At 54.7% G+C, this 64,509-nt stretch overlaps 2 protein-coding genes across 15 annotated transcripts; both read left to right on the top strand.

The window, feature by feature from the left end:
* The first annotated feature begins 9,006 nt into the window (after window positions 1-9,006).
* Window positions 9,007-19,046, top strand: LOC115651144 (RING finger protein 112-like). 6 transcript variants are annotated; one of them, XM_030562070.1, is made up of 14 exons: window positions 9,007-9,228; window positions 10,241-10,315; window positions 10,983-11,292; window positions 11,773-11,988; window positions 12,430-12,567; window positions 12,800-12,904; window positions 13,176-13,226; window positions 14,008-14,064; window positions 14,175-14,261; window positions 14,428-14,557; window positions 14,680-14,810; window positions 15,377-15,430; window positions 16,153-16,227; window positions 16,561-19,046. In XM_030562070.1, exons 2-14 carry the CDS (start codon window positions 10,293-10,295, stop codon window positions 17,080-17,082), a joined length of 1,899 nt encoding a protein of 632 aa, XP_030417930.1. In that variant the 5' UTR covers window positions 9,007-9,228; window positions 10,241-10,292; the 3' UTR covers window positions 17,083-19,046. The 6 variants fall into 6 exon arrangements, with proteins under 6 accessions (XP_030417930.1, XP_030417929.1, XP_030417927.1 ...); XM_030562069.1 differs by having other exon boundaries at window positions 9,007-9,232; XM_030562067.1 differs by having other exon boundaries at window positions 9,007-9,232; window positions 10,217-10,315.
* Window positions 19,047-40,805: 21,759 nt separating this feature from the next.
* Window positions 40,806-53,020, top strand: LOC115651132 (RING finger protein 112-like). Of its 9 annotated transcripts, none has more exons than XM_030562043.1 (15): window positions 40,806-41,074; window positions 43,385-43,424; window positions 44,472-44,546; window positions 45,024-45,348; window positions 45,816-46,028; window positions 46,464-46,601; window positions 46,827-46,931; window positions 47,203-47,253; window positions 47,978-48,034; window positions 48,146-48,232; window positions 48,399-48,528; window positions 48,651-48,781; window positions 49,347-49,400; window positions 50,134-50,208; window positions 50,541-53,020. In XM_030562043.1, exons 3-15 carry the CDS (start codon window positions 44,524-44,526, stop codon window positions 51,060-51,062), a joined length of 1,911 nt encoding a protein of 636 aa, XP_030417903.1. In that variant the 5' UTR covers window positions 40,806-41,074; window positions 43,385-43,424; window positions 44,472-44,523; the 3' UTR covers window positions 51,063-53,020. The 9 variants fall into 9 exon arrangements, with proteins under 9 accessions (XP_030417903.1, XP_030417902.1, XP_030417899.1 ...); XM_030562042.1 differs by having other exon boundaries at window positions 44,448-44,546; XM_030562039.1 differs by having other exon boundaries at window positions 40,972-41,074; window positions 44,387-44,546.
* Window positions 53,021-64,509: the final 11,489 nt, after the last annotated feature.

Genomic DNA, 64,509 nt, shown 5'->3' with positions numbered 1-64,509 from the left:
CTGTGCACCTCCTGGATCGGCCCTACACCCCTGACACTCATCTGCCAGGGCAGCAGCGCAGCTCTCTCTCACCGTCCACGTTCCCGGCACGGACCATGTCACCGATGAGCTGCTCTGGCCCCAAGGAGGAATTTGCTACCAGTTTGTCACAGCGGTTACTGCAGATCTCTGGATCCACTCCCCCCTTTTCTAAGTTGATATTCCAGCTCCTTCTTTCTATTGGGGGGAGAATTTGCTGCGACAAGTCCAGTCTGCGCTTTGGTGCCAGCTTGTTTATTTACAAGTTCTTTGTCCCCGAAGCAAACTACAGTAGGGAGAAATCCCCAAGCCTGCCTCTCCAGCCGGTCCTGTGCCACAGGGAGCCATGTCTCTTATGCAAGCAGGGTGAGAGGGAAGGTCCTCTGAATGAGTGAGAACTGGTTAAAAGGTAAGAAATAAAGGGTAGATATAAATGGGCAGTTTTCAGAATGGAGAGAGGTAGATACCAGGGTTCCTCATGGGTCTGTACTGGGCCCAGTCCTGTTCAACATATTCATAAATGAGCTTGAAAAAGGGGTAAGCAGTGAGGTGGCACAATTTGCAGATGACATAAAATTACTCAAGATAGTTCAGTCCCAGGCAGACTGCAAAGAGCTACGAAAGGATCTCTTAAAACTCGGTGACTGGGTGGCAAAATGGCAGATGAAATTCGGTGTTGATAAATGCAAACAAATGGACGTTGGAAAACATGATCCCAAACAAAATGATGGGGTCTAAATGAGCTGTTCCCACTCAAGAAAGGGACCTTGGAGTCACGGTGGAGAGTTCTCTGAAAACCCTCCCTTGATGTGTAGTGGGAGTGAAAAAAGCGAACAGAGTGTTGGGAATCATTAAGACAGGGCTAGAGAATTATGCTGCATCTTGTCCAAGATACATCTTGTGAGGTGTCGGTGGAAAAGTAATGAGTTGCTGAATAGGATTATCCTCTTTGTGGGCATCTATCAGTTTTGTGTCTAAAGTTATGATTATTGACTATGGGTCTGTATTTCAAATGGGGTTACACCTGGGTGACGCCCACCAGGCAAGATGTTTCCAGTCTAGACAGCTGGTTGGGAAGGGCCTATTCGAGGTAACGGGTGATTAGGGGTACAGTAGGCCTTAGAAAAAGCTTATCCCCTACCTGGGGAGCCTTCCGGGGAGCGCTCCAGACAGCCTGTGAGTAATGGCCTCTGTGACCCTACAGGGACATGTGACCAGGTCACAAGACACCGATCTCCATATTGATACCTGCATTTTCCCACAAACTGGGCTGGGAACTGTTGTTGGAAGAAAGGATTCCAGCCATATGTTAAAGCTAGATAAGGGGTGTGTGTGTGTGTGTGCGACATCATCAGGTGGCCTCACTCCCCACACAAGGACACTCCTGGAAACACCTGAGGAACAAAGACCGAACTGGGGGAAGTGCTGGTCCCAGCGTTGTTCTTGAGGTGCTGCATAGGATCTTTTCAGGGGGAATAAGGCAAAACGGCACATTTATTAGTAATACATGTATTAATTAACACTGTATCATATGCATCTGATATATTACACTCATGCACTCACACACACACACACACAAGCACACTCCCTCTTGTTGTTACCAATTAGTTGCTCCCTCTGATTGCACTGGCCAGGTGAGTTAGATGAGGGAGAGGTGGAGCCGGGCTTCTGCCGATCCGGATCGATGCTCCATGTTGACAAGACGAGACCCAGATCCCTCTGCAAGACACCTCACCTTTATAGCAGCTTCCCTCTTATGCAAATCTGTACCAGCTTCAAAATCTGTGTCTGTGTCCGTTGGGCCTTTGTCCTGTTTTCTTCTGGGGGTTGTCCGGATGCTGCACAGAGGGTGTTTCCAAAGGAAGGGGCTGGCTTTTAACCCCTGAGTCCGTCAGTGTCTCTGCTCTTCTTTAACGAGCCCACCTGACAGGTTTTACTGTCCTTGGGGCTGGCTCCCAGCCCCTCGCCAAGGGGTGCAGCTGGCTGGAGGTGCTGCCTTCCCACCTTGCTCATTCACACCTCATTCATTCAACAGAGCAATTGATTAAGGGAGCTGGGGGGAGATCTTATTCTACTCCGAGCAAAACGACATGTGTCTTCCACTTTAACTCTCCTTAGGGGCTATAACATTATCCCAAGGGCTTAACACAAAGTTCTCGAGAAGTTTTTCTACATAGGGATCTGATACAAAGTTGTATGAAAACAGCTTAATACTGGGGATTTATCTACACCAGGCTAGAAGGATTTCTAACCAAACCTGGTAAACGACTCGTCCCATCAGTGTTAATTTGGGCAAACATAACACTGAGCAGTCCACAATGCATACGTGTAACCGGTGAAGGAAACACCCTACTCCATTAGATCTTGAGGAACAGTCCTGCCTCTCAGTTTCCCCAGCAAACAGGATGAAGTAAGACACCCCCCCACAGGGTCATCCAGTTCCCCACTTTGTTACACCCCATTCATAGGTTGGGGTAGTGGAATTGTAGCATCTGAGAGTGTTCTCCGAAGCTGCATCTCCAGGTCCTCCTCCCCATATCAGAAAACACTGTCCCCGTCTCTCTGGTCCATGGCCAACCTCCACTGCCCACTGCTCTGTGACCGAAGTTTCTCTTAGGGTGATCTCCATCATGCGGGGCATATAAACAGCCCTGTTGCCCTTTTATCCCACAGTCAGAATAGCCACAATTTCATTTCCCACGCACCCAAAACATCAATGCATTTTAACCACAATGACCAAACCATTCGCTCTGGAACACTGGGGGTAACCAAGATGCAAGAGGCACGAGACAGCAAAGGATAATGAACCCCCCGGCCCGCCTCACAGTGGCGGAGAGTCACAGTTCCCCGCAGAGACCCCGGTACCCTCTCCCTCATGCAGAATGGACGTGCAAAAGGTGCCTATCTCAAAGCACTAACCTTGGGAATAAAAAATGTCAGTCACAGGTTTTTTGATACACCCTGAAGTTTGTCAGAGATTTATTTGCAAAACCTTTGTACTAAGGGTGAGTCAGCAGTCCTGCTGAATACAACATTCAATATTATGGAATATGGGATGCAGCTCTGCTCTGTTTTACATTTTCTTAATCAGTATTTCTAAGCTGATTTTATATTTTAAATGTACTCTAAACCTTCATAAGGTAATCACACCAGATTACTACATATTTAACTCACTGAAACAAAGACATTCTTTTAAATGAATCAGTCACAGAGCTTTGGTGTGTTCATAACCACGTTCATTGCTTTTAGAAAAAGGGAACATTAATTTACTGAGTGTGATCTCCATAACAACAGACGTGTTTATGAAATTTCACCAACTTTAAAAAAATATGTTTCGAACGATTGTAGGCATCACAAAGGATTTTATATCTTACTAGGTCCTGATTTTGCTGGAGGGTTCTCTTAAAACTAGTTCATCAGATAGTCAGAAGTAAAGAAAGGGAAGCTCTTTGTCCAGCTATCTGGAAGAAAAGGGGTGTTTTTCCTTTAAGAGCTCTCTTCAATGTGTGTGTGGCGGGGGAGAGGGGCTGAAGGGAGAAAGGGATGGACAGAAAGGACAGGAAAACTTTGGAAGCAAGTTTTTTTTTACTATCGTGATTAAAATGTGTATTTTAGCTGAGGGGGGGTCTTTTGAAGGATTTCTTTTAAAAACCGTATGTCTGAAGATCCAAGCATTTAAGGCTAAAGATGACTGTGCGTCTAAAAATGGATGCAAGGATTTTTTAGAGATATGATTTTATAATCTTCAACAACTCACTCGTGAAACATTTTTAAAGCAAATTTTAACCGAAGGTCCTGTGGACGGACGTGTTCTGAGGAAATAGGACAGTGATGCACCGCTGGTTTTGTCGGTACATTCAGAAGCTGACAGTGTATCCCTGGGGGTGGGCACAGGCCTGTGAAATGGCTCATCACCCCTTGACCGGTTCTTTAACAGTTTCAGGGTTGTGCTAACAGGGCTGGCAGGCTGGAGGCTGTTTCACTTTTCACTGAGGAAGGCTCACCGGGCTGCAGCAGGCAGCTGTGGGGTCTACAGGAAGGGTCAGACCAGGGATGGCAAAGTCAGGTGCGTGGACACGAAGACCCAGTGGTGCCCCAAATTTTCAGGTGCCCTACGCGTGTATGCCGAAGGACGGCCCTGAATGCCAGGGAGCCCAGACTCCTCCTGTGTGCCAAAATCAGCAGCAGTTTTAGGAGCATGACATTTACCCGGCAACCTGCTTTTATCAGTGTCTGGTACAGCCCTGATCCCGTTGCCTGCCCAGCCTGTCATCTCTCAATCCCCTTTCTTCGACTGGGGTGAGGTGACACTGGAATCATGCCGGGGCTTCGTGGCAGTGCAAAGGGTGGGGTGTGAATAGCTGGGGGGGTCCTCTTGAAATTAGCACACGCACTGAGGCCCCACCCAGAAACTTTGGGAGAAACCTTAAAATCTTCCCTGAGTGTGATTAACGGAAACACTTCCCCTCTGACAAGTGCTGAGCCTGGGTCTGAAACAAGGGCTAAGGGGAAAAGGATGCAATACTAATGTGGGCATGTCCATACTCTGTATGTATAACCGGTAAGGGAAACACCCTACCCCATTAGATCTTGAGGAACAGTCCTGCCCCTCAGTTTCCCTAGCAAACTGTGAAGTAAGACCCCCCCCACCCCAGGGTCTTCCAGCACCTCACTTTGTTACACCCCACTCACAGCTTGGGAGAGTTGAATTCCAGCAGCTGGGAATGTTCTCAGGAGATCCATCTCCAGGTCCTTCTCCCCACATTAAAAAACACCATCCTCATCTCTCTGGTCTGTGCTCAACCTCCACTGTTCACTGCTCTATGTCTGAAGTTTTGCTTAGGGTGATCTCCCTCCCTCAGGGCATAAAAACAACCCTGTTGCCCTTTCATCCCACAATAAGAATAGCCACAATTTCATTTCCCACACACCCAAAACTTCAACGAATTTTAACCCAAAGACCAAAATGTTGACTCTCGAATGCTGGGGGTAACCAAGATGCAAATAAGGCCTGGTCCATGCCAGCCCTTCCTCCTCTTCACCAAAAAAAGAACAGGAGGACATGTGGCACCTTAGAGACTAACAAATCTATTTCAGCATGAGCTTTCGTGAGCTACAGCTCACTTCTTCGGATGCACAGAATGGAACACGCAGACAGGAGATATTTATACATACAGAGAACATGAAAAGGTGGAAGTATGCATACCAACAGGAAGAGTCTAATCAATTGAGATGAGCTGTCATCAGCAGGAGAAAATACTCTGAATTCTCTTCACCAGCGGATGGTAGCAGAGACCTCCTTCCTCACTGCGCTGGGTGAAAGTCTGAAGACTGATCAGTGTAGACTTGGTTTGACTGAAACCTTTCAGGGCTTAGTGTCGAATTCGTTCCATCGAGGGGGGAAAACATCCTCCCAAAGCTTGAAATGGTTTGATTTTTTTCAGATTCAATTTTTCACCAAAAGAAAAGTTTCATTTGACCAGAAATGATTTTTCCCCTGGAGTTTTTGGGCTTTTTGGTGGGGAAAATGTTTTTTTCAGATCAACCCAAAATGATAATTCCCTCCCCCACCCCAATTTTTCGGAAGGACCAGAGAACGGAAGACCAAGTTACGTGCAGACAGTTCTGCCGCAGGGTGGAGGGCTACACCAGTGCATCAGGGCAGCTTTTGATCGAACTAATGTCTAACCTGCCTCTCCCTAGCCGCAGTTTCTCGTCCTGCCCTCAGTGGCTAAAGCAAACAATTGCTCACCCTGCTCTTTATAACAGTCTTTTACGTACTTGACAACTGTTCCCACGTGCCACCCTCGGGCGGCTCTTCTCCAGACAAACCAAACCCAGGTTTTTCCAGTCTCTGTTCGTCTGCTGTGTTTTCTAAACCTTTCATCATACTTGAGTATGGGCCTGTGTACTTGCTCGTGACATGGGCATGATGCTGTGGCTACCTGTGTCCACACCGCTGCTGTGGTTTTGCCACCTCAGCGCTGGCGTCGCAGGGCTCGATCCAGCCCAGGACACACACCAGGGGCCGCGTTTCTGTGGGTTTTTTCCCAGTGCGGGCTGGGGGAGAGGTTGACCCCACCATGGCATAGACACTGACTCTGTGGGTGCTCTGGGGCTGGAGCATCCACAGGGAAAAATTAGTGGGTGCTAAGCTCCCCTAGCTCCCCACTCTTCCTCCTCCCCTAAGGGCGCTGCATGCCGCTCCCCGCCTACCTCCCAGCTGTTTAGCGGCATGCTGGGGGGGACTGTGGCATGCTCAGGGGAGGAGGCGGGGAAGAGGAGGGCCGGGATGGGGATTTTGGGAAGGAGACGGAATAGGGGAAGGGAGGGGGTGGAGTTGGGGCGAGGATTTGTGGAAGGGGTTGGAACGGGGGTGGTGTCAGGGTGGGGCCAGGGGCAGAGGTGGGGTCAAGCACCCACTGGCATGGTACTCTCTAATGCCCCGTTCCTTGTCTTCCAGGGCTGGTCAACCCCCAGTGCTCAGCGATTCGCGGTCTCCATGGAAGCAGGCGTCCTGCTCCGTTGGGTTTCACCTCATTTCCACCCTCTCCTGAGCCCCTGGGGCTTAGACGGGCGGGCTGTTCTCTTCAGCTCAGCCGGGCAGGCCTCCCTGTTGGGAGACTTTCCTGGGCTCCTTGGGATTTGCCGTCGCTCAGGTGTGTGGCTGGGACGGGGTGGGCACAGGAGGGGTTCATGGCTGTCCTTTGCGTTCAGCCGTCCTGGAACCCAACATATGCCCTGGGCCCCGGCTTGAAAACCGATCCTGGCCCAAACGTCCTGTAACACCCGTGATGCCAGCTAGCTCTGGGCTTCCGTCTTTGGTGAACTCCCGCGGGGACAGTCGGCTCGGGGGCAATATACCAGCATGGGTGTGTCACCGGATGGGGCTAGAGTCCAGGGGCGGGGCCAAAGCACGTGGGTGGGCCACGCAGTGGCCCATGTGCCTAGGGCGATGGGGGCTGGTTAATGGATGCTGAAGGGTTGAGGGGCAGGTCTGAGGGGGTCTTCCTTGATTCCAACCTCTCAGCACTGAGATGCAGCTGCCTTGTGGGGGGGGGGCAGCTGGGCAACCTTCTAGGGTGACTCTGGGATAGGACCTGACTCCTGGCCTGGGTTGTGAGCTGCAGGGCGGGAGGGGCTGGTGGTGGACAGCCCAATCTGGGAGGTAACCATCTGGGCTCTGTGGGTGGGGGCAAAAGCACCCCTCACCCCTCATACCAAACCCTAGCCCCTATGTCACCACGATCAGCAGCGCCAGACCCTCTGTCATCAGCCCAGTCCTACTCTTCAGCGCTGTCCCCCGGACGTGCCGCCTCCACCTCCCATCAGGGCATCCCCGCCCAGCTCCCTCCATTGTTCCCGTCTGCTTGTGGGATGTAAGAGATGCAGAAGGGAGAGGGGTAGAGATCAACCGGCAACTGCCCATGTGCCTGAGTCTGCAGAGAGCCTGAACCTATCGCTCAGAGAGGAGGGAACTGTTCTGAATATGTCTCTAAGGGGCAGGACTGGCGCATCCAAACCACAGGCAGTTGGGCTTGGACTGCTGGGAGGAGGGCAGCCTCTGTGTGGGGGTGGTTTCCAGGTAGCCCATTCTACAGCTCCACAGTGCCCCCTGCATGTGATTCTGTAGGGGGGGTGCTGCGTCCCCACAACTAGTGATCAAACACAGGAAGGAACTGGGGGGCTGGAGTGAAAATGTTGCAGTGGGAGACGAAGCCACCGAGCGTCTCAAAGAGAATCCGAGAAATGTGGGGCTGGAAGGGACTTGGAGAGGGCATCAAGTCCTGCCTCCGGCACTGAGGCAGTGCCAAGGAAACCTAGACCGGCCCTGACCGGCGTGTGTCCTCCAACGATGGGGATCCCACAACCTCCCTGGAAGCCTGGTCCAGAGTGGAGCTACCCTGAGAGTTAGAGAAGTTTGTCCTAATTCCCAGCCTCTTGCTGCAAGCTAAGCTGCTTCCTTCTGGCCCCCCCACCCCCGTCGCTGGACACGAAGCACAAGCACTCCCTGGCCTCTTTAGAGGGACCCTTGTTCTCCCATCCCAGCTCAGCCATCTCTTCCCCAGGCTGAACGCAGCCAGGGCCTGCAGCCGCCCCTCGCTGGCACGTGAATGGATTTGTCCTGGACATGGGAGAAGGGAATGTGCATAAAAGTTTTATGTCTACACTGAGCCCTGCTAGCTCCCCCACCCTACAACCCACTAGCTCCCACTCCCCTCCCAGAGCCAGGGAGAGAACCCAGGAGTCCTGGCTCCCAGTCCCCCCGCTCTAACCACTAGACCCCACTCCCCTCCCAGAGCCGGGGAGAGAACCCAGGAGTCCTGGCTCCCAGCCCCCCTGCTCTAACCCACTAGACCCCACTCCCCTCCCAGAACTGGGGAGAGAATCTAGGGGTACGTCTACACTACAGGATAAATTCAAATTAGTTTAAACCGATTTTATAAAACAGATATTAAAAAGTCGATTGTGCGCGTCCACACTAGGCACATTAATTCAGTGGTGTGCGTCCGTGGTCCGAGGCTAGCATCGATTTCTGGAGCGCTGCACTGTGGGTAGCTACTGTAAAAGAATGACGCCAATAATGTCGATTTGCGTCCACACTAACCCTAAATCAATATAGTAATATCGATTTTAGCGTTACTCCTCTCGTTTTGTAGGAGTACAGAAATTGATTTAAAGAGCCCTTTAAATCGATATAAAGAGCAGTGTAGTGTGGACGGGTGCAGCATTAAATTGATTTAACGCTGTTAAAATCGGTTTAACAGCGTAGTGTGGACCAGGCCTAGGAGTCCTCGCTGCCAGCCCCACCCATGAGACTCCACCCACTCCCCTCCCAGAACTGGGGAGAGAACCCAGGAATCCTGGCTCCCAGTGCCCCGCCTCCTCTAACCACTAGACATCACTTCCTTTCCCAGTCCAGGAATAGAACCCAGGAGTCCTGGCTCCTAGCTCCCCTGCTCTAACCACTAGACCCCACTCCCATCCCAGACCCAGAAAGAGAACCCAGGAGTCCTGGCTCTCCTCCCAGCCCCCACCTCCCAGTGGCTATTAATATCCTCCGCTCTGGCTACACCCCTCCCACGCCCTGTAGCCAATCTCCGGGGTGTCAGAGCTGGGCTGCGGGGCAGGAGGAAACAGAAACCACCTGACTTTTTACTTTCGTTTCCCCAGGCGAAAATCTTGGACACTGGCAGAGCGAGCAGTGGGGCAGGTAACGGGGGGGCAACTACCATCCCCGGGGGGCAGAATCCCCCCCTCCAGTCTACCCCCCCCAGGGGGCAGGCTCGTCCCCCACAACCCACCTGAGACCTGAATTGCTGGTTTCGAAGCAGTGGCACCTGGGAGGCACCTCAGGTAAATCCCAGCCACTCCCCGGACTCTGGCTGGGGCTGGGGCCCGGCCCCTGGCTCCACCAGCGCAGCCCCGCGGACCCCCGCGCGGCCAGCTGCGCCCGGCCGCCAATCCCCAGATCTGCTTTAAAAATCCCGAGAGGCTGAAAATCCCGCTGCGCCCGGGGGCGCAAAGCAGAGCAGGCTTTCCCTAGGCGTGAGGGCTGGAGACGTGGGATTTCCTCCTTCAACAGAGACGGAAATTAATAGTGTTTAGTGCCATAGAGCCCGGACGCCTGGGTTCTCTCCTGGCTCTGGGAGGGGAGTGGGGTCTAGTGGGTTGGGGATGTGAGCTAGGACTCCTGGTTTCTCTCCCGAGGTCTAGTGGGTTGTGGGGGCTGGGAGCTGGGTTCTCTCCCTGGCTCTGGGAGGGGAGTGGGGTCTAGTGGGTTAGAGCAGGGGGGCCTGGGAGCCAGGACTCCTGGGTTCTCTCCCCAGCTCTGGGAAGGGAGTGGGTTAGAGCAGAGGGGGCTGGGAGCCAGGACTCCTGGGCTCTCTGAGTGGCTCTGGGAGGGGAGGGGTTTAGAACAGGGAGGGAAAGGAGCTGGGACCCTGGGCTCTGGGTGCAGTGGGGCTGTGGCATGAGGCTCTGGCCACAGGGTTTGCTCATTTCTTGGGGTGCTAGTGGGGATGGGGGTGTCCCCTGTACACAAGGAGAGCACTGGGGCACTCAGAGCTCAAGAAGTGGGATTAGGACATGGAGTGTCTCAGCCCTGCTCTGTGCCTCATTTTCCTCCTCTGTCAGCCCCCCTGTTTTAGCAGAGTGGGTGTGAGGGGGCTACTCCCTTGGTGCCCTGTTGTCTCAGTTCTCCAGCAGAGTTTGGCTTTAGCCCCAGCCCAGGAGGAGGGGAAAGTGGAGCTCGGCCTGTCATCCGCCGCATTATGGGAAATGCGAACAATAAAGGGTGAGTGCTCCAGTTCCACCCAATTCAGGTGTAACTTGTTACAGAGCTGGGGCTAGAGCCCCCGAATCCTGGCTCCCAGCCCCTCTGACCTGTCCCCTACATCCCCTCCCTAAGCTGGGATAGAACCCAGGAGTCCTGGCTCCCAGCCCCTCCCCTACATCCTCTCCCCGAGCTGGGCTAGAACCCAGGAGTCCTGGCTCCCCGCCCCTCCCCGAGCTGGGCTAGAACCCAGGAGTCCTGGCTCCCCGCCCCTCCCCGAGCTGGGCTAGAACCCAGGAGTCCTGGCTCCCCGCCCCTCCCCGAGCTGGGCTAGAACCCAGGAGTCCTGGCTCCCCGCCCCTCCCCGAGCTGGGCTAGAACCCAGGAGTCCTGGCTCCCCGCCCCTCCCCGAGCTGGGCTAGAACCCAGGAGTCCTGGCTCCCCGCCCCTCCCCGAGCTGGGCTAGAACCCAGGAGTCCTGGCTCCCCGCCCCTCCCCGAGCTGGGCTACAACCCAGGAGTCCTGGCTCCCCGCCCCTCCCCGAGCTGGGCTACAACCCAGGAGTCCTGGCTCCCGGCCCCTCCCCGAGCTGGGATAGGACCCAGGAGTCCTGGCTCCCGGCCCCTCCCCAGGCTGGGATAGAACCCAGGAGTCCTGGCTCACAGGCCCCCTGCTGTGTGTCTCCCAGGCCAATCCCAACCCCCTCCTTGAAGCCACCTCCACAGGGAATGGTGAAGCGACTCCAGGAGGACGTCACCTGCTCCATCTGCCTGGACATCTTGAAGGACCCTGTCTCCATCGACTGTGGCCACAACTTCTGCCGGGGCTGCCTCGTGGCTCACTGGAGCGGGGTCTCGGCCTCGGGGTCCCAGTGCCCGGAGTGCCGGGCTCCCTGCTCCAGGGGCAGGATGATCCCAGACACACGTGTCAAAAGCCTGGTGGAGAAAATCAGAGACCTGCCGTGCAAAGAGACGCTGACAGCAACAGGGAGCCCTGAGGTGGGAGCAGCCCTGGTTGGTCCAGAGATGCAGCCACCTCTGGGGTGGGCAGCTGGGGAACAGCCACATGGCCACACCCTACAGCACAGCACCCCCTAGCTCCACGCTGGGGCCCTGGGGTCAGAGGGAAGGCTGGCTAATGGGATTCCTGTGTCCCTTTAGCAACGGGTCCGGTCCCTGGGCTGATAAGGGGGGAGCTGGACCTCCGGGCTCAGACCTCCTGATAAGAAATTAACCACCAAGCAAACAGCCTGTGACTCCATCCAGGGGGCTGGGTGAGGGGACTAGCTGGCTGGAAGGTGGGGTGGAGCGGAGAGGATGGGACATGGGGCCTTTCCCCTCTAGGGGGCACTGGCTTGGATCTGGCCCAGGGTGGGACAGGCTGGTTCAGGGGATGGGAATGGGGCTCTGATCTAGGGCACAGGGGACTCACCGTCTCAGGGGTGGGGTCCCAGCTCTGACCCTGCTCTGTCCCTGCAACAGGGGCCAGGGGCTCAGCCGGAGCCGGGGCGCCCGGTGCAGCTGGTGCGTCTGGACGAGGAAGGGGGCCTGATGCTGGATGAGGAGGCCCTGAGCCGCTGCCTGGAGCAGGGTGGGGTGGGGAAAGCCCCCGTTTGCCTGGTGTCCATCGTCGGGGAGCAGCGCCGGGGCAAATCCTTCCTGCTGAACTACCTGCTGCGCCGGCTCCAGAACCTGGTGAGTGCAGCCCTGATCCCCTCCCAGAGCCGGGGAGAGAACCCAGGAGTCCTGGCTCCCAGCTCCCCTCTGCTCTAACCACTAGACCCCACTCCCCTCCCACAGGGCAGTGTGTGGGGATGGGAGCCCTAGGGTGGCTGGTATCTCACCCCTCCCTATTTCATGCTGTCTGAGCAGTGATATGACTCCTGCCCCCTGCTGGAGGGGCTCAGACCAGCACAGATCTGTGACCTGTGTCCCCTGACCACGTCCGGTCAGCTGTGTCAGGGGGGTGGGGAGCCGTGTGTCCGTCTGGAGCCTCGTCCTCAGCCTGAGGCTGCCTGGCCATTATCTTCCCAGTGCACCAGTCCCCACGCTACCTGCCTGCTAATAAAATACCCACAATCCCCCTGCCCCCCTGCACTAATTGCCCCTCCCCCCCATGTCTCCCTCCCCCCCCAGGATGTGAAGGACGGATCCTGGATGGGCCGGGAGGAGGAGCCCCTGGAGGGGTTCGAGTGGCGAGTTGGCACCCGCAGTGTCACCAAGGGGGTGTGGGCCTGGAGTCAGCCCTTCTGGGTCCCCAGGGAGCGGGAGAAGGTGAGTGGGAAGTGTGTGTGGGGGGGAAATAGGGTGGGAGGATGAGTGACCCCATCAGATCTCTACTTGGGGGAGCAGAGCAGACAGAGGCTGGGGGGGATCTGTGACCGGGGCCTGGGAGGGGAGGCAGGGAACCCAGTGCCCCTCTGGGGTTGGGTCTCACTCGGTGCTGGCGCATGCAGGGGGCAGATTGGGGAGCTGGCGTGTGACCCCGGCCCATGCCCCCCCGCAGGTGGCTGTGCTGCTGGTCGACACCGAGGGCTCCATGGACATTGCCAGAGGCACAGAGACCAGCGTCAAACTCTCCGCCCTCTCCATGCTGCTTGGCTCCTACCAGGTAGGCACCAGGGGGCGCTGTGCTGCAGGGAGTGGGGCAGGGCTCAGCAGGGGGCGCTCTCCCCTGGCAGCCAGGGCTGGCCCCAATGCCCCAGTGCGGCACTAGGGGGCGCTGTGCTGTGGGGAACGGGGCAGTGCTCAGTAGGGGGCGCTCTCCCCTGGCAGCCAGGGCTGGCCCTGATGCCCCAGGTTGGCCCTAGGGGGCGCTGTGCTGTGGGGAGAGGGTCATGCTGGTTTCTGCATCTAGCCCTGTCCTCTCTGATTACTTGCAGATCCTGAATGTTTCCAGCCAGATAAAGGACCCTGATCTGGAATATCTGGAGGTGAAGGATGCAGCGCCATTCTCATACAGCCCCAATGGGGTTGTCTGCCCATTCTACAGCTGGGGAAACTGAGGGCCAGAGAGAATCAGTGACTTGCCTGAGGTCACATGGGTGGAACAGTCAGAGATAGAACCCAGGAATTGTGGCTCCCAGCACTGTCTGCTCTAACCACTAGACCCCACTCCTCTCCCAAAGCTGGGGATAGAACCCTGGAGTCGTGGCTCCCAGCACTGTCTGCTCTAACCACTAGATCCCACTCCTCTCCCAGAGCTGGGGATAGAACCCAGGAGTCCGGGGGCTGTATCCAGGAGGGCCCAGCTTCTGTGCTGCTCCAGGGGCTGGAGCTCGCCTCTGCCTGAGCTCCAGGCTTACTGAGAACAGGAGTGTTGCAAGGACTCTGGGAACGTCTCAGTATTTGGCATCTTGGTCTATTCTGTTCCTGCCATTGGTGGGCATGGGGGCAAACAGAGCCCTTGGCATGGGGCAGGGGAGAGGGGAACCTCGACATGCAGTTCTGCTCTTTGGCCCCTAGGTGTCTCTGCACCACAGGGGAAAGCCGTGGGACCCTGGTAACAGACTGAGACCAGGCTGGAGCTGCAGTGTGTGTGTGTGTGTGTGTGTGTGTGTGTGTGTGTGTGTGTGTGTGTGTGTGTGTGTGTGTGTGTGTGTGTGTGTGTGTTGGTAGGATTTCCACTCCCACCCACCCCCAGGGCACACTCTGCCTCCCTGCCCCAGAGATCCCAGCCCCAGACTCACCCCCCCTGGCCTCTCCGCTCTGCAGATGTTTCTGCACGTGGCCGAAGAGGTGGGAAAGGAATACGAGCTGGAGTCCATTCAGGTGAGACAACATTCCCCCCCATCCCTTGCCCTGCCCTGCATGGGATGCTCCTGCCCCACACCCGAGGGGTTCACCCGTCCCCTCCTGACATCGTCCTGTCTCCCCTGCAGCACCTAGACCTGCTGGTGCGGGACTGGAGCAGCTCTGTGGTCCTTGGAAGCGACGGTGGGGAGGAGCATCTGAGAGACGTCCGACAGGTGACTGGGGGGAATGGGATGTGGGGCCTTTGCCCTCTGGGGGGTGCTGGCTCCGATCCGGCCCCATGGCGAGGGCCTGGCTGGCTCTGGGAGCAGGGAACTGGGGTCCTGGGGTATTTCTCTCTGTTGATGTCTCACTTTGCCGATTTCGCCCTGGTTCTGTCAGATGCTGGAGGCGACATCCCCTTGCAAACACCCCAGGGCCCTGGAAGTGCTGAGCAGAAGCAGCAGCCGCTGTTACCTGATGCCCTTCCCTGGCAAGCGGATCATGACTGGAAACCAGGGAAGCCTGAGAGGTAACGGATCCGAGACAGAGGCTCTGAGCCTGGGCAATGGGGCATCTCTGGCTCTGCTGGGGAATGGGCTGTGGGGGGACACTCCGGCTCCGGGTTCATTGCCATCTCCCTCCCCTTCGCAGACATGGATGAGGATTTCCGGGACAGCCTGAGGGACTATGTCACCACCCTGGTGGGCTCGGTCGGTCAGCACATCTGGAGGGACCGGCATGGGGCGCTGCTCACTGGGACACAGCTCGCTGCCAAGATAAAGGTGGGGATTGGTCTCAGTAGGGGGCGCTCTACCCTGGCAGTCAGGGCTGTACCCAATACCCCATGGTGGCACTAGGAGGTGCTGTGCTGCGGGGTGGCAGGTCTGTAGGGACGCTCTCCCCTGGCAGTCAGGGCGGTACCCAATACCCCATGGTGGCACTAGGGGCGCTGTGCTGCAGGGAGCGGAGTGGGGGGTCTGTAGGGACGCTCTCCCCTGGCAGTCATGGCTGCCCGCACTACCCCACGGTGGCACTAGGGGGCGCTGTGCTGTGGGGAGCAGGGTGGGGGCTTAGGCCTTTTGCTGAATTTTTGTTAATTAAGAATTAGGGTGGTATTTATATCCTAGCAGAATCCCAGCTTGGATGATTCTGCTGAGCCTTCCGACATCATCCAAGGAAGTTCTTCATTTCCCCCGCCAAACTGATTCCCACGGTTGTCTTATGGCCATTCCCCAGCTGCCCTGCCCCAGAGGTGGCTGCATCTCAGCGCCGGGCGAGCCGTCCCCATATTCACATTTTCCTAAGCTCTGTGGAGTCTGTATTGTGGTTTCTTGTGCTTTCCTTGCAGAAATTCTCTGATCTGATGAAGAAACATCATTGTGGCTTCTCCTCTCCCGCTCAGGTACCTTCTCTGCCCCTGACCTGATCCAGGGATGTGTCCCACCTCCTGAATTCACTTCTGATGTAAAACTGCTTCCTACTTTTGTCTTACTGCTGCTGCCTCGCCCGAAAGGTGGCTGTATCTCCATGTCGGGCAAGCCATCCCTGTATGGGGTTGCTGTGAGGCTATTCCCCAGCTGCCTCACCCCAGAAGTGGCTGCATTAGGTGTGTGTGTGTGTGTGTGTGTGTGTGTGCGCGTGCACGCGCGTCCATATGCTCCACCCCAGAGGTAGCTGCATCTCAGGAGTGTGTTACCACTTGTTGGAAAATTTGTTTTTTTTCCCCTGCAGACAAATTTGAGTTTCTGTTGAAATATCAAAAGCCGAAATACTTCGATCTGGAAATGTCTCTGTGGTGTCTCATGGGAATAATAGTTTGGCTCAGCATGCTCCTTTTTCTCCCCATAAATCAGCTCTCTGATGGGACTGCAGCTCCCATGATGCACCAGAGAGGAGGGAGGTGATGCATCATGGGAGTCCATGGCTGTGGGGCATCATGGGTCTTGTAGTTTGGGTGCCTGGCTTCAGGCTGAGCTGCCGAAGTGACTCATGGGAGTTGTAGTTTCACACTGGCTAGTGGCATCGCTCTGTTACATGAGGTTGCTGCGGTGGGAGCTGCCGCTACTAGGCGGAGATGGGGCCCCATAAGCTGTGGCTCACCCCAGCCTTGTCCTCCCCGTGCAGATGGCTATCGCCTTCCACAACCAGAGAGTCCTGGACAGAGCCCACGCAGACCACGCTCTCTTTCTGAAGGAGAAGGTGAGTTGGGGGGGGGTGTCTGAGTTTCTCTGGGCCTCAGTTTCCCCATCTATCAAAGTGGGAGAATGACCCTGCATTCGGGGGTTTTAGCCTGTGAGCTTTTGGGGGCAGGGATGGTCTCTCGCTGAATTTGTGTGCTGGGCCTGGCGCAATGGGGGGCCCCGACCCCAGTCCAGGTCTGTTCCACACTGGCGCGAGGGGGTACCCCCATCTCACTCCCGGATTGTGTCCTGCTCGGCGCGATGGGGGCCCCCATCTCGGTCAGGGGGTGGGGTCTGTTCAGCTCATGCCCCATCTAACGCTCTTGGCCATCTCCTCTCCTGGTGGGCGCAGGACGGCGACTCCCAGAATATGTTTACCTGCCTGAAGGTGTGGCCGAGCAAGATGACAGAGCAGTTTGCGGAGCGGCGCGGGCACTTGCTGTGGCGATGCCGGACGGACATGCAGGAGCCGGCACCGGAGAAAGAGGCCCTGCTGACGGAGCTGGAGGATTTGCTGACACAGGAGGCTGAGACCTTCCTGAAGACCTACGGGAAGCGCTTCAAGAAATTCGCCATTGTGGCGGGCGTGGGGGCGGGGGCGCTGGTTCTGGGACCGGTGTGCGGAGCTGCTGGCGCCGGGATCGCTGGTGCTGTCATTGCTGCCGAGGCGGCTGGGGCGCTCGCCTTGACTGAGGTGGTGGCCATAGGGGTTGGGACGGGCGCTGCAGCTGGGATTGTCGTGGGTGGGGGCGTGGGCGGGGGAGTTGGTGGGAGCATCGCACGGAAGGATAGGCAGAGGGCTGAGGCTGCTGGTGGTGGGAGGGAGGAGGAGGACAGAACTGAGGATCTATCCGATGACAGCCCCCTGATCTGATCGGTGTGTCCCTCTCCCCCCGAATCTGGGGCTGACAAATGGGGTGACGGGGCTGCAGCGTGGCCCAGACACGTCCTCCAGAAGCCACCCCAGAGCAGGGAGCCGTCGCCCACAGCTTCTAAGAAGGGACATTTTAGATCCTCTCGTCTGACCTGCTGTGCCACCCAGGCTGGAGAACGCCGCCGACTTCCCCTTGCATTGGGCCCGACATCTCCTGTTGCACTAAACCATCTCCCGGAAGGCGGCCAGTCTGGCTCAGAAACCAGAAGAGACAGAGACCTCACCGCTTTCCCACTGGTGAATCACTCGCGCTGTGAAAAATCCGATGCCTCGTTTCTGATGGGAGTTTGTCTGGCTTTAACTTCCAGCCCTCGGTTCTCGCTCTGCCTTCCTGCGACGTTGCAGGGCCACTCTGGCTGTAACGTGAAATGCTTAGAAACGCCTGGCCGATGGTCCTGTCCCGAGATCACCTGCTGAGGTGACAACAGGCGCCAGGCTGAGTTCCTACAACGGCAGTCGTGTGGTCCGGTCCTGGGGGACAGATCTCCAGCCGCCCCTCTGAGCGGGAAGGCGGGTTCTGGGGAGAGGGCACAGGAAGATGTGGGTTCCCTGCTCTGCCAGAGACTTCCTCTGTGACCTTGGCCAAGTCCCTTAGTTTCTCTGTGCCTCATATTCCCATCTGTCTAATGGGTAATAATGCATTGGAAGATGGTGAGGGGTTTGAGCTCCACTGACAGAAAACGCTACCCAAGAAACAGGCATCGTTATTTATTCCGGGGGAGGGCTATAAAACCATCCGAAGCTAAGGGGAATTGTTTCTACACCCATGAATGTACGCCGAGCAGGGGACACCCTTTGGCCATCTCCACAGGAAGGCTCAGCTCCTACCCTTCAGTGTTGATGAAAGGCCAGGACTTGGGCGTGGGGATTTCCAACCAATGAGACCTCGGGCTAGTGGGATGCTCCAGCTGTTCCACGCCAGCCTCTGCAGGCACCTACGATCCAACAGAGCTCAGAAGCGTGAGGTACGGGGTCAGCTCCATCCTGGCCTGTCCGTGGTGAGTCGGGAGCGCCCCTTCCCCTGACAGATTCCAAGGCCTGGGTAACACAGGCACGACCCTGCCCTGAATTAATTCCTGTTTGAACTAGAGCGACATGTTAGAGAAACTTCTCCCTCACTGGGCATTTTTAAATCGAGATGGGAATCTGCCACAACCCTCGGGGAATTGTTCCAGTTGTTCTCACTGTTAAAAATTTCTTCCTTACTTCCAGTCTGAGTTTTGTCTAGCTTCAGCGTCCAGCCATTGGCACATGTTAGACCTTTCTGTGCTAGACTGAAGGACCCATTATCAAATAGTTGTTCCCCAGGTGGGTACTTTATGCCCTGGGAACTAGTCACCCTTTAACCTGCTCTTTGAGTCCTATCTTCCTAAGAACTGCTTGGAAACCTAATATCCAGGGCTGCAGGTTTTCAGAGGCTGGACCTCTCGGTATGTAGCAAGAGAGAATAGAAGTATGTGAGACTATGGTCAGCACAGTGTTCAATGGGAGAGATTAGGGTTGTTCTGCTGGAAAGTGGCCAGGCAACGGGTCGTGGGTGCAGGACGGTCTCAGAGCAATGGCGGCATTTAACCATTCTCCATTGTGCCCAACAGGAGAAAAGATATTTGGGGTATTGTGTTAGGGGGTCAATGTACAGATGAGCGTGTGCGTGTGTTGGAGCACCTGTAAATGACCGCCGTGGGGAGTGCTAAAGACTAATCTCCCAGATTTAAATAACGATGAAGTTCTGACTCATCGAACCTTGAATGGTGAGTTCCTAGTTTTGGGACAAGTCTCCACAGAAACCGTCAGTTCTGATTCGGTTAGGGGAAGATGCAACTTCTGGTTAATGGAAGGGCTTTAAAATGCTCCAGGGGGGAATTCTGCACCAAAAAATTAAAAATCCTGCACATAGTTTAAAATTCTGCATATTTTGTTTGTCAAAATAACACTATATAATCACACCAGTTTCCATTATTTTGGTAATTTATTTCAAAATACGCGTCAGCAAGTATTTCTGTACGTGTGTGTGTGCGCGCGCGCGCGTGTGCACACACACACACTCTCTCTCTCTTTTTCCCCCCAAGAGTAGAAAGTTGAAAAAACCCTGAAAACTCTGTTCCTGCTTCTCTGTCCCCTCACCCCGCGCGCAGATGGGTGCCAGACACTCAGCCCCCTCATCTAGATGTAAGGCCCTCCCCAGCCCAGCCACTCACACCTCCCCCACACCGAGCCCAGCCACTGCCCGCCCAGACCAGACACACACAGACCCTACCCTGCCCAGAGCCCATGGATCCAGAGTGAGAAACAGCCCGATGGTAGGTCTGGGGCTGGCACGGAGTTTCCTGCATGCCCCTAGTGCTGGAACTAGGGGTGCTGGAGGTGCTGCCACACCCCCTGGCTTGAAGTGGTTTCCATCATATGCAGGGCTTAGGGTTTGGTTCGATGGCTCTCAGCTCCCCCACTACACAAACTGTTCCAGCGCCCCTGTGCACACCGTCGCCTCCTTCCTTCAGGGGGTGCTGGGAACGGCAGCGGTGGGACCCTTCCAATTCCTTCCCCCTCCCCCTGGCATTGTCTTCTCTGTGGGAGCTGGGCTCTTCTGGTCCAGCACCTCCCAGTGGTGGCCAACGTCTCTGCAGCCCATTTTTGGGGGGATGAGGAGAGAAATGAAATTCCGTGTGCACAACCTCAATTTCTACAAAATTCTGTAGTGGGCAGTGCCACAGACTTCCCTCAGGAGTGGCTTCCTGAACATCTTTGTTCCTGTGTTTGGGGGAAAACCACAGAAGGGGAAACAGTTTAGCCACTGTACAGAAATGTACAACAGGGCCATCTGAACAGGAATTTCATTTGGCTCCACAAGGAATGAGGTAAAAGATAATTTGGCTTCAAGCCTGAAAGATCCAGCCAGCAGAGCTGATTAAGGCCTGAGTGCGGTTTCTAACGAAAGGGACGACCTCTTTTCCGATCTAAGGATTGAGTCTCGCTGCTTTAATTTGATGGAAATGTGGGTCTGGAAGGGACCCTGAGAAGTCCTCAAGCCCAGCCCCCGGCGCTGAGGCAGGGCCAAGTAGTCCCAGACCAGCCCTGACGGGGATTTGCCCCACCTGCTCCTAAAAGCCTCCAATGCCAGAGATTCGACAACCCCCCTCGGTCACCTAGTGCAGGGCTTGGCCAGCTTTAGGGCAGGGGTCTCAAACTCCCGGCCTGCCGGCCATCTGCAGCCCGTGAACCTCTGCAATGTGGCCAGTTGGGCTCCAGCAGTTTTGGGGACGGGTCTCTCCCTTGGTCCCACCTGCTGCCCCCGGATGCTCCCCCCCGGTGATTTACAGTGGCCCGGGGCCCCGGCAGCGCAGCGGCATCTGTCTGCTCTCTCCATGGGTCTGCAGGCCCCGGGGCGGGGCTGTGCCTCTGCGTGCCCCTGTGGCCAATTGGAGCCCCAGGTATGCGCCAACCCCCTCCCAGAGCCTGCACCCCAACCCCCTCCCATCCCCAAACTCCCACCCAGAGCCTGCACCCCCACCCCCGACCCCCTCCCAGAGCCTGCACCCCCCTCCCACAGCCTGCACACCTACCCCCTCCCATCCCCAAACTCCCACCCAGAACCTGCACCCCCACCCTCTCCCACCGCCAAACTCCCTCCCAGAGCTTGCACCCCCACCCGCTCCTCCTGCTCCCCAGATGTTTGTATGAGCAACGGTTTTAGATCCAGGTCCCAGGTAGGAGATTAAGTTCCAAATCTTTTGGGAATCAAACCTGAGGCAGGGGGAGGCTGGGAGCCGACCCTGTCAATGGGAGACCAATGCACATCCATGCAGGCAGCATCTGTCTGCTGGCTGGACGAGATGCAGGCTGGCCAGAGGCAAACCACCAAGGGGATGCTCAGAAGAGGGGGCCCCTGGGCTCAGAGACCATCACTTGTGACTGGATAAGACCAGAAGAAATGGCCCATTACAGAGGAGTGACTCGGCCAGTGGAGGGTGTAGGGGAACGGGGGATCCCCGATCTCTGGACTGGAGAAGCACTGTGAGAGACACCTCAGCAGACAGGAAAGAAACCTGTTAGCAAGGATGGGCTCTAGACGGTGTCTGATGTTTTCCTTTTCCATGTAACCTCAGGTTTCCAAAGCCTTTTACTTGCCTTTTATTTGAATCTCTATCTGAGGCTCTGTTAAATGAACTTCAGTTTGGTTTGACTGTAAATCTGTAAGGGATGGGGGGCTGTCCTGAATAGGGGGAAGAGTAGCAACCTTGGCACCTGTACTGAATACCTTACCTGTAAGGGGTTATGTGGTTCAAATAACCTAGCTAGCACCTGACCAGAAGGAGCAATAAGAAAAGAAAATACTTTCAAATCTGTCGGGGGAGGATTTGTTTGTTGTTTGTTTCGTCTCTGGACGGAGGGAGAAGCCTGGCAGGTACAACATCTCCTGAAAATATACCTGGAATAATCCATCTAAATCCACAGAAACTGTAAGTAGGGCAAGGAAATGGGTTAGGTTATCTTTTGGTTTAGCTTGTGAATTTTCCTATGCCACAGGGGTAGCTTTATTCCTGTTTTTGTAACTGTGAAGCTGAGCCAGAGGGGAATCTTCTGTGTTTAAAAGCTTTTTATTACCCTGTACAGTTACCTTCCATCCTGATTTTGCAGGTGTGATTCCTTTACTTTGTTCGTTATAAATAAAGTTCTTCTTTTAAGAAGCTTAGGGGATCTTTCATGTGGAACTCCACATCTGTACCCCCGAGTTCAGAGTAGGGGGGAACCCTGACAGCGGCGTAGGTGGTCTGGCCAAGCTGTCACAGTGAGGCTGAGGCTGCCCACCCGGGAAGGGAGTTGCTGGGCAGGAGTTGGAGGAATCACAAGGCCAGATCCTGTAGACCAGAATCCGGGTCAGCGTCAGGCTGGAGTCAGAGACCAGAGATCGGGAGCCAAACCAGAATCTTGCGGTGCAGCAGGCCAAGGTCTGTGGTTCCCCAGCCAATTTCCTGGGACCTCCCTGGAGGTTTAGTAGGGGCAGCTGCAGGCAGGTGCAAGGATGTTTCGTGCCCTAGACGAAACTTGCACCCTCCCCTCGAGCCCTGTGGCAGCTCTCCTCCCCCCCCACCCTGAGGCACCTCCCCCTGCAGCAGCTCCCCCACTCCGCCATGTGACACCCCACCCTGCGGCAGCTCCTCCCCGGCCTGGGGAGCCGTGCGGCAGCTCCCTGCTCCAGCTGACCTCTGCTCCGCCTCCTCCCAGAGCACACCGTTGCTGCTCCACTTCTCCTGCCTCCCAGGCTTGCGGCACCAATCAGCTGTTTGGTGCTGCAAGCCTGGAAGGTGGGAGAAGCGGAGCGGCGACGGCGTGCTCAGGGGAGGAGGCGGAGCAGAGGTCAGCTGGGACGGGGAGCGGTTCCCCTGTGTGCCCCCCTCCTCTTGCTGCAGGCCACCCTGCCCCAGCTCCCTCCACCTAAATGCTGATGACGACCAGGGTGGCCGAATATCCAGCCGCCACGGTTGCCGCCGAAGGACCTGAAATGCCGCCCCCCAAATGCTAGTGCCCTAGGCGACTGCCTAGGTCGCCTATTGGGTTGCATCGGCCCTGGTCAGCTGGCCAGTCAGAGGGGTGCAGGGCACTGTCACTCGGTCTTGTGGGTGGCACTTCCTGTGGTGCCTCCTCCCACAGTGTTCCCTGGCTGTGCCTCCGCCTGGCCCCTGGTGGCTCTGCAGACCTGGGTTCTAGTCCCCAGGTCCTTACCCAACCTGCCTAAGGGCGAGGTCTGCAGGAGAGCATGGGAATGAAGTGGAGCAGGGGAGCTCTGTTTCCATGGAGGCAGCAGTTGGGCGCTTTGGGGGGGTGCCGAGGGCAGGTGACTGGGCACTGGAGTGTAATGGAATCAGGTGTGTAAATTGGCAGCCTGCAGGGGGATACAGAGGGGTTTGCAGAGCAAGTGGTGTGATAGGGTCCCTCAAATGGAACCTGGCAATGGGGTACCACTGAGTCCCTCCAACCTGGGCTTTCTCTCACTCTGTGATGCTCTTGCTAAAACACAAACCTCTGTCCCATACTGCACTTGCACAGGCAAGGGCTGACCCTGCTGCGTTACATGGATGCTTCTCCCAGTTCACTCATGAACTAACAATAAAGAGACTCCAGCCAATTTCCCCCAGTTCCCCAGCCTACAACCCCGGGGCTGAACCATCTTGCCCTGACCATTGTAAGTTTATAACCCAGTCCACCCCTCCTTCAGTGCGGCAAGGACAGGCACCAGCTCTTGTTCCTCCCAGGCACTTCAAGCAAAGCCCCCTGCTTTAGGTAAAACATAGAACCAGTTTATCAACTACCGACAGACAGATTTGAAGTGATTATAAGTAATAGGCGCCCAGATCAAAATTGGTTTAAAAGTAATTGAAATAAAAGTAAAATTCTGAGCTGAGTTCTATAAACTAGACAGGATTTGAATGAAGCCGTGTCTCACCCAGATGGGCTAGTTCCTTACTACACAGGCTGGGATTCTCCTGTCCAGCCTGGGCCACCTCCCCAGTTCAGTCTTTGTTCTCCAGGTGTTGAGTTGGGGGTGGGGGGGGGGGAGTGAGGCTAAGTGATGATGTCACTTTCCCTGTTTTATAGCTTCTTCCAGCTGGCTGGAAAGAGCCTTTGCTACGATATGAGTCAAGCAGCCTCCATCGTCTGTGTGCTCTCTCGGAGAGGTCTCCATTGTACACGGCTCCTGGGACAGTCCTTGGGAGTGTGGGTTCCTTTAATGGGCCACCAGCGTGTCTGGCTCCTCCACTGATATTCACTGAGTTTAAAAGCCTGAAAGGTCAGAAAGTTCCAAAATGGACCCCTGTGTAAAGAGGGAAAATAACAACTAGAAATGTCAGTCTGGTGTTTCTTGGGCAAAACTCGCAACAGAAAGCCCCAAGGCGTTTGTGTAGAGAACCTGAGATTACAAATCATGGCAATTAGCCAACCTTCTCCCAGCTGCAAAGTGCTGAAAGGAAGAATTTAGGAACATCCATAACCTATGATTGATCCTGACGTTAACCCCCAGAACAGTAGATATAAGGTGTAATTCTGTTTTTCTGAAACCCTGTTATTCAAACTCTGCATTATCCAAGTCCCTTCCTTGTCCACCGGCATGAAACACTTGTCCTCTGCAGCATGATCTCATGTACCTCATGCTAGGGGACCAGGAAGGGATTTGGACAATGTGGAGTTCCAGATAATAGAGCAGAGACCCCCGGCTAGGAATAGGAGGAGGATGATAACCCACTCCAGATGTGTAGGTGGTCACCTGGTTGCTGAATGGCTCCTGCCCTCTGGATTATCCAAACTTCCAATCTTCTGAATACAATCCATGTCCCCCCCAGGTATTTGGATAATCGGGAGTTGATTGTATCCTGTTGCAAAGAATGAAACTACACAAGTCAGCCTGTATTTCTCTGACTGTAAAAAGGATGATAGCTAAAGTGAGAAGTGGTTCAACTTGATTGGCCATGTATTATTAAATATGAAAGTTTGTCACCTGACTTGCCCTCAAAGATGCATCCTGAGACCCTTGAAGGAAACTTCTGCTGAAATCTAGTAAGAACCGTACAGCTGCTCCCAGCATCAGCTCAAGTGTAGAGGAACCCAGCAGAACTAAAGCTCCATCGAGATCTAGAGGATGGGTTGGAAAATCACACCTATCTCATAGGCAGGTACCGACGGCTTGTTTTCTGCACGTAATTCCCTTCTGCTCCAGTGCTGTATGGGATATACTCTGTTTAACTACTTACATTTTGAGGCTGTGAAGTCTGAGGATGACTTAAGGGCATAATAGGTTTGTACTTTGCCAGCCAAATGCTCTCTTAAATGTCAAGAAATAATTTAAGGAGGGCGGGTTGAGAACTTTTTGTCAAACTTTTTTTGGACAAAAAAGGGCTTTTGGACCAAATTGAAAATGTTTGTTTTGGTCCAAAAAAATGGTTTTCTTGACAAAAATAAAACCTAATATGAAACAATATTCATTTTTACAAAATTATGTTCCTTTTCTCTCATTCTCAAAAGTGTTTGTGTGTGAGGTGGATGAGATTAATTTAAAAAGGGGGGGAATGGAGAGAAACGGAATGATTTTGAAAGGAAATGGAAATTGTCATTTTACCATCTTTGTGCTGATGAGGCATTTGTAGAGAGAGGGCAGCACCATATTCTCCTAAGAGGAACACACAGGACACCCAGTCAGTCGACAAAGAGTCTGTATCCAGCGAAAGCAAAGCTATTTCCTCTAATGGAGCTTCCGTATAAAGAAGTGAAACCTTCTTTCTGGGAATGGCTTGGAAGGGGTTTCAGAGTGCTGTTGCACAGCATTCTGTTCTGTGTATCATGCGACTACTGGGAAGACCTCGTCTGCCATCCTGTGTCCAAATCTGATACCCGTCTATTCAGCTTAACGACGAGGAGGTTCAGGGGAGCCTGGAACTCATCTGAAAGTACCTACAAGGGGAATAGAAAGTAGATCTTGGAGGCCTCGTCCATCTCTTTGTTCTGACACAACCCATTGGCTGGAAGTTGAAGCTAGACAAATTCAGACTGGAAATAATGTGTCAACGTTTAACATTGAGAGTCACAGCCCATTGGCCCGGCTCACCAAGGAGTGCGGGGGATTCTCCATCACCAACCACTGTTTATCTAACTGATCTACTCTAGTTGAACCAGGAATTAGTTCTGGGCTGTTCTCTGGCCCGGGTTATACAGGGAGCTCAGGCTAGGTGCTCACAAGGGTCCGTTGTGGCCTGGGGATCTGTGACTCTACGTTGCAGCAAGAAGGCTCTGTGCCGGGCCAGGTGCAAAGAGGGGCTGCTGGGATGATCAGGGGGACGGAGAGAGCTGGTTTCCTAAGAAATAAAGGTAAAATCGCAATCTGAGTTCTATGAATTGGACAGGATTTGAATGAAGCCGTGTCTCACCCGGATGGGCTAGTTCCTTACTACACAGGCTGGGATTCTCCTGTCCAGCCTGGGCCACCTCCCCCATTCAGTCTTTGTTCTCCAGACGTGTTTCCACACGTTCAGTTGGGGGTGGGGGTGGAGAGTGAGGCTAAGTGATGATCAAGTTCCCTGTGCAGTGCAAGTCAGTATAATTTGGGTTTATACCCCAGAGGGGGTGTGTGCCTTAGGAACTGGGACGTGCCCTAGCTGTAGCCTTCCCATGCAGGGACTAGTCAGAGTGTCTGCAAGTAATTTCAGCTGGACGTATCCCTACCTGTATGTGTGTTTGGTAAAAATGCAGGCTGAAGCCTGGGGAGGACTGGGCAGTTTGTCACAGCAGTACAGTGTAGAAGGGCGCCCAGGCAGGTGGGTCAGGGGGCTTAGGGTACCCCAGTTCCAAGTGGCACCCTGAGGGGGGAACCCACCACAGATCCTACGTGATTGATATGCGCTGAGTTTAAAAGCCAGACTCCTGTATAAAGAGGGAAAACAGTGACTGGTGAGGCCTCAGCTGGCATCCTTAGTCCAGTTTTCATCTTTGCATTTTAAGACAGATGGACAAATTGGAGAGAGTCCAGAGGAGAGTGACAAAGATGATCAGAGGTTTAGAAGACGGGGCCTATGCAGAACGGTTTAAAGAACTGGGCATGTTTGGAGAAGAGAAGGCTGGGGAGGGACCTGAGAACGGTTGTCTGATATGTCAAAGATGGTTATAAAGAGGAAGGTGATCAATCGTTCCCCACGTCCTCCAAGGCGAGGACAAGAATGAAACAGCTTAGTGTGCAGCAAGGGAGTCGGGGGTTGGACGTCATAAAAAGTGTGTAGCTCTAAAGCTGGCCAAGCCCTGCACTAGGTGACTGAGGGGGTGTGTGGAATCTCTGGCACTGGAGGCTTTTAGGAGCAGGTGGGACAAACCCCTGTCAGGGCTGGTCTGGGACTACTTGGTCCTCCCTCAGCGCCGGGGGCTGGGCTTGAGGACTTCTCAAGGTCCCTTCCAGACCCACATTTCCATCAAATTAAAGCAGCGAGTCTCAATCCTTAGATCAGAAAAGAGGAAATCTAAAGAGGAGGTCGTCCCTTTCGTTATAAACCCCGTTTGGGACTTAATCAGCTCCGCTGGCTGGATCGTTTAGGATTGAAGCCAAATTATCTTTTACCTCGTTCCTTGAGGAGTCAAACAAAATTCCTGTTCAGATGGCCCTGTTGTACATTTCTGTATAGTGGCTAAACTGTTTCCCCTTCTGTGTCTCCCCCTAAACACAGGAATAAAGATGTTCAGAAAGCCACTCCTGGGGAATTCTATCAGATCGTAGGCACCACCGAGGCTGGTGTGGGCGTGGAACAGCTGGAGCGTCCCGCTAGCCCGAGCCCTATTGGCTGGAAATTCCCACGCCCAACTCCTGGCCTTTCACCAGCGCTGAAGGGAGGAGCTGAGCCTTCCTGTGGAGTTGGCCAGACAGTGTCCCCTGCTCGGCGTGCGTCCATGGGCAGGGGCGGCTCTATGTATTTTGCCACCCCAAGCACGGCAGTCAGGCGGCTTTTGGCGGCGCGCCTGGAGGAGGTCCGCTGGTCACGCCGATATTGCTGCTGAAGCCGCAGGACTGGTGGACCTCCTGCAGGCCTGCTGCCACAGGGAGCCTGACTGCCGCCCTCACAGCGACCAGCAGGGCGCCCCCCATGGCTTGCCGCCCCAGGCACGCGCTTTGTGCACTGATGCCTGGAGCCACCCCTGTTCATGGGTGTGGAACCGATTCCCTTTATCTTCGGATGGTTTTATAGCCCTCCCCCAGAATAAATAATGATTCCTTGGGTAGCGTTTTCTCTCAGTGGAGCTCAAACCCCTCACCATCTTCCAGTGCATTAGTACCCTCCTTATACAGATGGGAAACTGAGGCATGGAGAAGCGAAGCGACTTGGCCAAGGTCACAGAGGAAGTCCCTGGTAGAGCAGGGAACCCACATCTTCCTGTGCCCTCTCCCCTGGACCCACCTTCCCGCTCAGAGGGGTGGCTGGAGATCTGTCCCCCAGGACAGCACCACAGGACTGCCAATGTAGGAAGTAAGTCAGTGATCTTGAGACATGATCACTGGCAAAGCATTTCCAGGTGCTTTGCTTGCAGCCAGAGTGGCCTTGCAACGTTGGAGGAAGGCAGAGCGAGAACCGAGGGCTGGAAGTTAAAGCCAGACACACTCCAATCGGAAACGAGGCACCGGATTTTTCACAGTGCAGGTGATTCACCAGTGGGAAAGCGGCATGTAGATAAATCTCTGCATTAAACATCTTCACATAACTTTCGTATGATTTTGTATTATGCCTCTTCATATAACCCTGTATTAAGCCTACCCATATATAGCCTCTATTTTCAGACATCTTTGTATCAAGTCCTTTGATATGGGAACTTTGTATCAAATCCTTATATAGAAATTTTGTATTGAGCCTTGGTATAATGTCATAGTCCCTAACGATAGTTAAGGTAGAAGAAAAATGTCTTTTCTCTAGGAGTAGAATAAGATCCGCCCCGTTAATCAATGGCCCTGTTGACTGAACGAGGGGTGGATGAGGAAGGTGGGAAGGCAGCATCTCCAGACAGCTGCACCCCTTGCAGAGGGGCTGGGAGCCAGACACAGGAACAATACAACTTGTCAGCTGGGCTCACCGAAGAAGAGCAGACACACTGACGGCCTTGGGGGATGATGAAGACCTAGACAACAGCCCTAAACAAAGTAAGAAGCATTCACCCTAAAAAGAAAAGGACAACAGAACAACAGAAGGAAGATCAAAGCCAGGTCCAAGGCTGAAAGTCACGCCTGCAATTGATGGGTGATCAATCTAAACCCAGAGGCAGCGTGACACAGCAAGACCTATAGACTTTGAATCCAAACTAAAAGCCTATAAAAAAGAAGGGTGAGATGAGAGACTCTGGGTAACATTCTGCTGCCAACACCCTCTTCGAAAATAAATGTGGCAGCATTGGGACAACCCCTAGAAGAAAGCAGGACAAAGGCCCATAGGACACAGACACAGATTTTGAAGCTGGTACAGATTTACATAAGAGGGAAGCTGCTATAAAGGTGAGGTGTCTTGCAGAGGGGCCCAGGTCTCGTCTTGTCAACATGGAGCATCGATCCGGTTCGGCAGAAGCCCGGCTCCACCCCTCCCCCATCTAACTCACCTGGCCAGTGAAATTAAGGGAAGCAGTTAGCTGGTAACAACGACAAAACGGAGTGTGTCTGTGCGTGTGTGAGTGCATGAGTGTAATATAGATCAGATGATACAGTGTTGATTGATACATGTATTAGGAAGGAATGTGGCACTTTGCCTTACTCCCCCTGAAAAGATCCTGTGCAGCACTTGAAGTTCAACAGGGTCTCTGTTTCTTCTGGCTTCCGAGCCAGACTGGCCGCCTTTCCAGGAGATGATTTAGTGCAATGGGAGATATTGGGCCCAACGCAGGGGGAAGTGGGCAGCGTTCTCCGGCCTGGGTGGCACAGCAGGTCAGACAAGAGGATCTAAATGTCTCTTCTTAGAATCTGGGGGCGACGGCTCCTTGCTCTGGGGTGGCTTCTGGGGGATGTGTCTGGGCCACGCTGCAGCCCCATCACCCCATTCGTCAGCCCCAGATGGGGGGGGGGCACTGATCAGATCAGGGGTTTGTCATCAGATAGATCCTCAGTTCCGTCCCCCTCCTTCCACCACCAGCAGTGTCAACCCTCTGCCTATCCCTCCAGGCGATGTTCCCACCAACTCCCCCGCCCACGCCCCCACCCATGATGATCCCGGCTGCAGCGCCCGCCCCAGCCCCAATGGCCACCACCTCAGCCACAGCGAGCGCCCCAGCCGCCTCGGCAGCAATGACAGCACCAGCAATCCCGGCGCCGGCAGCTCCGCACACCAGTCCCAGAACCAGCGCCCCTGCCCCACGCCCTCCAAAATGGCGAATTTCTTGAGGTGCTTCCCGTAGATCTCCAGGAAGGTCTCAGCTGCCCACATCAGCTCTGCCTCCAGCTTTGTGCTGGGCTTCTTTCTCCAGCATCAGCTCCTGCATGTCCATACAGGGTCAGCTCCAGGGGTTTTGCCGCCCTAAGCAGCCAAAAAACAACAAAAAAAGCTGTGATCTGTGACAATTCAGCGGGAGGTCCTTCACTCTGAGCAGGAGCGAGGGACCCTCTGCCAAATGGCTGTCAAATAGCTGGACATGCCGCCCCTCTCTGGAGTGGCCACCCCAAGCACCTGCTTGCTAAGCTGATTCCTGGAGCTGGCTTGACCACCACAGCAACTGCCCGCGCTGCTCCGCGAACTGCTCCACCATCTTCCTTGGCCACACCTTCAGGCAGGTGATTGGATTGCAGGAGTCTCTGTCCTGGACCCGCTGGGAGAGGAGGTGGCCAAGACCATTAGAAGGGGAAAGGGCAGCACAGTCCCCCTGACTGAGATCAGGGCATACACCTCTCTGCTCAGCTGAGATAATGCCATAAACGGGATCCCATTACACCAAGCATTGCACAGATCCTGCCCCCTCCCCAACCAATATTGGGGCCCCCACGAGGCTGGGTGTGTCATAACTTAGTCCCAGATTTGGACCTTAGCGTCCAAAATATGGGGGTTAGCATGAAAACCTCCAAGCTTAGTTACCAGCTTGGACCTGGTACTTGCTGCCACCACCCAAAAAATTAGAGTGTTTTGGGGCACTCTGGTCCCCCTGAAAAACCTTCCCTGGGGACTCCAAGACCCAAATCCCTTGAGTCTCACAACAAAGGGAAATAATCCTTTTTCCCTTTCCCCCTCCAGGCGCTCCAGGAGAGATACACAGAAGCAAACTCCGTGAATCTAAGCAGAGGGAATCCACCTTCTGTAATTCCAGTCCTGGAAACACAAGCACTTTCCTCTTCACCCAGAGGGAATGCAAAGTCAGGCGAACAAATCCAACACACACAGACCTCCCTCTGACTTCTTCCTCCCACCAATTCCCTGGTGAGTACAGACTCAATTTCCCTGAAGTTTCCCAGTAAAGAAAACTCCAACAGATCTTAAAAAGAAAGCTTTATATAAAAAGAAAGAAAAAATACATACAAATGGTCTCTCTGTATTAAGGTGACAAATACAGGATCAATTGCTTAAAAGAATATTGAATAAACAGCCTTATTCAAAAAGAATACAAATCAAAGCACTCCAGCAACTATAGATATGTAAATACAAAAGAAACAAACTCTTTGGTACTCACAACTTGGAAACAGAAGATTAGAAAGCAGAAACTACTTCTCCAAAGCTCAGAGAAAAGCAGGCAGAAGACAAAGACTCAGCCACAAACTTCCCTCCACCGAGTTGAAAAAATCCGGTTTCCTGATTGGTCCTCTGGTCAGGTGCTTCAGGTGAAAGAGACATTAACCCTTAGCTATCTGTTTATGACACGCCCCCCAAATTGCAGACAGTGGGGAAGCTCACTGGCAGCGATTTCCTTCTAGAACTTTAAAATAAACAGATTAATACAACACATGCACCTTTACATATACCACTAAGTATATAACTAACAGACTTCTACGTTTTAAGAACACTTTTTAACTACTGGATTCTGGTAAACTCTCACGGGAGAGTGCATCCGCTACTTTATTAGAAGCTCCTGTGATGTGCTGAATTTCAAAATCAAAATCTTGGAGAGCTAAACTCCAACGAAGAAGTTTCTTGTTGTTCCCCTTGGCAGTATGAAGCCACTTTAGTGCAGCATGGTCAGTTTGTAGTTGGAACCGCCGTCCCCAAACATATGGGCGTAGCTTTTCCAGGGCATACAATATGGCATAGCATTCCTTTTCACTGACTGACCAGTGACTTTCCCTCTCAGACAGTTTCTTGCTGAGAAACACGACAGGATGGAAGTTGTGATCCGTTGCTTCCTGCATGAGCACTGCTCTTATACCACGCTCAGATGCATCTGTGGTTACTAGGAATGGCTTGTCAAAGTCCGGGGCCCTGAGCACAGGGTCAGACATGAGCGTCGCCTTAAGCTGGGTAAAGGCCTTTTGACACTCATCAGTCCACTTAACTGCATTTGGCTGGGTCTTTTTGGTCAGGTCGGTCAGTGGGGCAGCAATTTGGCTGTAGTGTGGTACAAATCGCCTGTAGTATCCGGCCAAGCCTAAGAAGGATTGGACCTGCTTCTTGGACCGTGGGACAGGCCACTTTTGGATAGCATCCACCTTGGCCTGTAGGGGGTTTATGGTTCCTCGACCCACCTGGTGCCCCAGGTAAGTCACTCTGTTTTGGCCTATTTGACACTTTTTGGCCTTAACAGTTAGTCCTGCCTGCCTGATGCGCTCAAAGACCTTTTCCAGGTGTAGTAGGTGTTCGGGCCAGGAGTCTGAAAAAATGGCCACATCATCGAGGTAGGCAACTGCAAATTCTCCCAGTCCAGCTAGTAGACCATCTACCAGCCTCTGGAAGGTGGCGGGTGCATTTCGAAGGCTGAAAGGAAGGACATTGAATTCATACACCCCCGCATGGGTGACGAATGCTGACCTCTCCTTGGCAGGTTCATCTAGCGGTACTTGCCAGTACCCCTTGGTTAAGTCCATGGTAGAGATGAACTGGGCACGTCCGAACTTCTCCAATAGCTCATCGGTACGTGTCATTGGATAGTTGTCCGGACGAGTTACCGCATTTAGCTTACGGTAGTCCACGCAAAAGCGTATTTCCCCATCTGGTTTGGGTACCAGAACCACTGGAGATGCCCATGCTCTGGTAGATGAGCGGATTATACCCATCTGTAGCATGTGCTGGATCTCCCGTTCTATAGCAGCTTGGGCATGAGGAGACACCCGGTAGGGTGGGGTTCTGATTGGGTGAGCATTACCTGTGTCAATGGAGTGGTATGCCCGTTCAGTCTGTCCTGGGGTGGCTGAGAACAATGGGGCGAAGCTAGTGCACAGCTTCTTGATTTGTTGCCGCTGCAGACGTTCCAGGGTGGTTGAGAGGTTCACCTCTTCCACGCCACCGTTTTTTTTTCCGTCGTAGTAGACACCGTCAGGCCACTCAGCATCATCTCCCTGGACTGTAAACTGACAAACCTGTAAGTCTCTGGAATAGAAAGGCTTGAGAGAATTAACATGGTACACTCTAGGTTTTAGTGAGGAATTGGGAAATGCTATGAGGTAGTTCACAGTTCCCAGGCGCTCTTGGACCGTGAATGGCCCTTCCCATGATGCTTCCATCTTATGGGCCTGTTGCGCCTTCAAGACCATAACCTGGTCTCCTACCTTGAAGGAACGTTCTCTGGCATGTCTGTCATACCAGGCCTTTTGCTCTTCCTGAGCATCCTTTAGGTTCTCTCTAGCAAGGGCTAAAGAGTGTCGGAGGGTGCTTTGTAGGTTGCTTACAAAGTCCAGAATGTTAGTTCCTGGAGAAGGCGTAAACCCCTCCCATTGCTGCTTCACCAACTGTAATGGTCCCTTAACCTCGTGACCATACACAAGTTCAAATGGTGAAAACCCTAAACTGGGATGTGGTACAGCCCTGTAGGCAAACAGCAACTGCTGCAACACTAGGTTCCAATTATTGGAGAATTCGTTGATGAATTTTCATATCATGGCCCCCAAAGTTCCATTGAACCTTTCCACCAGGCCATTGGTGGTACGGGGTGGCAACCAAGTGATTCACCCCATGCGTTTCCCACAGTTTTTCCATGGTCCCTGCCAGGAAATTAGACCCTGAATCTGTAAGGATGTCGGAGGGCCAACCTACCCTGGCAAAGATGTCTGTTAGGGCCAGGCACACAGTGTTAGCCCTGGTGTTGCCTAGAGCTACTGCTTCCGGCCATCGGGTAGCAAAGTCCACTAAAGTCAGTACGTACTGCTTTCCTCTGGGTGTCTTTTTTGGGAAAGGACCCAGAATATCCACAGCTACTCGCTGAAATGGGACCTCAATTATGGGGAGTGGCTGGAGAGGGGCCTTGACCTGGTCTTGAGGCTTTCCCACTCTTTGGCATACCTCACAAGACCGGACATACTTGGCAACGTCCTTGCCCACCCCCTCCCAGTGGAAGGACTTCCCCAACCGGTCCTTGGTTCTGTTCACCCCAGCATGGCCACTGGGATGATCATGGGCTAAGCTTAAGAGCTTCCCCCGGTACTTAGTTGGAACCACCGACTGTTTTTGCGGCTGCCATTCATCCCAGTGTCCATCAGAAAGAATCTTCTTGTATAGAAGTCCTTGGTCTATAACAAACCGGGATTGATTAGACGAGCTGAGAGGTGGTGGGGTGTTCTGTGCCGCCGACCATGCTTTCTGAAGGCTGTCATCTGCTTCCTGCTCAGTCTGGAACTGTTCCCTTGAGGCTGGGGTCACCAGTTCTTCCTCAGACTGTGGACTTGAGCTTGGTCCCTCTGGAAGCAATGTAGATGATGGGGTTGTTTCCGTTGCTGGTGAACCGCTCTCTCCGCTGGTGCACCTGAGGGTAAATCAGGCTCTGGCTGAGCCTTTTGGGTATGGCTGTCTGTTGCTTCTGCCAGTTCTGGCTCGCTGGCGCCCACTGGCATTGAGTTTGAAGATGGGGTTGCAATCGCTGGTGCTGGGTGCTGTTCCAGTTACGGGCCTGGGATTGGAGGTGCTGTGGCTGTTTCAGTGGTAGGCATGGAATCCGGGTCCACTACCTCTGTCTGGGTCTCTGGTAACACAGACGGGGCCTCTTTGGACGGCTCAGGAACAGGAATGGGTCCGGAAGCTTGCCTGGTTTGGCTACGTGTAACCATTCCCACTCGCTTGGCCCGCTTCACCTGGTTGGCCAAGTCTTCTCCCAGTAGCATGGGGATAGGATAATTATCATAGACTGCAAAAGTCCACATTCCTGACCAGCCTTTGTACTGGACAGGCAGTTCAGCTGTAGGCAAGTCTACCGCTTGTGACATGAAGGAGTAAATTGTCACTTGGGCCTTTGGGTTGATGAATTTGGGGTCTACGAAGGATTGGTGGATAGCTGACACTTGTGCCCCCGTGTCTCTCCACGCAGTAACCTTCTTTCCACCCACTCTCAAATTTTCCCTTCGCTCCAAGGGTATTTGAGAGGCATCCAGGCCTGGGGATCTTTGGAGTGATGGTGGTGTAATGAATTGCACTCGCATGGTGTTCTTGGGACAGTTGGCCTTGATATGTCCCAATTCATTACACTTAAAGCATCTTCCATCTGATGGGTCAGTGGGCCGAGGTGAGTTACTGGAGACTGGTGAGGTGGAAGAATAGGGTGTCTGTGGCTTTACTTGGGTTGTATGTGGGGTCTTTGGCTGTCCTCGGTTGTAGGGTTTATGGTCAGTGTGCCCCCTGGGGTAATCGTTCCCCTTGACCGTAGCTTTCTTGCTTTCTGCCACTTCCATCCATCTGGCTCCAATCTCCCCCGCCTCAGCGAGATTTTTGGGTTTTCCATCTTGTATGTACCGTGTTATGTTCTCAGGAACACCATCCAAGAACTGCTCCATTTGTATGAGGAGGTGCAGTTCTTCCAAGGTTTTAACATTGTGTCCTGATATTCAGGCCTCATAATTTTTCCCAACGTAGTAGGCGTGTTTGGGAAATGACACATCTGGTTTCCACTTTTGGGTTCTGAAACGCCGACGGGCATGATCCGGGGTTATCCCCATTCTGTATCTGGCCTTGGTTTGAAAAAGTTTATAGTCGTTCATGTTCTCTTTAGGCATTTCAGCTGCCACCTCTGCTAAAGGTCCACTGAGCTGTGGCCTCAATTCTACCATGTACTGGTCTTCAGGGATGCTGTACCCAAGACAGGCTCTTTCAAAATTTTCCAAGAAGGCCTCGGTGTCATCACCTGCCTTGTAGGTGGGAAATTTCCTGTGCTGTGGAACGATAATTGACGCCTGGTTGTTAGGGTTAGCTGTGTTTTGCTTAGCCTTTTCTAATTCCGTGGCCTGTCGGTGGGCTTCCCTCTGGAGTTCCATCTCTTTTTGATGTTTTTCCATGTCTCGGCGGTGGGCTGCATTTTTGGCTTCTTCTTGTTTTTGTAGCCTTTCCATCTCTTGTTTGTGAGTTTCCTCATCTCTGGCCATCTGTGTTCTGAGCAGTTCCATCTGTTTTTCCATTGCCTCGAGCTGTACTGCCTCTGGTTTTCGTGACATCGTGTTTTCTTGGGGTGGGGTGCCCTCCGGTGTTTATTGTCTGAACTGCAGGTTCTCTGTTGCCTCCTGAAGTCTGCCTAGCAACAGTGCTTATTTCCCTTTCTTCCTCTAGCGTAAACTAGAAAAACCACTTAATTTGCATGTATATAGTGCTGGTATTTGCCTCCTAATGGGAGTGCTATTGTGTCACAAAAGACTCTTTTGTCACAGCTTAATGGCTCCTTGCTTAATATGCAAGCCAGAAACTTGCCAGAGAGAGCAGAGAAAAAAAAATTCTCTCTGGTTCCTTTTTAAAACCAAACTGTTTCTCTCTGCTAAAAAGCCCCTAGCAGAGAAAAGAAAAATATAATATTCTTACCGGCTTCTGGATTCTATCTCACCACTGCACACCATGTCATAACTTAGTCCCAGATTGGGACCTTAGCGTCCAAAATATGGGGGTTAGCATGAAAACCTCCAAGCTTAGTTACCAGCTTGGACCTGGTACTTGCTGCCACCACCCAAAAAATTAGAGTGTTTTGGGGCACTCTGGTCCCCCTGAAAAACCTTCCCTGGGGACCCCAAGACCCAAATCCCTTGAGTCTCACAACAAAGGGAAATAATCCTTTTTCCCTTTCCCCCTCCAGGCACTCCTGGAGAGATAGACAGAAGCAAACTCCGTGAATCTAAGCAGAGGGAATCCACCTTCTGTAATTCCAGTCCTGGAAACACAAGCACTTTCCTCTTCACCCAGAGGGAATGCAAAGTCAGGCGAACAAATCCAACACACACAGACCTCCCTCTGACTTCTTCCTCCCACCAATTTCCTGGTGAGTACAGAATCAATTTCCCTGAAGTTTCCCAGTAAAGAAAACTCCAACAGATCTTAAAAAGAAAGCTTTATATAAAAAGAAAGAAAAAATACATACAAATGGTCTCTCTGTATTAAGGTGACAAATACAGGGTCAATTGCTTAAAAGAATATTGAATAAACAGCCTTATTCAAAAAGAATACAAATCAAAGCACTCCAGCAACTATAGACATGTAAATACAAAAGAAACAAACTCTTTGGTACTCATAACTTGGAAACAGAAGATTAGAAAGCAGAAACTACTTCTCCAAAGCTCAGAGAAAAGCAGGCAGAAGACAAAGACTCAGCCACAAACTTCCCTCCACCCAGAGTTGAAAAAATCCGGTTTCCTGATTGGTCCTCTGGTCAGGTGCTTCAGGTGAAAGAGACATTAACCCACGGGCTCCCATTACACCAAGCATTGCACAGATCCTGCCCCCTCCCCAACCAATATTGGGGCCCCCACGAGGCTGGGTGCAGCAGAAATCCCCTCATCTGAGATCAGGGCCCCTGCTGCGCTGGGCAGAGACAGACCCTGACTGGCTGGGAGAGACTCATCCATCTCAGCAGCCACCCTGGGAGCTGGAGATATGAGCTCCCGTCTCCTACCCAGGACCCCGAATGCCATGGGGCTGGCTGGGTGGTTCCCTGTAGTTCTCTGGATGGGGCCACAGCCCCTGTCACTCACCTTCTCGCTCAGAAAGTCAGCATGGTCTGTGCGGGCTCTGTCCAGGACTCTCTGGTTGTGAAAGGTGATGGCCATCTGCATGGGGAGGACAAGGCTGGGGTGAGCGGCTGTTTATTTGGCTCCATCTCCACCTAGCGGCTGCAGCTTCCCCCACAGCAGCCTCACGTAACAAAGCGACGCCGCTAGCCAGTGGGGCAGATGTTTGGGGGTCCCAGTGCTGCTGGTCTCCAGTCCGACCCTCACGGCAGCCCAGCGTTGGCTCCGTTCCCTGACCCAGTGCAGTTGTGCACTTTCCTCTAGCCGAGGATTCTGGAAACCCTGCCCCAGGTGAGCTCGACCTGAGACGGATGCCAGACAGCATGTCAGTGACACCTGCTCTTAGAAGTCTGGCCGTATTTGGGGGCTTGCATTGACCTTCAGGAGACACATTTCGGGGGGGGGGGGGGGGGGGGGGGGACGACAAAATCTTGGTTAAGTCTTAATGTGGAGGGGCAATGACTCCAAAACAGTACCTGCTGTGGGCCTATTCTGCAGAGGTTATTGGGATGCAGTTATTCTGGAAAAGCTAGGCTGGTCTATTCCTCCCATGTAGATGGGCTTCCCCTCCCCAATTCCACTAGTAGATTGCATATGGGGAGGGGATAGCTCAGTGGTTTGAGCATTAGCCTGCTAAACCCAGGGTTGTGAGCTCAATCCTTGAGGGGGCCACTTAAGGATCTAGGGCAAAATCAGTACATGGTCCTGCTAGTGAAGGCAGGGGGCTGGACTTGATGACTTTTCAAGGTCCCTTCCAATTCCATGAGATTGGTATATCTCCTTGCAGGGGCCATTTAGGGAACTGGGATAAAAATCTATCTGGGGATTGGTCCTGCTTTGAGCAGGGGGTTAGACTAGATACTTCCTGAGGTTCCTTCCAACACTGAAATGCTATGAGCTTCCCCCCCCCAATTCCTCTATCAAACTTGCTTTGATCCACCAGAGTGCTTGGCCCCACCGTAGCGCTGCTTTACCGTGTTATATCAGGTTGTGTTATATCAGGGTAGAGATGTACAAACTATTCTATGTCAGACATTTTATGAAAGTATAAATGTAGTTAGTGCGTATGAATTTACGAGATTTTCTGTATGGTTGCAACTGAACTATGTTGTGAGTCTGAGAGTTGTCTGCTGCCAGTTCTCCAGTGACAGCAGAGGAGGGGATCCACTCCCGGAAGGTGTTAAATGACCATTAATCAGCGGGGGGAGTATAAACAAGGGATTTACAGTTATGTAAGAGCTGCGCAAGCATCACACGACGGGGGATCGCTCAAGTCTGTGACTCAGCAAAGCCCACCAGGGCATGTCTGGGCTGGTGCTTTCCAGACACATGGACCGAGGATATAAAATAGGGGACAGCGGCATCATGGCTTGGCCTTTCCTCTGCCCCAGCTATGCTGGAAGGAACAAGAGCGCTGGGAGGACAAAGACGTGAATGAGGGAGACTGGCCTCAGGCTTTGAGGGGAAGCCGGCGGATTAAGGATTATTACCCACCTGTAACCTCCTGTGGGGTGAGAAAAACTCTTTGACCAAGTGCTGGTTGGTCTAATAATGATTAAGATTTAAAGTCTGAGCTTATCTTTTATTTTCTTTGGTAACTATCCCTGACTTTTTGTGCCTACCACATATAATCACTGAAATCTCTCTTCCTGCAGTTAATAAACCTGTTTTATATTTTACCTAAAGTAGTTTGTTTTGATTGAAGTGCTGGGGAAATCTCAGCTCAGTTTGCAAAGGCTGGTGTGTGTCCTCTCCACAGCCAGGGAGGGGCAGACTGTGTAATAAACTTACACTGGTTGGGCTTCTGAGCTGGTCCAGTTCTGGGGTACAAGGCTGGGAGTTTGGGAGGTTTGCTGATGCCTTTCTCTGTGTGATTCATGAGTGGCCTTGAGTAAATCCTTCCCAGGCCAATCCCCTATAACCCAGTGCTGAGGGGAGAGGCCCTGGACCAGAGTCCAGGGAATGTGCCCAGGCTCTGCCCATGTGCCAAATTTAGTGGATTTTTGGCTGGCCCTGTCCCAGAGGAAAGGGAGAGGATTGAAGAGAAAGTACCAGTGGGGAGAGGTCAAAGCTCCCAGTCAGCCCGATTGACAGGGCAGGCAGGCCAATGAGGGAGTTCAGGAGCCCAGAGGCCTGTTCTCTGTGTGAGCTGGAGCTGCCGGAGCCAGAAGAGGGCAGAGCTAAGGGGAAAGCAGCAGCCTGAGCTGGGGCCGGGCAGAGCCAGGAGCTGGGACAGTGGAGGCCAGGGATACAGGGCTGACCTGTGGGAGGAGCCGTGGGGCCAGAGTCAGGATACCGGGTGCTGGCCGTGCCCCATGTAACATTGCAGCTGAGCCTGGTGAGTGGCTGGGGAGAGAGAGTGTGTGTGTGTGTGTGGGGCAGGGCTGGGCAGAGGGCCCCGTGCAGAGAGACATCGCCTGACGAGAGGCCTCGCTGGCCATACTCAGAGGACATGAAGCCACCAGGAGGACCAGTGCTGGGGAGAAGGGTCCTGCCCCCTAGAGCCTGAGGGCATAGGCACCGAATTTCTGATCTGCCAAGGGGTGCTCCACCCATGCCTCACCCCCACCCCACCCCTGCCCCCAACGTCCCAGCCCTGCCTGCTTCTTCCCACCCCTGCTCTGCCCCTGCCCCTTCTTCCCACCCCCTCCTCTGAGCACGCTGGGCCCTCGCTCCCCAGCACCTCCTAATGCCACGAAACAGCTGATCGGTGGCAGGCAGTAGGTGCTGGGAGACAGGAGGAGGTGCTGATCGGGGGGGCTGCTGACAGGCAGGAGGCCCTGGGGGGAGGGAGAGGTGTTGATAGGGGAGCTGTTGGTGGGTGCTAAGCACCCACCATTTTTTCTCCATCCCATCTGGAGCACCCGCAGCGTCGGCGCCTGAGGGCATGTGGGCACCGCCAGAGCAAAGATCTGACCCATGGTGTCACCGCAGAGCAACCCACAACCAGACTGGGGTGAAGTCTCCCAGGGACCCGGGGCCCAGACTTGTCAGGTTAGGAGGGGAGTCCACATGGGGAGTCCTGCAGGGCAGGGAGGCCTCTGGGTAAAGGGAACTGGAGCGAGGACTCGGGTCCATTCACCGTCCAGTGCTACTGGGCCCTGCAGAACCAAACGGCTCTAGGGAGAGACCCCAAGAGCCCAGCCTGGCTCAGGGCCCCGGTTACGGAACTAGAGAATGAAAGTGAAAGTGGGACGGAGCAGGGAGCGGCCAGCCGGGCTCCGTGCAGAGACAGACCCGCAGAGAGCCAGGGAGGCGGAGGGGGAAACATAGAGACAAACGGAGACATTGAATTAACTTTGGGGTCTGCGCTGGAGTCTGCTCACCGCGGTGAGCTACAGGGGAAGAGTTGTGGGAAGGGGGAGCCCAGGGCTGGGATAGCAGGGACTGTGGGTCAGGAGGGAGGGGCACCGGCAGAGCTGCGGGGGGGCAGGGCAGGGCTAGCAGGGACCACAGGTTGGGATTGAGGGGCACCGGCAAAGCTGGGTGGAGCCCAGGGCTGGGCTAGCAGGGGCTGCGGGTCAGGAGTGAGGGGCACTGGCAGAGCTTGCGGGGGGCAGGGCTGGGCTAGCAGGGGCTGTGGGTTGGGAATGAGGGGCACCGGCAGAGCTGGGGGGGATGGGGGATGGGCTAGCAGGGGCTGAGGGGCAGGTCTGAGGGGGTCTTCCTTGATTCCAACCTCTCAGCACTGAGATGCAGCTGCCTCGGGGCGGGGGGAGGCGGGCAGCTGGGCAACCTTCTAGGGTGACTCTGGGGATAGGACCTGACTCCTGGCCTGGGTTGTGAGCTGCAGGGCGGGAGGGGCTGGTGGTGGACAGCCCAATCTGGGAGGTAACCATGTGGGCTCTGTGGGTGGGGGCAAAAGCACCCCTCACCCCTCACTACCAAACCCTAGCCCCATGTCACCACGATCAGCAGCACCAGACCCTCTGTCATCAGCCCAGTCCTACTCTTCAGCGCTGTCCCCCGGACCTGCCGCCTCCACCTCCCATCAGGGCATCCCCGCCCAGCTCCCTCCATTGTTCCCGTCTGCTTGTGGGACATAGAGATGCAGAAGGGAGAGGGGTGGAGATCAACCGGCAACTGCCCATGTGCCTGAGTCTGCAGAGAGCCTGAACCTATCGCTCAGAGAGGAGGGAACTGTTCTGAATATGTCTCTAAGGGGCAGGACTGGCGCAACCACAGGCAGTTGGGCTTGGACTGCTGGGAGGAGGGCAGCCTCTGTGTGGGGGTGGTTTCCAGGTAGCCCATTCTACAGCTCCACAGTGCCCCCTGCACGTGATTCTGTAGGGGGGGTGCTGCGTCCCCACAACTAGTGATCAAACACAGGAAGGAACTGGGGGGGTGGAGTGAAAATGTTGCAGTGGGAGACGAAGCCACCGAGCGTCTCAAAGAGAATCCGAGAAATGTGGGGCTGGAAGGGACTTGGAGAGGGCATCAAGTCCTGCCTCCGGCACTGAGGCAGTGCCAAGGAAATCTAGACCGGTCCTGACCGGCGTGTGTCCTCCAACGACGGGGATCCCGCAACCTCCCTGGAAGCCTGGTCCAGAGTGGAGCTACCCTGAGAGTTAGGGACGTTTGTCCTAATTCCCAGCCCCTTGCTGCAAGCTAAGCTGCTTCCTTCTGGCCCCCCCACCCCCGTCGCTGGACACGAAGCACAAGCACTCCCCGGCCTCTTTAGAGGGACCCTTGTTCTCCCATCCCAGCTCAGCCATCTCTTCCCCAGGCTGAACGCAGCCAGGGCCTGCAGCCGCCCCTCGCTGGCACGTGAATGGATTTGTCCTGGACATGGGAGAAGGGAATGTGCATAGAAGTGTTTTATGTCTACACTGAGCCCTGCTAGCCCCCCACCCTACAACCCACTAGCTCCCACTCCCCTCCCAGAGCCAGGGAGAGAACCCAGGAGTCCTGGCTCCCAGTCCCCCCTCCTCCCAGAACTGGGGAGAGAATCCAGGAGCCCTGGCTCCCAGCCCTCCCTGCTCTAACCCACTAGACCCCACTCCCCTCCCAGAGCTGGGGAGAGAATCCAGGAGTCCTGGCTCCCAGCCCCCCTCCTCTAACCCACTAGACCCCACTCCCCTCCCAGAGCTGGGGAGAGAATCCAGGAGTCCTGGCTCCCAGTCCCCCCTCCTCTAACCCACTAGACCCCACTCCCCTCCCAGAACTGGGGAGAGAATCCAGAAGTCCTGGCTCCCAGACCGCTGCTCTAACCCACTAGACCTCACTCGCCTCCCAGAACTGGGAAGAGAATCTAGGAGTCCTCGCTGCCAGCCCCACCCATGAGACTCCACCCACTCCCCTCCCAGAACTGGGGAGAGAACCCAGAAATCCTGGCTCCCAGTGCCCCACCTCCTCTAACCACTAGACATCACTTCCTTTCCCAATCCAGGAATAGAACCCAGGAGTCCTGGCTCCCAGCTCCCCTGCTCTAACCACTAGACACCACTCCCATCCCAGACCCACAGAGAGAACCCAGGAGTCCTGGCTCTCCTCCCAGCCCCCACCTCCCAGTGGCTATTAATATCCTCCGCTGTGGCTACACCCCTCCCACGCCCTGTAGCCAATCTCCGGGGTGTCAGAGCCGGGCTGCGGGGCAGGAGGAAATAGAAGCCACCTGACTTTTTACTTTCGTTTCCCCAGGCGAAAATCTTGGACACTGGCAGAGCGAGCAGTGGGGCAGGTAACGGGGGGCAACTACCATCCCCAGGGGGCAGGCTCGTCCCCCACAACCCACCTGAGACCTGAATTGCTGGTTTCGAAGCAGTGGCACCTGGGAGGCACCTCAGGTAAATCCCAGCCACTCCCCAGACTCTGGCTGGGGCTGGGGCCCGGCCCCTGGCCCCACCAGCGCAGCCCCGCGGACCCCCGCGCGGCCAGCCGCGCCCGGCCGCCAATCCCCAGATCTGCTTTAAAAATCCCGAGAGGCTGAAAATCCCGCTGCGCCCGGGGGCGCAAAGCAGAGCAGGCTTTCCCTAGGCGTGACGGCTGGAGACGTGGGATTTCCTCCTTCAACAGAGACGGAAATTAATAGTGTTTAGTGCCATAGAGCCCGGACACCTGGGTTCTCTCCTGGCTCTGGGAGGGGAGTGAGGTCTAGTGGGTTGGGGATGTGAGCTAGGACTCCTGGTTTCAATCACGAGGTCTAGTGGGTTGTGGGGGCTGGGAGCCAGGACTCCTGGGTTCTCTCCCTGGCTCTGGGAGGGGAGTAGGGGTTAGTGGGTTAGAGCAGGGGGGCCTGGGAGCCAGGACTCCTGGGTTCTCTCCCCAGCTCTGGGAAGGGAGTGGGTTAGAGCAGAGGGGGCTGGGAGCCAGGACTCCTGGGTTCTCTCCCCAGCTCTGGGAAGGGAGTGGGTTAGAGCAGAGGGGGCTGGGAGCCAGGACTCCTGGGCTCTCTGTGTGGCTCTGGGAGGGGAGGGGTTTAGAACAGGGAGGGAAAGGAGCTGGGACCCTGGGCTCTGGGTGCAGTGGGGCTGTGGCATGAGGCTCTGGCCACAGGGTTTGCTCATTTCTTGGGGTGCTAGTGGGGATGGGGGGTGTCCCCTGTACACAAGGAGAGCACTGGGGCACTCAGAGCTCAAGAAGTGGGATTAGGACATGGAGTGTCTCAGCCCTGCTCTGTGCCTCAGTTTCCTCCTCTGTCAGCCCCCCTGTTTTAGCAGAGTGGGTGTGAGGGGGCTACTCCCTTGGTGCCCTGTTATCTCAGTTCTCCAGCAGAGTTTGGCTTTAGCCCCAGCCCAGGAGGAGGGGAAAGTGGAGCTCGGCCTGTCACCCGCCGCATTATGGGAAATGCGAACAATAAAGGGTGAGTGCTCCAGTTCCACCCAATTCAGGTGTAACTTGTTTCAGAGCTGGGGCTAGAGCCCCCGAATCCTGGCTCCCAGCCCCTCTGACCTGTCCCCTACATCCCCTCCCTAAGCTGGGATAGAACCCAGGAGTCCTGGCTCCCAGCCCCTCCCCGAGCTGGGCTAGAACCCAGGAGTCCTGGCTCCCCGCCCCTCCCCGAGCTGGGCTAGGACCCAGGAGTCCTGGCTCCCGGCCCCTCCCCGAGCTGGGCTACAACCCAGGAGTCCTGGCTCCCCGCCCCTCCCCGAGCTGGGCTAGAACCCAGGAGTCCTGGCTCCCCGCCCCTCCCCGAGCTGGGCTACAACCCAGAAGTCCTGGCTCCCGGCCCCTCCCCGAGCTGGGATAGGAACCAGGAGTCCTGGCTCCCGGCCCCTCCCCAGGCTGGGATAGAACCCAGGAGTCCTGGCTCACAGGCCCCCTGCTGTGTGTCTCCCAGGCCAATCCCACCCCCCTCCTTGAAGCCACCTCCACAGGGGATGGTGAAGCGACTCCAGGAGGACGTCACCTGCTCCATCTGCCTGGACATCTTGGAGGACCCTGTCTCCATCGACTGTGGCCACAACTTCTGCCGGGGCTGCCTCGTGGCTCACTGGAGCGGGGTCTCGGCCTCGGGGTCCCAGTGCCCGGAGTGCCGGGCTCCCTGCTCCAGGGGCAGGATGATCCCAGACACATGTGTCAAAAGCCTGGTGGAGAAAATCAGAGACCTGCCGTGCAAAGAGACACTGACAGCAACAGGGAGCCCTGAGGTGGGAGCAGCCCTGGTTGGTCCAGAGATGCAGCCACCTCTGGGGTGGGCAGCTGAGGAACAGCCACATGCCACACCCTACAGCACAGCACCTCCTAGCCCCAGGCTAGGGCCCTGGGGTCAGAGGGAAGGCTGGCTAATGGGATTCCTGTGTCCCTTTAGCAATGGGTCCGGTCCCTGGGCTGATAAGTGGGGAGCTGGACCTCCGGGCTCAGACCTCCTGATAAGAAATTAACCACCAAGCAAACAACCTGCGACTCCATCCAGGGGGCTGGGTGAGGGGACTAGCTGGCTGGAAGGTGGGGTGGAGCGGAGAGGATGGGACATGGGGCCTTTCCCCTCTAGGGGGCACTGGCTTGGATCTGGCCCAGGGTGGGACAGGCTGGTTCAGGGGATGGGAATGGGGCTCTGATCTAGGGCACAGGGGACTCACCGTCTCAGGGGTGGGGTCCCAGCTCTGACCCTGCTCTGTCCCTGCAACAGGGGCCAGGGGCTCAGCCGGAGCCGGGGCGCCCGGTGCAGCTGGTGCGTCTGGACGAGGAAGGGGGCCTGACGCTGGATGAGGAGGCCCTGAGCCGCTGCCTGGAGCAGGGTGGGGTGGGGGACGCCCCCGTTTGCCTGGTGTCCATCGTCGGGGAGCAGCGCCGGGGCAAATCCTTCCTGCTGAACTACCTGCTGCGCCGGCTCCAGAACCTGGTGAGTGCAGCCCTGATCCCCTCCCAGAGCCAGGAAGAGAACCCAGGAGTCCTGGCTCCCAGCTCCCCTCTGCTCTAACCACTAGACCCCACTCCCCTCCCACAGGGCAGTGTGTGGGGATGGGAGCCCTAGGGTGGCTGGTATCTCACCCCTCCCTATCTCACGCTGTCTGAGCAGTGGTCTGAACTCCTGCCCCCTGCTGGAGGGGCTCAGACCAGCACAAATCTGTGACCTGTGTCCCCTGACCACGTCCTGTCAGCTGTGTCAGGGGGGTGGGGAGCCGTGTGTGCGTCTGGAGCCTCGTCCTCAGCCTGAGGCTGCCTGGCCATTATCTTCCCAGTGCACCGGTCCCCACGCTACCTGCCTGCTAATAAAATACCCACAGTCCCCCTGCACTAATTGCCCCTCCCCCCGTGTCTCCCTCCCCCCCCCCAGGATGTGAAGGACGGATCCTGGATGGGCCGGGAGGAGGAGCCCCTGGAGGGGTTCGAGTGGCGAATTGGCGCCCGCAGTGTCACCAAGGGGGTGTGGGCCTGGAGTCAGCCCTTCTGGGTCCCCACCGAGTGGGGGAAGGTGAGTGGAAGGGGGGGGGAAATGGGGTGGGGGAATGAGTGACCCCATCAGATCTCTACTTGGGGGAGCAGAGCAGACAGAGGCTGGGGGGGATCTGTGACCGGGGCCTGGGAGGGGAGGCAGGGAACCCAGTGCCCCTCTGGGGTTGGGTCTCACTCGGTGCTGGCACATGCAGGGGGCAGATCGGGGAGCTGGTGTGTGACCCTGGCCCATGCCCCCCCGCAGGTGGCCGTGCTGCTGGTCGACACTGAGGGCTCCATGGACATTGCCAGAGGCACAGAGACCAGCGTGAAACTCTCCGCCCTCTCCATGCTGCTTGGCTCCTACCAGGTAGGCACCAGGGGGCGCTGTGCTGCAGGGAGTGGGGCAGGGCTCAGCGGGGGGCGCTCTGCCCTGGCAGCCAGGGCTGGCCCCAATGCCCCAGTGCGGCACTAGGGGGCGCTGTGCTGTGGGGAACGGGGCAGTGCTCAGTAGGGGGCGCTCTCCCCTGGCAGCCAGGGCTGGCCCTGATGCCCCAGGTTGGCCCTAGGGGGCGCTTTGCTGTGGGGAGAGGGTCATGCTGGTTTCTGCATCTAGCCCTGTCCTCTCTCATTACTTGCAGATCCTGAATGTTTCCAGCCAGATAAAGGACCCTGATCTGGAATATCTGGAGGTGAAGGATGCAGCGCCATTCTCATACAGCCCCAATGGGGTTGTCTGCCCATTCTACAGCTGGGGAAACTGAGGGCCAGAGAGAATCAGTGACTTGCCTGAGGTCACATGGGTGGAACAGTCAGAGATAGAACCCAGGAGTTGTGGCTCCCAGCACTGTCTGCTCTAACCACTAGACCCCACTCCTCTCCCAAAACTGGGGATAGAACCCTGGAGTCGTGGCTCCCAGCACTGTCTGCTCTAACCACTAGATCACACTCTTCTCCCAGAGCTGGGGATAGAACCCAGGAGTCCTGGGGCTGTATCCAGGAGGGCCCAGCTTCTGTGCTGCTCCAGGGGCTGGAGCTCGCCTCTGCCTGTGCTCCAGGCTTACTGAGAACAGGGGTGTTGCCAGGACTCTGGGAACGTCTCAGTATTTGGCATCTTGGTCTATTCTGTTCCTGCCATTGGTGGGCATGGGGGCAAATAGAGCCCCTGGCATGGGGCAGGGGAGAGGGGAACCTCGGCATGCAGTTCTGCTCTTTGGCCCCTAGGTGTCTCTGCACCACAGGGGAAAGCTGTTGGACCCTGGTAACAGACCGAGACCAGGCTGGAGCTGGTGTGTGTGTGTGTGTGTGTGTGTGTTGGTAGGATTTCCACTCCCACCCACCCCCAGGGCACACTCTGCCTCCCTGCCCCAGAGATCCCAGCCCCAGACTCACCCCCCTGGCCTCTCCGCTCTGCAGATGTTTCTGCACGTGGCCGAAGAGGTGGGAAAGGAATACGAGCTGGAGTCCATTCAGGTGAGACAACATTCCCCCCCCATCCCTTGCCCTGCCCTGCATGGGATGCTCCTGCCCCACACCCGAGGGGTTCACCCGTCCCCTCCTGACATCGTCCTGTCTCCCCTGCAGCACCTAGACCTGCTGGTGCGGGACTGGAGCAGCTCTGTGGTCCTTGGAAGCGACGGTGGGGAGGAGCATCTGAGAGACGTCCGACAGGTGACTGGGGGGAATGGGATGTGGGGCCTTTGCCCTCTGGGGGGTGCTGGCTCCGATCCGGCCCCATGGCGAGGGCCTGGCTGGCTCTGGGAGCAGGGAATTGGGGTCCTGGGGTATTTCTCTCTGTTGATGTCTCACTTTGCCGATTTTGCCCTGGTTCCGTCAGATGCTGGAGGCGACATCCCCTTGCAAACACCCCAGGGCCCTGGAAGTGCTGAGCAGAAGCAGCAGCCGCTGTTACCTGATGCCCTTCCCTGGCAAGCGGATCATGACTGGAAACCAGGGAAGCCTGAGAGGTAACGGATCCGGGACAGAGGCTCTGAGCCTGGGCAATGTGGCATCTCTGGCTCTGCTGGGGAATGGGCTGTGGGGGGACACTCCGGTTCCGGGTTCATTGCCATCTCCCTTCTCTTCGCAGACATGGATGAGGATTTCCGGGACAGCCTGAGGGACTATGTCACCACCCTGGTGGGCTCGGTCGGTCAGCACGTCTGGAGGGACCGGCATGGGGCGCTGCTCACTGGGACACAGCTCGCTGCCAAGATAAAGGTGGGGATTGGTCTCAGTAGGGGGCGCTCTCCCCTGGCAGTCAGGGCGGTACCCAATACCCTGTGGTGGCACTAGGAGGCGCTGTGCTGCGGGGTGGCAGGCCTGTAGGGACGCTCTCCCCTGGCAGTCAGGGCGGTACCAATACCCCATGGTGGCACTAGGGGGCGCTGTGCTGCAGGGAGCGGAGTGGGGGGTTTGTAGGGACGCTTTCCCCTGGCAGTCATGGCTGCCCGCACTACCCCATGGTGGCACTAGGGGCGCTGTGCTGTGGGGAGCAGGGTGGGGGCTTAGGCCTTTTGCTGAATTTTTGTTAATTAAGAATTGGGGTGGTATTTATATCCTAGCAGAAACCCAGCTTGGATGATTCTGCTGAGCCTTCCTACATCATCCAAGGAAGTTCTTCATTTCCCCCGCCAAACTGATTCCCACGGTTGTCTTATGGCCATTCCCCAGCTGCCCTGCCCCAGAGGTGGCTGCATCTCAGCGCCGGGCGAGCCGTCCCCATATTCACATTTTCCTAAGCTCTGTGGAGTCTGTATTGTGATTTCTTGTGCTTTCCTTGCAGAAATTCTCTGATCTGATGAAGAAACATCACTGTGGCTTCTCCTCTCCCGCTCAGGTACCTTCTCTGTCCGTCTCTGCCCCTGACCTGATCCAGGGATGTGTCCCACCTCCTGAATTCACTTCCGATGTAAAACTGCTTCCTACTTTTGTCTTACTGCTGCTGCCTCGCCTGAAAGGTGGCTGCATCTCCATGTCGGGCAAGCCATCCCCGTGTGGGGTTGCTGTGAGGCTATTCCCCAGCTGCCTCACCCCAGAAGTGGCTGCATTAGGGGTGTGTGTGTGTGTGTGTGTGTGCGCGCGCGTGTGTGTGTGCGCGCGCGCACGCGTGTCCATATGCTCCACCCCAGAGGTAGCTGCATCTCAGGAGTGTGTTACCACTTGTTGGAAAATTTGTTTTTTTTCCCCTGCAGACAAATTTGAGTTTCTGTTGAAATATCAAAAGCCGAAATACTTCGATCTGGAAATGTCTCTGTGGTGTCTCATGGGAATAATAGTTTGGCTCAGCATGCTCCTTTTTCTCCCCATAAATCAGCTCTCTGATGGGACTGCAGCTCCCATGATGCACCAGAGAGGAGGGAGGTGATGCATCATGGGAGTCCATGGCTGTGGGGCATCATGGGTCTTGTAGTTTGGGTGCCTGGCTTCAGGCTGAGCTGCCGAAGTGGCTCATGGGAGTTGTAGTTTCACACTGGCTAGTGGCGTCGCTCTGTTACATGAGGTTGCTGCGGTGGGAGCTGCCGGGGGCCCCATAAGCTGTGACTCACCCTACTCTTGTCCTCCCCGTGCAGATGGCCATCGCCTTCCACAACCAGAGAGTCCTGGACAGAGCCCACGCAGACCACGCTCTCTTTCTCAAGGAGAAGGTGAGTTGGGGGGTGTGTCTGAGTTTCTTTGGGCCTCAGTTTCCCCATCTGTCAAAGTGAGAGAATGACCCTGCATTCGGGGGTTTTAGCCTGTGAGCTTTTGGGGGCAGGGATGGTCTCTCGCTGAATTTGTGTGCTGGGCCTGGCGCAATGGGGGGCCCCGACCCCAGTCCAGGTCTGTTCCACACTGGCGCGAGGGGGTACCCCCATCTCACTCCCGGATTGTGTCCTGCTCGGCGCGATGGGGGCCCCCATCTCGGTCAGGGGGTGGGGTCTGTTCAGCTCTTGCCCCATCTAACGCTCTTGGCCATCTCCTCTCCTGGTGGGCGCAGGACGGCGACTCCCAGAATATGTTTACCTGCCTGAAGGTGTGGCCGAGCAAGATGACAGAGCAGTTTGCGGAGCGGCGCGGGCACTTGCTGTGGCGATGCCGGACGGACATGCAGGAGCCGGCACCGGAGAAAGAGGCCCTGCTGACGGAGCTGGAGGATTTGCTGACACAGGAGGCTGAGACCTTCCTGAAGACCTACGGGAAGCGCTTCAAGAAATTCGCCATTGTGGCGGGCGTGGGGGTGGGGGCGCTGGTTCTGGGACCGGTGGGCGGAGCTGCCGGCGCCGGGATCGCTGGTGCTGTCATTGCTGCCGAGGCGGCTGGGGCGCTCGCCTTGACTGAGGTGGTGGCCATAGGGGTTGGGACGGGCGCTGCAGCTGGGATTGTCGTGGGTGGGGGCGTGGGCGGGGGAATTGGTGGGAACATCGCCCGGAAGGATAGGCAGAGGGCTGAGGCTGCTGGTGGTGGGAGGGAGGAGGAGGACAGAACTGAGGATCTATCCGATGACAGCCCCCTGATCTGATCGGCGTGTCCCTCTCCCCCCGAATCTGAGGCTGACAAATGGGGTGACGGGGCTGCAGCGTGGCCCAAACACGTCCCCCAGAAGCCACCCCAGAGCAGGGAGCCGTCGCCCACAGCTTCTAAGAAGGGACATTTTAGATCCTCTCGTCTGACCTGCTGTGCCACCCAGGCTGGAGAACGCCGCCGACTTCCCCTTGCGTTGGGCCCGACATCTCCTGTTGCACTAAACCATCTCCCGGAAGGCGGCCAGTCTGGCTCAGAAACCAGAAGAGACAGAGACCTCACCGCTTTCCCACTGATAAATCACTCGCGCTGTGAAAAATCCGATGCCTCGTTTCTGATGGGAGTTTGTCCGGCTTTAACTTCCAGCCCTCGGTTCTCGCTCTGCCTTCCTGCGACGTTGCAGGGCCACTCTGGCTGTAACGTGAAATGCTTAGAAACGCCTGGCTGATGGTCCTGTCCCGAGATCACGTGCTGAGGTGACAACAGGCGCCAGGCTGAGTTCCTACAACGGCAGTCGTGTGGTCCGGTCCTGGGGGACAGATCTCCAGCCGCCCCTCTGAGCGGGAAGGCGGGTTCTGGGGAGAGGGCACAGGAAGATGTGGGTTCCCTGCTCTGCCAGAGACTTTGACCTTGGCCAAGTCCCTTAGTTTCTCTGTGCCTCATATTCCCATCTGTCTAATGGGTAATAATGCATTGGAAGATGGTGAGGGGTTTGAGCTCCACTGACAGAAAACGCTACCCAAGAAACAGGCATCGTTATTTATTCCGGGGGAGGGCTATAAAACCATCTGAAGCTAAAGGGAATTGTTTCTACACCCATGAATGTACGCCGAGCAGGGGACCCCTTTGGCCATCTCCACAGGAAGGCTCAGCTCCTACCCCTCAGCGCTGGAGAAAGGCCAGGACTTGGGTATGGGGATTTCCAACCAATGAGACCTCGGGCTAGTGGGATGCTCCAGCTGTTCCACGCCAGCCTCCGCAGGCACCTACGATCCAACAGAGCTCAGAAGCGTGAGGTACGGGGTCAGCTCCATCCTGGCCTGTCCGTGGTGAGTCGGGAGCGCCCCTTCCCCTGACAGATTCCAAGGCCTGGGTAACACAGGCACGACCCTGCCCTGAATTAATTCCTGTTTGAACTAGAGCGACCTGTTAGAGAAACTTCCCATCTTGATTTAAAAATGGCCAGTGAGGGAGAATCTGCCACAACCCTCGGGGAATTGTTCCAGTTGTTCTCACTGTTAAAAATTTCTTCCTTACTTCCAGTCTGAGTTTTGTCTAGCTTCAGCGTCCAGCCATTGGCGCATGTTAGACCTTTCTGTGCTAGACTGAAGGACCCATTATCAAATAATTGTTTCCCCGGTGGGTACTTTATGCCCTGGGATCTAGTCACCCCTTAACCTGCTCTTTGAGTCCTATCTTCCTAAGAACTACTTGGAAACCTAATATCCAGGGCTGTAGGTTTTCAGAGGCTGGACCTCTCGGTATGTAGCAAGAGAGAATAGAAGTCACGTGAGACTATGGTCTGCAAAGTGTTCAATGGGAGAGGTTAGGGTTGTTCTGCTGGAAGGTGGCCAGGCAACGGGTTGTGGGTGCAGGATGGTCTCAGAGCAATGGCGGCATTTAACCATTCTCCTTTGTGCCCAACAGGAGAAAAGATATTTGGGGTATTGTGTTAGGGGGTCAATGTACAGATGAGCATGTGCGTGTGTTGGAGCACCTGTAAATGACCGCCGTGGGGAGTGTTAAAGCCTAATCTCCCAGATTTAAATAACACTGAAGTTCTGACTCATCGAACCTTGAATGGTGAGTTCCTAGTTTTGGGACAAGTCTCCACAGAAACCGTCAGTTCTAATTCGGTTAGGGGAAGATGCAACTTCTGGTTAATGGAAGGGCTTTAAAATGCTCCAGGGGGGAATTCTGCACCAAAAAATTAAAAATCCTGCACATAGTTTAAAATTCTGCATATTTTGTTTGTCAAAATAACACTATATAATCACACCAGTTTCCATTATTTTGGTAATTTATTTCAAAATACCCGTCAGCAAGTATTTCTGTACGTGTGTGTGTGCACGCGCGCGTGTGCACACACACACACACTCTCTCTCTCTCTCTCTCTTTTTCCCCCCAAGAGTAGAAAGTTGAAAAAACCCTGAAAACTCTGTTCCTGCTTCTCTGTCCCCTCACCCCGCGCGCAGATGGGTGCCAGACACTCAGCCCCCTCATCTAGATGTAAGGCCCTCCCCAGCCCAGCCACTCACACCTCCCCCACACCGAGCCCAGCCACTGCCCGCCCAGACCAGACACACACAGACCCTACCCTGCCCAGAGCCCATGGATCCAGAGTGAGAAACAGCCCAATGGTAGGTCTGGGGCTGGCACGGAATTTCCTGCATGCCCCTAGTGCTGGAACTAGGGGTGCTGGAGGTGCTGCCACACCCCCTGGCTTGAAGTGGTTTCCATCATATGCAGGGCTTAGGGTTTGGTTCGATGGCTCTCAGCTCCCCCACTACACAAACTGTTCCAGCGCCCCTGTGCACACCGTCGCCTCCTTCCTTCAGGGGGTGCTGGGAACGGCAGCGGTGGGACCCTTCCAATTCCTTCCCCCTCCCCCTGGCATTGTCTTCTCTGTGGGAGCTGGGCTCTTCTGGTCCAGCACCTCCCAGTGGTGGCCAACGTCTCTGCAGCCCATTTTTGGGGGGATGAGGAGAGAAATGAAATTCTGTGTGCACAACCTCAATTTCTACAAAATTCTGTAGTAGGCAGTGCCACAGACTTCCCTCAGGAGTAGCTTCCTGAACATCTTTGTTCCTGTGTTTGGGGGAAAAACACAGAAGGGGAAACAGTTTAGCCACTGTACAGAAATGTACAACAGGGCCATCTGAACAGGAATTTCATTTGGCTCCACAAGGAATGAGGTAAAAGATAATTTGGCTTCAAGCCTGAAAGATCCAGCCAGCAGAGCTGATTAAGGCCTGAGTGCGGTTTCTAACGAAAGGGACGACCTCTTTTCCGATCTAAGGATTGAGTCTCGCTGCTTTAATTTGATGGAAATGTGGGTCTGGAAGGGACCCTGAGAAGTCCTCAAGCCCAGCCCCCGGCGCTGAGGCAGGGCCAAGTAGTCCCAGATCAGCCCTGACGGGGATTTGCCCCACCTGCTCCTAAAAGCCTCCAATGCCAGAGATTCGACAACCCCCCTCGGTCACCTAGTGCAGGGCTTGGCCAGCTTTAGGGCAGGGGTCTCAAACTCCCGGCCTGCCGGCCATCTGCAGCCCGTGAACCTCTGCAATGTGGCCAGTTGGGCTCCAGCAGTTTTGGGGACGGGTCTCTCCCTTGGTCCCACCTGCTGCCCCCGGATGCTCCCCCCCGGTGATTTACAGTGGCCCGAGGCCCCGGCAGCGCAGCGGCATCTGTCTTCTCTCTCCATGGGTCTGCAGGCCCCGGGGCGGGGATGTGCCTCTGCGTGCCCCTGTGGCCAATTGGAGCCCCAGGTATGCGCCAACCCCCTCCCAGAGCCTGCACCCCAACCCCCTCCCATCCCCAAACTCCCGCCCAGAGCCTGCACCCCCACCCCCGACCCCCTCCCAGAGCCTGCACCCCCCTCCCACAGCCTGCACACCTACCCCCTCCCATCCCCAAACTCCCACCCAGAACCTGCACCCCCACCCTCTCCCACCGCCAAACTCCCTCCCAGAGCTTGCACCCCCACCCGCTCCTCCTGCTCCCCAGATGTTTGTATGAGCAACGGTTTTAGATCCAGGTCCCAGGTAGGAGATTAAGTTCCAAATCTTTTGGGAATCAAACCTGAGGCAGGGGGCAGCTGGGAGCCGACCCTGTCAATGGGAGACCAATGCACATCCATGCAGGCAGCATCTGTCTGCTGGCTGGACGAGATGCAGGCTGGCCAGAGGCAAACCACCAAGGGGATGCTCAGAAGAGGGGGCCCCTGGGCTCAGAGACAATCGCTTGTGACTGGATAAGACCAGAAGAAATGGCCCATTACAGAGGAGTGACTCAGCCAGTGGAGGGTGTAGGGGAACGGGGGATCCCCGATCTCTGGACTGGAGAAGCGCTGTGAGAGACACCTCAGCAGACAGGAAAGAAACCTGTTAGCAAGAATGGGCTCTAGATGGTGTCTGATGTTTTCCTTTTCCATGTAATCTCAGGTTTCCAAAGCCTTTTACTTGCCTTTTATTTGAATCTCTATCTGAGACTCTGTTAAATGAACTTCAGTTTGGTTTGACTGTAAATCTGAAAGGGATGGGGGGCTGTCCTGAATAGGGGGAAGAGTAGCAACCTTGGCAACTGTACTGAATACCTTACCTGTAAGGGGTTATGTGGTTCAAATAACCTAGCTAGCACCTGACCAGAAGGAGCAATAAGAAAAGAAAATACTTTCAAATCTGTCGGGGGAGGATTTGTTTGTTGTTTGTTTCGTCTCTGGACGGAGGGAGAAGCCTGGCAGGTACAACATCTCCTGAAAATATACCTGGAATAATCCATCTAAATCCACAGAAACTGTAAGTAGGGCAAGGAAATGGGTTAGGTTATCTTTTGGTTTAGCTTGTGAATTTTCCTATGCCACAGGGGTAGCTTTATTCCTGTTTTTGTAACTGTGAAGCTGAGCCAGAGGGAAATCTTCTGTGTTTAAAATCTTTTTATTACCCTGAACAGTTACCTTCCATCCTGATTTTGCAGGTGTGATTCCTTTACTTTGTTCTTTATAAATAAAGTTCTTCTTTTAAGAAGCTTAGGGGATCTTTCATGTGGAACTCCACATCTGTACCCCCGAGTTCAGAGTAGGGGGGAACCCTGGCAGCGGCGTAGGTGGTCTGGCCAAGCCGTCACAGCGAGGCTGAGGCTGCCCACCCGGGAAGGGAGTTGCTGGGCAGGAGTTGGAGGAATCACAAGGCCAGATCCTGTAGACCAGAATCCGGGTCAGCGTCAGGCTGGAGTCAGAGACCAGAGATCGGGAGCCAAACCAGAGTCTAGCGGTGCAGCAGGCCAAGGTCTGTGGTTCCCCAGCCAATTTCCTGGGACCTCCCTGGAGGTTTAGTAGGGGCAGCTGCAGGCAGGTGCAAGGATGTTTCGTGCCCTAGACGAAACTTGCACCCTCCCCTCGAGCCCTGTGGCAGCTCTCCTCCCCCCCCACCCTGAGGCACCTCCCCCTGCAGCAGCTCCCCCACTCCGCCATGTGACACCCCACCCTGCGGCAGCTCCTCCCCGGCCTGGGGAGCCGTGCGGCAGCTCCCTGCTCCAGCTGACCTCTGCTCCGCCTCCTCCCAGAGCACACCGTTGCTGCTCCACTTCTCCTGCCTCCCAGGCTTGCGGCACCAATCAGCTGTTTGGTGCTGCAAGCCTGGAAGGTGGGAGAAGCGGAGCGGCGACGGCGTGCTCAGGGGAGGAGGCGGAGCAGAGGTCAGCTGGGACGGGGAGCGGTTCCCCTGTGTGCCCCCCTCCTCTTGCTGCAGGCCACCCTGCCCCAGCTCCCTCCACCTAAATGCTGATGACGACCAGGGTGGCCGAATATCCAGCCGCCACGGTTGCCGCCGAAGGACCTGAAATGCCGCCCCCCAAATGCTAGTGCCCTAGGCGACTGCCTAGGTCGCCTATTGGGTTGCATCGGCCCTGGTCAGCTGGCCAGTCAGAGGGGTGCAGGGCACTGTCACTCGGTCTTGTGGGTGGCACTTCCTGTGGTGCCTCCTCCCACAGTGTTCCCTGGCTGTGCCTCCGCCTGGCCCCTGGTGGCTCTGCAGACCTGGGTTCTAGTCCCCAGGTCCTTACCCAACCTGCCTAAGGGCGAGGTCTGCAGGAGAGCATGGGAATGAAGTGGAGCAGGGGAGCTCTGTTTCCATGGAGGCAGCAGTTGGGCGCTTTGGGGGGGTGCCGAGGGCAGGTGACTGGGCACTGGAGTGTAATGGAATCAGGTGTGTAAATTGGCAGCCTGCAGGGGGATACAGAGGGGTTTGCAGAGCAAGTGGTGTGATAGGGTCCCTCAAATGGAACCTGGCAATGGGGTACCACTGAGTCCCTCCAACCTGGGCTTTCTCTCACTCTGTGATGCTCTTGCTAAAACACAAACCTCTGTCCCATACTGCACTTGCACAGGCAAGGGCTGACCCTGCTGCGTTACATGGATGCTTCTCCCAGTTCACTCATGAACTAACAATAAAGAGACTCCAGCCAATTTCCCCCAGTTCCCCAGCCTACAACCCCGGGGCTGAACCATCTTGCCCTGACCATTGTAAGTTTATAACCCAGTCCACCCCTCCTTCAGTGCGGCAAGGACAGGCACCAGCTCTTGTTCCTCCCAGGCACTTCAAGCAAAGCCCCCTGCTTTAGGTAAAACATAGAACCAGTTTATCAACTACCGACAGACAGATTTGAAGTGATTATAAGTAATAGGCGCCCAGATCAAAATTGGTTTAAAAGTAATTGAAATAAAAGTAAAATTCTGAGCTGAGTTCTATAAACTAGACAGGATTTGAATGAAGCCGTGTCTCACCCAGATGGGCTAGTTCCTTACTACACAGGCTGGGATTCTCCTGTCCAGCCTGGGCCACCTCCCCAGTTCAGTCTTTGTTCTCCAGGTGTTGAGTTGGGGGTGGGGGGGGGGAGTGAGGCTAAGTGATGATGTCACTTTCCCTGTTTTATAGCTTCTTCCAGCTGGCTGGAAAGAGCCTTTGCTATGATATGAGTCAAGCAGCCTCCATCGTCTGTGTGCTCTCTCAGAGAGGTCTCCATTGTACACGGCTCCTGGGACAGTCCTTGGGAGTGTGGGTTCCTTTAATGGGCCACCAGCGTGTCTGGCTCCTCCACTGATATTCACTGAGTTTAAAAGCCTGAAAGGTCAGAAAGTTCCAAAATGGACCCCTGTGTAAAGAGGGAAAATAACAACTAGAAATGTCAGTCTGGTGTTTCTTGGGCAAAACTCGCAACAGAAAGCCCCAAGGCGTTTGTGTAGAGAACCTGAGATTACAAATCATGGCAATTAGCCAACCTTCTCCCAGCTGCAAAGTGCTGAAAGGAAGAATTTAGGAACATCCATAACCTATGATTGATCCTGACGTTAACCCCCAGAACTGTAGATATAAGGTGTAATTCTGTTTTTCTGAAACCCTGTTATTCAAACTCTGCATTATCCAAGTCCCTTCCTTGTCCACCGGCATGAAACACTTGTCCTCTGCAGCATGATCTCATGTACCTCATGCTAGGGGACCAGGAAGGGATTTGGACAATGTGGAGTTCCAGATAATAGAGCAGAGACCCCCGGCTAGGAATAGGAGGAGGATGATAACCCACTCCAGATGTGTAGGTGGTCACCTGGTTGCTGAATGGCTCCTGCCCTCTGGATTATCCAAACTTCCAATCTTCTGAATACAATCCATGTCCCCCCCAGGTATTTGGATAATCGGGAGTTGATTGTATCCTGTTGCAAAGAATGAAACTACACAAGTCAGCCTGTATTTCTCTGACTGTAAAAAGGATGATAGCTAAAGTGAGAAGTGGTTCAACTTGATTGGCCATGTATTATTAAATATGAAAGTTTGTCACCTGACTTGCCCTCAAAGATGCATCCTGAGACCCTTGAAGGAAACTTCTGCTGAAATCTAGTAAGAACCGTACAGCTGCTCCCAGCATCAGCTCAAGTGTAGAGGAACCCAGCAGAACTAAAGCTCCATCGAGATCTAGAGGATGGGTTGGAAAATCACACCTATCTCATAGGCAGGTACCGACGGCTTGTTTTCTGCACGTAATTCCCTTCTGCTCCAGTGCTGTATGGGATATACTCTGTTTAACTACTTACATTTTGAGGCTGTGAAGTCTGAGGATGACTTAAGGGCATAATAGGTTTGTACTTTGCCAGCCAAATGCTCTCTTAAATGTCAAGAAATAATTTAAGGAGGGCGGGTTGAGAACTTTTTGTCAAACTTTTTTTGGACAAAAAAGGGCTTTTGGACCAAATTGAAAATGTTTGTTTTGGTCCAAAAAAATGGTTTTCTTGACAAAAATAAAACCTAATATGAAACAATATTCATTTTTACAAAATTATGTTCCTTTTCTCTCATTCTCAAAAGTGTTTGTGTGTGAGGTGGATGAGATTAATTTAAAAAGGGGGGGAATGGAGAGAAACGGAATGATTTTGAAAGGAAATGGAAATTGTCATTTTACCATCTTTGTGCTGATGAGGCATTTGTAGAGAGAGGGCAGCACCATATTCTCCTAAGAGGAACACACAGGACACCCAGTCAGTCGACAAAGAGTCTGTATCCAGCGAAAGCAAAGCTATTTCCTCTAATGGAGCTTCCGTATAAAGAAGTGAAACCTTCTTTCTGGGAATGGCTTGGAAGGGGTTTCAGAGTGCTGTTGCACAGCATTCTGTTCTGTGTATCATGCGACTACTGGGAAGACCTCGTCTGCCATCCTGTGTCCAAATCTGATACCCGTCTATTCAGCTTAACGACGAGGAGGTTCAGGGGAGCCTGGAACTCATCTGAAAGTACCTACAAGGGGAATAGAAAGTAGATCTTGGAGGCCTCGTCCATCTCTTTGTTCTGACACAACCCATTGGCTGGAAGTTGAAGCTAGACAAATTCAGACTGGAAATAATGTGTCAACGTTTAACATTGAGAGTCACAGCCCATTGGCCCGGCTCACCAAGGAGTGCGGGGGATTCTCCATCACCAACCACTGTTTATCTAACTGATCTACTCTAGTTGAACCAGGAATTAGTTCTGGGCTGTTCTCTGGCCCGGGTTATACAGGGAGCTCAGGCTAGGTGCTCACAAGGGTCCGTTGTGGCCTGGGGATCTGTGACTCTGTGTTGCAGCAAGAGGGCTCTGTGGCGGGCCAGGTGCAAAGAGGGGCTGCTGGGATGCTCAGGGGGACGGAGAGAGCTGGTTTCCTAAGAAATAAAGGTAAAATCGCAATCTGAGTTCTATGAATTGGACAGGATTTGAATGAAGCCGTGTCTCACCCGGATGGGCTAGTTCCTTACTACACAGGCTGGGATTCTCCTGTCCAGCCTGGGCCACCTCCCCCGTTCAGTCTTTGTTCTCCAGACGTGTTTCCACACGTTCAGTTGGGGGTGGGGGTGGAGAGTGAGGCTAAGTGATGATCAAGTTCCCTGTGCAGTGCAAGTCAGTATAATTTGGGTTTATACCCCAGAGGGGGTGTGTGCCTTAGGAACTGGGACGTGCCCTAGCTGTAGCCTTCCCATGCAGGGACTGGTCAGAGCGTCTGCAAGTAATTTCAGCTGGACGTATCCCTACCTGTATGTGTGTTTGGTAAAAATGCAGGCTGAAGCCTGGGGAGGACCGGGCAGTTTGTCACAGCAGTACAGTGTAGAAGGGAGCCCAGGCAGGTGGGTCAGGGGGCTTAGGGTACCCCAGTTCCAAGTGGCACCCTGAGGGGGGAACCCACCACAGATCCTACGTGATTGATATGCGCTGAGTTTAAAAGCCAGACTCCTGTATAAAGAGGGAAAACAGTGACTGGTGAGGCCTCAGCTGGCATCCTTAGTCCAGTTTTCATCATTGCATTTTAAGACAGATGGACAAATTGGAGAGAGTCCGGAGGAGAGGGACAAAGATGATCAGAGGTTTAGAAGACGGGGCCTATATGGAACCGTTGAAAGAACTGGGCATGTTTGGAGAAGAGAAGGCTGGGGAGGGACCTGAGAACGGTAGTCTGATATGTCAAAGATGGTTATAAAGAGGAAGGTGATCAATCGTTCCCCACGTCCTCCAAGGCGAGGACAAGAACGAAACAGCTTAGTGTGCAGCAAGGGAGTCGGGGGTTGGACGTCATAAAAAGTGTGTAGCCCTAAAGCTGGCCAAGCCCTGCACTAGGTGACTGAGGGGGGTTGTGGAATCTCTGGCATTGGAGGCTTTTAAGAGCAGGTGGGACAAACCCCCATCAGGGCTGGTCTGGGACTACTTGGTCCTCCCTCAGCGCCGGGGGCTGGGCTTGAGGACTTCTCAAGGTCCCTTCCAGACCCACATTTCCATCAAATTAAAGCAGCGAGACTCAATCCTTAGATCAGAAAAGAGGAAATCTAAAGAGGAGGTCGTCCCTTTCGTTATAAACCCCGTTTGGGACTTAATCAGCTCCGCTGGCTGGATCGTTTAGGATTGAAGCCAAATTATCTTTTACCTCACGCCCTGAGGAGTCAAATGAAATTCCTGTTCAGATGGCCCTGTTGTACATTTCTGTATAGTGGCTAAACTGTTTCCCCTTCTGTGTTTCCCCCCAAACACAGGAATAAAGATGTTCAGAAAGCCACTCCTGGGGAATTCTATCAGATCGTAGGCACCACCGAGGCTGGTGTGGGTGTGGAACAGCTGGAGCGTCCCGCTAGCCCGAGCCCTATTGGCTGGAAATTCCCACGCCCAACTCCTGGCCTTTCACCAGCGCTGAAGGGAGGAGCTGAGCCTTCCTGTGGAGTTGGCCAGACAGTGTCCCCTGCTCGGCGTGCGTCCATGGGCAGGGGCGGCTCTATGTATTTTGCCACCCCAAGCAAGGCAGTCAGGCGGCTTTTGGCGGCGCGCCTGGAGGAGGTCCGCTGGTCACGCCGATATTGCTGCTGAAGCCGCAGGACTGGTGGACCTCCTGCAGGCCTGCTGCCACAGGGAGCCTGACTGCCGCCCTCACAGCGACCAGCAGGGCGCCCCCCATGGCTTGCCGCCCCAGGCACGCGCTTTCTGCACTGATGCCTGGAGCCACCCCTGTTCATGGGTGTGGAACCGATTCCCTTTATCTTCGGATGGTTTTATAGCCCTCCCCCAGAATAAATAATGATTCCTTGGGCAGCACTTTCTCTCAGTAGAGCTCAAACCCCTCACCATCTTCCAATGCATTAGTACCCTCCTTATACAGATGGGAAACTGAGGCACGGAGAAGCTAAGGGACTTGGCCAAGGTCACAGAGGAAGTCCCTGGTAGAGCAGGGAACCCACATCTTCCTGTGCCCTCTCCCCTGGACCCACCTTCCCGCTCAGAGGGGCAGCTGGAGATCTGTCCCCCAGGACAGCACCACAGGACTGCCAATGTAGGAAGTAAGTCAGTGATCTTGAGACATGATCACTGGCAAAGCATTTCCAGCTGCTTTGCTTGCAGCCAGAGTGGCCTTGCAACGTTGGAGGAAGGCAGAGCGAGAACCGAGGGCTGGAAGTTAAAGCCAGACACACTCCAATCGGAAACGAGGCACCGGATTTTTCACAGTGCAGGTGATTCACCAGTGGGAAAGCAGCATGTAGATAAATCTCTGCATTAAACATCTTCACATAACTTTCATATGATTTTGTATTATGCCTCTTCATATAACCCTGTATTAAGCCTACCCATATATAGCCTCTATTTTCAGACATCTTTGTATCAAGTCCTTTGATATGGGAACTTTGTATCAAATCCTTATATAGAAATTTTGTATTGAGCCTTGGTATAATGTCATAGCCCCTAAGGATAGTTAAGGTAGAAGAAAAATGTCTTTTCTCTAGGAGTAGAATAAGATCCGCCCCGTTAATCAATGGCCCTGTTGACTGAACGAGGGGTGGATGAGGAAGGTGGGAAGGCAGCATCTCCAGACAGCTGCACCCCTTGCAGAGGGGCTGGGAGCCAGACACAGGAACAATACAACTTGTCAGCTGGGCTCACCGAAGAAGAGCAGACACACTGACAGCCTTGGGGGTTAGAAGCCAGCACCTTCTTTTGGAAACACCCTCTTCGAAAATAAATGTGGCAGCATTGGGACAACCCCTAGAAGAAAGCAGGACAAAGGCCCAACGGATACAGACACAGATTTTGAAGCTGGTACAGATTTACATAAGAGGGAAGCTGCTAAAAAGGTGAGGTGTCTTGCAGAGGGACCCAGGTCTCGTCTTGTCAACATGGAGCATCGATCCGGAACGGCAGAAGCCCAGCTCCACCCCTCCCCCATCTAACTCACCTGGCCAGTGAAATTAAGGGAAGCAGTTAGCTGGTAACAACGACAAAACGGAGTGTGTCTGTGCGTGTGTGTGCATGAGTGTAATATAGATCAGATGATACAGTGTTGATTGATACATGTATTAGGAAGGAATGTGGCACTTTGCCTTACTCCCCCTGAAAAGATCCTGTGCAGCACTTGAAGTTCAACAGGGTCTCTGTTTCTTCTGGCTTCCGAGCCAGACTGGCCGCCTTTCCAGGAGATGATTTAGTGCAATGGGAGATATTGGGCCCAACGCAGGGGGAAGTGGGCAGCGTTCTCCGGCCTGGGTGGCACAGCAGGTCAGACAAGAGGATCTAAATGTCTCTTCTTAGAATCTGGGGGCGACGGCTCCTTGCTCTGGGGTGGCTTCTGGGGGACGTGTCTGGGCCATGCTGCAGCCCCATCACCCCATTCGTCAGCCCCAGATGGGGGGGGGCACTGATCAGATCAGGGGTTTGTCATCAGATAGATCTTCGGTTCCGTCCCCCTCCTTCCACCACCAGCAGTGTCAACCCTCTGCCTATCCCTCCAGGCGATGTTCCCACCAACTCCCCCGCCCACGCCCCCACCCATGATGATCCCGGCTGCAGCGCCCGCCCCAGCCCCAATGGCCACCACCTCAGCCACAGCGAGCGCCCCAGCCGCCTCGGCAGCAATGACAGCACCAGCAATCCCGGCGCCGGCAGCTCTGCACACCAGTCCCAGAACCACCGCCCCTGCCCCACGCCCACCAAAATGGCGAATTTCTTGAGGTGCTTCCCGTAGATCTCCAGGAAGGTCTCAGCTGCCCACATCAGCTCTGCCTCCAGCTTTGTGCTGGGCTTCTTTCTCCAGCATCAGCTCCTGCATGTCCATACAGGGCCAGCTCCAGGGGTTTTGCCGCCCTAAGCAGCCAAAAAACAACAAAAAAAGCTGTGATCTGCGACAATTCAGCGGGAGGTCCTTCACTCTGAGCAGGAGTGAGGGACCCTCTGCCAAATGGCTGTCAAATAGCTGGACATGCCGCCCCTCTCTGGAGTGGCCACCCCAAGCACCTGCTTGCTAAGCTGATTCCTGGAGCTGGCTTGACCACCACAGCAACTGCCCGCGCTGCTCCGCGAACTGCTCCACCATCTTCCTTGGCCACACCTTCAGGCAGGTGATTGGATTGCAGGAGTCTCTGTCCTGGACCCGCTGGGAGAGGAGGTGGCCAAGACCATTAGAAGGGGAAAGGGCAGCACAGTCCCCCTGACTGAGATCAGGGCATACACCTCTCTGCTCAGCTGAGATAATGCCATAAACGGGATCCCATTACACCAAGCATTGCACAGATCCTGCCCCCTTCCCAACCAATATTGGGGCCCCCACGAGGCTGGGTGTGTCATAACTTAGTCCCAGATTTGGACCTTAGCGTCCAAAATATGGGGGTTAGCATGAAAACCTCCAAGCTTAGTTACCAGCTTGGACCTGGTACTTGCTGCCATCACCCAAAAAATTAGAGT

Source organism: Gopherus evgoodei, chromosome 4, assembly GCF_007399415.2.
Source record: "Gopherus evgoodei ecotype Sinaloan lineage chromosome 4, rGopEvg1_v1.p, whole genome shotgun sequence".
NCBI classification, from domain to species: domain Eukaryota; kingdom Metazoa; phylum Chordata; order Testudines; family Testudinidae; genus Gopherus; species Gopherus evgoodei.
The sequence above is the reverse complement of the archived record's forward strand: the minus strand, read 5'-3'. Positions and strand labels throughout refer to the sequence as shown.

Bases quoted from the DNA above. Each gene is read 5' to 3' on its own strand.
- LOC115651144 (XM_030562070.1), top strand. From the start codon at position 10,293: ATGGGAAATGCGAACAATAAAGG. The intron at 11,989-12,429 runs GTGAGTGCAGCC...CTCCCCCCCCAG, and splicing joins TGCGCCGGCTCCAGAACCTG to GATGTGAAGGACGGATCCTG. The intron at 14,811-15,376 runs GTGGGGATTGGT...CTTTCCTTGCAG, and splicing joins AGCTCGCTGCCAAGATAAAG to AAATTCTCTGATCTGATGAA.
- LOC115651132 (XM_030562043.1), top strand. From the start codon at position 44,524: ATGGGAAATGCGAACAATAAAGG. The intron at 48,035-48,145 runs GTGAGACAACAT...TCTCCCCTGCAG, and splicing joins ACGAGCTGGAGTCCATTCAG to CACCTAGACCTGCTGGTGCG. The intron at 48,233-48,398 runs GTGACTGGGGGG...TGGTTCCGTCAG, and splicing joins ATCTGAGAGACGTCCGACAG to ATGCTGGAGGCGACATCCCC.